Source organism: Lontra canadensis, unplaced genomic scaffold (assembly GCF_010015895.1).
Source record: "Lontra canadensis isolate GAN:19392208 unplaced genomic scaffold, GSC_riverotter_1.0 scaffold195, whole genome shotgun sequence".
Lineage (NCBI taxonomy): Eukaryota > Metazoa > Chordata > Mammalia > Carnivora > Mustelidae > Lontra > Lontra canadensis.
Genome location: NW_022631189.1, coordinates 465,200 through 537,288, shown reverse-complemented (window position 1 = coordinate 537,288; position 72,089 = coordinate 465,200). Strand labels below are relative to the sequence as shown.

Genomic DNA, 72,089 nt, shown 5'->3' with positions numbered 1-72,089 from the left:
TACTTTTATCTTTGGTTTACTGTTCACTTTCTGTAGGAGAAAGTATATGATGTCACCAAGGAGTCATAAATGAATCTGGAGACTAGGTATGATGATAACATCTAAATTTACTATAATTAATGAGCACTTTAGATCTAGTGGTATCTTATTTGGGTGGTGTGAGTCCTTTAATTGGTTTCTCTCATTGAAATTTTTACAATGTAGTTATAAAGATGAATGTTTTCTCAGGTTTGCTGAAGCGTGGGATAGGAAATAGTTTCTCTAGGCCATACTACAAATTAAGGGGTAGTGGGAACAGGATAAAACATAGATTCTTTGGAACTCATTAGACCATTGCAGCACCATATTATATTGCCTGAATTCTAGCATTCAGTTTGGGATTGCCTTGATTAGTTTTTTGATCTGCTTGGAGAATTATAAAATGTCTTTCTAATTCCATTGTGTATATGAAACATGATTCTATCTTAGATGAGGATATACTTTTATTTGAGAAAAGTAGGTAGGCAAAATACATTTTTTAGTAAAACATAATTTAATTAATTTATAGAATAATCATTCCGTGAACATGTTCTTTTTATTTAGGGATATTCAAATAATAATCTTTCTTCTTAAAACAATGAGAAAATCTTTATTTGGCAAGCTATAGCAAACTCCAAATGTATCACTTCTCCAAACGCCCAGCATTTTTGAAATCTTATATCTAAATGTTTGGGAACCACTTCTGGGGCTCTTGGATTAGGAACTCCATTTCCAGAACTTTTTGCTGGCGGGTTCTAGAAAGATCTCTGACTTTTATTCTCTTCCAGACACTTGCTTATATTGTCAATGTTCTTGGATGGCTTGATGAGAAGTAAGGATTTAGCCCTCGTTGCTATTTTCTTGGCACATTGATATCAGAAACTGCACTCATATTTAAAAAATTAGTTGGCAGAGTAGTTGTTTCTACAATATTGAATGTGAAAGAACATGGTAGCAGTAGGTTTCAGTGCACCATGCTGGAGTCTTTCTAGGGTCTGTGATGAAGGAGAAGTCAGTCAGCAGTTTCCAACCCCAAATCCTCACATAGAATGTGAGCTGTGGAAAAGAACAAAGGGTCCGTGGGAAAACAACCCAAATGCCACATGGATTTTCTTCTTTGACAATCCAGAGAAAATAGCAAGTCAGGATATCTGTTTACTAATCACCACAAGTGCAAGTAGCTGGCTGAGAAGGTGGAATGGTTGGGTGAGACTCAGCCAAGGAACCCGGAGGCAGAACGTCTCTGGGCCCGGTAATTAATTGTCAGTTGTCAGCTACCATCTTTCCCCTGCCGTGTGAGAAGAGAGAGATGTTCTCATTTGTGATACTTCCCCCACCCCCGCTTTTTGTGAAAACATAAGATGGAGTGTGTCCTGGGAAAAAAATACCAAAGTATTATCACACTCAAGAATATGATCATTGTGGGTTGGGTCAGTCCATTAAGTGACTGCCCTCGGCTCAGGTCATGATCCCAGGCTCCTGGGATTGAGCCCTGCACCCTAATTCCTGCTCAGTGGGGAGTCTGCTCCTTCTCCCTCTGCTTTTCCCCCTTCCCCCACCCCCACTTGTGCCTGCTTGCATAAAATTAAAGAAAAAAGAATATAATTGCTGTTGTACAATTTCCATTTATTATCTTAAGAGTTGAAGTAATTTCCTGAGAGAAATAAATTATTACAAAATTGAACGAATGAGAGAGTTACAGAATGTATATTTGGGGATGGAGTTGAGTGCATTAAGTAATTCATGTTAATAGAAAGCTGAAGATATACATGATTTCCTGCCTATAAATAAAATTAGTCCAATTATTATAGTTTGGTTTCACAGCTGTGAATTTATCCAAAATTACTGAATTGGACAAGTACAATGAACAAAGTTTGTGGTATGTAAATTATACCTCAAAAAAGCTGTAAAAATGAATTCGGTTTTGTTTGTTTTGTGTAATCAATAAAATATTAACAAAATTAAAAAATAGCAAAATATTTTAAAATAGATACAGCTCAGTTCACACCCATGTGTAATATAGTGGGGTTGTAGAGAGATGGTCAAAAGTGAGAATATGTTACTAATCGATATGAAAACTATGGAAAAGTTTTGAATTTTCAGTCTGCAGATTGTTCTGAAAGCTTTCCCTCAAGTAACTAGCCCCAGTCTGAACTCAGTGTCCTCTGATGACTCCATTAATAATTATACCGGGACAATAAGCATAAGTGAATCGTATGCAGGGTCCCTCCGGCTTAAATTATGTATTTGATAATAGGACCCATAATAATATGTAACTCTCGGTGGGCTTTATAAGCAGGGTTTGAAATCAGAGTTTTGATTTCCTCAATTCTAAAACAGGGAAAATTTTTCTTGCTTGCCTTCCTCCCTCCATCCCTCCCTCCTCCTTTCTTCCCTTTCTTCCTTCAACACCTAGTTATTGAGCTCCTACTTTTTAAGTTCTATACCGAGAATTCAGGAAATAAAGATAACATACTCCTAGCCTTCAAGGAACTCCTACTTTAATTTAGAACAGATAATTAAAATTCATGTGCTTAGTGACAGCACCTCCCTCTGCTCTTTGAAGCCTGCAGACCCCTAAATTAAGTCTTTCTTTTTTTTTTTTTTAAGATTTATCTACTTATTTATTTGACAGAGAGAGAGAGAGAGAGAGAGAGAGAACGAGATAGAGGAAACACAAGCAAAGGGAGTGGGAGAGGAAGAAGCAGGATTCCTGCTGAACAGGGAGCCCTGGGATCCTGACCTGAGCAGAAGGCAGAAGCTTAATGACAACCACCCAGGCTTCTCTCTAAATTAAGATTTAAGGTCAGTAAATAGGCTTTAGGCAGGGCTGGGAGAAGCCATTGCCTGGAATGGGCTAGAACACACCAGGAAGGGGTGCTCAGAGGAGAGAGACTCCCTGCAGGGCAGCACTAACCTGCGCCCTGGCCATTTCCTCCCTCATCCTGGGAAGCCCGCTTGTGCACAGAGCACCAGCGCAGGGCTAGAGGCAAACACACAAGGGTGCCAACCGACCTTCTGTAAAATGTGCATGGATGCCACAAACCTCAAGCAGTCCCTCAGGGTTGCTGCATAGCCCTACCCTGCACCCCTGCAAGGGAGACTCCCGCCTGTCTGAGGAGATGCTGCTCTTCTCTCTCCTCAGACTTCCTTCACTCACAGCTGGCTCTTTTTTCACTTGTTTATTTAAAAAAAAAGTCTAGAACAGCGTGGAAACACCTCATCTTTCCCCGGCCATACCTCCCAAGCTGCCTGCCCTGTGCCCACCTGTTGCTGTACTTTTTCCTCCTTGAGGAGGGCAAGCTGAGGGCCCCTGACCACACTCAGCCAAGCTTTTTTTTTTTTTTTTTAAGATTTTATTTATTTTATTTGATAGAGAGAGACACAGTGACAGAGGGAACACAAGCGAGGGGAGTGGGAGAGAGAGAACAGTCTTCCTATGGAGCCCGGAACCCAGTGTGGGGCTAGACCCCAGGACCCTGGGACCATAACCTTAGCAGAAGGCAGATGCTTCATGACTGAGCCACCCAGGTGCCCCTCAGCCAAGCTTGTTACACTTGCAACCCTCCCTTCTCTCCTCAGCAACCCTCGCTACTTGACCATTCTTGTCATCCTTAAACAGTGTTGAAGTATCTCCCACCTTAAAAAACAACAACAACAACAACAACAACAACAACAACAACAACAACCCAGCCCTCCCTCAGGGGACAGCACTCTCCATTTCCCATGTTTCTGCCTTTTCTTCACAGCAGAACTCCACTTCCTCATCTTCCCTCTTATCCTGATAAAATTCTATCTTGGCAACCATTGTCCAATTTGCTGTCTTATCTTACTATCTGACCTTTGAGGGACTTGGGACAGTGCCTCTCTCCTTTGCTTGAGCCACTTTCTTTACTTGGCCTCTGGGACTCTTCTGGCTTTTCTGCTTTCTTACTGCCTTTCCCTTCTTGGTTTCCTTTCCTGTGTCAACACCCTCCTACACCCAACTTCCAAATATTGGTGTCTCCGGGCCTCTGCCCTGCAGCCCCTTCTCTATAATTTTCCTTCAGATGACTTCGTCTAGTCCATGGTTTTAGATAATACTTATAAGTAAATAAGAGAGCTGACTCCAGCATTCATTTAAAAAATCTCTCTATTATACAATTATGGAAAATATGTAAAAGTCAGAAAATACAGATAATCAAAAATAGGAAAAAAATCAGCCATAAACTCAATAACCAGAAATAATCAGCTAACAGCTTGGTACATATATTTTTTCCCAACATACAGAGATACACACAATCGTGCATGTATATATAAATTTAAATATAAATATAATGAAATGGGATGGTATATATATTATTTTGTAACTGGCTTTTTAAATTTAAGAATGTTTTTTTAATTTTATTTTTTATAAACATATATTTTCTTTTCCCCAGGGGTACAGGTCTGTGAATCTCCGGGTTTACATACTTCACAGCACTCACCATAGCACATACCCTACCCAATGTCCATAACCCCACCCCCCCTCTCCCAACCCCCCTCCCCCCAGCAACCCTCAGTTTGTTTTGTGAGATTAAGAGTCACTTATGGTTTGTCTCCCTCCCAATCCTAACTTGTTTCATTTACTCTTCTCCTACCCCATTAACCCCCCATGTTGCATCTCCTCTCCCTCATATCAGGGAGATATGATAGTTGTCTTTCTCCGATTGACTTATTTCGCTAAGCATGATACCCTCTAGTTCCATACATGTTGTCGCAAATGGCAAGATTTCATCTCTTTTGATGGCTGCATAGTATTCCATTGTATATATATACCACATCCTCTTTATCCATTCGTCTGTTGATGGACATCTAGGTTCTTTCCATAGTTTGGCTATTGTAGACATTGCTGCTATAAACATTCGGGTGCACGAGCCCAATTTAAGAATGTTTTTGTGGCTACCCTTTCATGCCAAGTCTCCAGCACTACCTTTCATCACTACCCAGTATTTTATAGTGTGTACATTCCACAATTTCTGCAATCCAACCCATTCTTAATTGTTAGTATTGCTTCCAAGCTTTTCCTATTTTGCAAAAAGACGGTGCTGGGAACCTTTGGCAGCTTTGCCTTTGGGCCTTTCTGGGGTGTTCCTAGGAGCTGGGAATTGCTGAGTCAGAGGTAAGCGCATTTTCATGCATACTGCCAAAGCTCCTTGGGGTCCTAGGGCTGGTCCGTCCACTTTCTCTGGCTGAGAGCCAGTCCACCGTCGTCACCTGTCAGGCCTTGGCTGACGAAACGTGCACAGTGCCCGCCCCAAAGCGCAGGTCCTCCGCCCCAGGCGCGGCCTTTGTCCTCCTCCCCGGAGCTGTGCACCAGGTCTGAGCGCCTGGGAGGCCCGTGGGCCCGGTGCCCGCTAGCAGTGCGCCCAGTCGGGCCTGGCAGGGGGGCGGCCCAGCGCAGGCTGCACGAACGCGCAAAACAGCCAGGAGAAAGGCTGGGGGCGGAGCTGGGCCGGTGGCCTTTGTGTGTGCCAGACACCAGATGGGACGCAATTAGGGACTTGCCGAGCAGGTCAGATGGCAGGCTCTCCACGGACCTGCTGTTGCGGATGCTGCCGGTACGAACGTTTTGGCGGGAAGAGAAAATTCTTTTAAAAAACACACGCACACACAAAACTTCTCTGTGACAGGCCTTTGGGACAAATGTCTTTTTGACTTTGTGTGTGCTTAGGGGCGTGGCTGCTGCTCAGAACTGGGCTCTTACCTTCTGAGATAAAAGCCCTTTGCTCTGTCAGATGTGGGCCAACAAACGAGGGGGAGTTTCCATATGGCCTTTCAGGGAGCAGAGAGCAGAGCGATGTTTGCACTCCGGTGAGCGCAGGCTGTCCGTTATTCAGAGAATTCTTTGAAGGCAAAGGACCTCAGTGAGGGATGAGTTTGTGCTGGGTCCAGGCTGTGTGCACGTGCAGAGACAAAGGGTGATGGGGAGGAGGGAGGGACAGGGACCTCCCAGAGATAATCCTCCCTGCTTCCCCTCATTGATATCTTAGCCCAGAGTTCATGGGCAGAACAAGACTTGGCAGGTAGAACACAGGACCAGCTCCGTGACCCTGGTTGGCTTGTAGAGTGTTTGTGTTTGGGGGGGGGGGGGGGCGGGGGGGGGGGAGTAGCGGGGAGGTAGACAGGAGATAAGTGGACAGAACCTTACTCTGTCTGTAGCAGCATGTCCTGTGGTCCTGCCACCTGGGGGGATCCCACCTTTTTTTTTTTTTTTTTAAAGATTTTATTTATTTGTTTGACAGACAGAGATCACAAATAGGCAGAGAGGCAGGCAGAGAGAGGGCGGGGGAAGCAGGCTCCCTGCTGAAGCAGAGAGCCCGATGCAGGACTCCATCCGGGGACCCTGGGATCATGATCTGAGCGGAAAGCAGAGGCTTTAACCCACTGAGCCACCCAGGTGCCCCGGGGATCCTATCTTTAATTAAAGCTGCAGCAGAACTCATTATAGTAAACAGGACTTACCCGGGCTTGGGAACTATTTGGATGAAATGGGAAATGCCCTGTTGTTTAGGTTTGAATGGAGCCTTCTTTTCCAGAACCTTACTGACCTGGACCCGTAGACGTGAAGGGAAATGATATGAATGTCCCTTTCTATCTTCTGAACATCTGCTCCACCGATTTGCCCTCTTTCGGTCTAGGCGTTCTCTCCAGAGGGCCGCTGTTGCATCTGTGTGGTGACCTGAGTCTGACACAGGAGCACACCTTGTCATTTAAGCAGAGATCAGTGCACGCAGGGAATGACCCTGCATCCAGATGTACCATGGGGACATGAGGAACTGGGAGGGGTCTGTAGTGAGTGAGTCCAGGATAAGAACCCAGGAAAGAGGTGAAGGGAGAAGGAGCTCCAGAGTGATTCCAAACTACTGACATGTTTGCCCATGGCCAGCCTGCTTGAATGCACCTTCCCACCTAACCCTACATTTCTATTTTTTAAAAACTTTGTTTATTTATTTGAGAGAGACAGCGAGAGAGAGGGAGAGAGAGAACAAGCTGGGGGAGGGCCAGAAGGAGAGGCAGAGGCAGAAAGAGACTCCCTGCTAAGCAGGGAGCCCAACAGACACGGGGCTCGATCCCAGGACCCTGACATCATGATCTGAGCCAAAGGCAGATGCTTAACCAACTGCGCCACCCAGGTGCCCCTCTAACCCCACATTTCTAAAAACCATCCTGGATAATATGCACAGATGTGCATCTCTGTTGCGTTGACATGTCATTGGTCTTCTAAAAAGCGGGTGAAATCTGTGTGGGACCAGACTGAGCATCCTCTGAGTCTCAGAAATTTTCTCCTGGAAGCGGGGCTCTTCCAGAACACTGTATGGCCAGCATGAGGAGTCAGGAAGCCTTGGATCCCATATCCGCTTCTTCATCGTGTGACTCTGACTCTGTTGCCTTACTCTCACTAAGGAGAGAATAATACCCAGTTCACAGGGTCAGGGAAAAGTTGAAACAAACCCTGTCAAGACTGTGGTGTGGTATCTTCCCTGATTTTGCCCTTATTGCAGAAGGTAGGCAGCCTCTTTTCAGAATACTGGTTCGTAAGATTATCTTTTTCATTTATTTTTAATTCTCTAACTCTGAAGGGTTCAACACAGAACATGTGGTTGTCCATCACTTGAAATGTGGCTGGTTTGAAATGAGGTGTGCTCTAAGTGTACAATACACACCAGATTTTGAGGACTTAGGACAAAATAAAATGTTAAACCTCTCCCTAATTGTTTTTATATTGGCAACATATTGAAATGATACTATTTTGATTACATTGTGCTAAGTGAAAATATTAAAATTAATTTCTCTGTTTCTTTTTGATTTTTAAAATGGGGCTTCTAGAAAAATTTAAATTCCATATGTGGAATACATTATATTCAGTTAGGCACAGCAGACCTAAGTATTAGGCTGGAGAGTACTTTCTTACTCTCCAGCTCTCATCCTCCCTTATAAAGCTGGCTGCTGGGTGACGCAATTCTCTGGTCCGTCTTTATCCTACGCTTAGGAAGCACAGTCTTTCTGGCTTCAGTGTTTTTTAACACGAGGTTGTTTTGAGGCTAGGAATCTCACCTTGTTTCGATAAATCAGAAGCCAAAGCAAGGATCTGCCCTCAGGTTGACTGACACTGTTCTGGAAATGGAAGGTCTGGCTCCAGTGCCTTGTGTTTTAGCACAGGTGATTAAACAAAAGCCAAGTCTAAGGGAAATCTGCCAAGAACTTTCAGTGTTCCTTGTCTTACTTATCTAGTCATCTCTTTTCTCCTTTTGTAAATTTAACTCAAAGCACAAGGAAGTGAAGGCCTGAGGGGATATTTTGATACAGTGAGGCCTGTGGCAGTGACTTGGAGAAGGCGTCTTGGAGCAGCCCTAAGCTCTCAACCCTTCTTCAGCAGGGACTTTACCTGATGTGTGGTGGTCCTTCACAAGGACTCCGAGAGAGGCGAATAACTCCCCGCCTCCACTGGGAAGCAGCTGAGCGTGTCTCGCTTAGTTCTCATTGAGGAAGTGATTTCACACCAACCTCTTTGTATTTTGGTGTAGGCCAAGCAGAAGAAATTGCATTTTCTTAATGTTAAATTCCCTTCTAAACAGTTTAAAATTCTGTTACATTTCTGTTTTTAAGAGGAGTGAAAATGGGAGTCAGGCCATGGGTGGGGACATCCAGGCCAGGCCCTACGGACAGGTCAGGCAGCTGGCCTGTTTCTGTGGTCAGGGGTACTGCCGACCTTGGCCTCTGAGGCTGGAACTGGTCCCTCCTGGACACCCAACAGTCTGGTGGACGTGGACGACAGGGAAGCCTCCCCACCCCCACTTCCAAGTGTGTGTGTGGAATGCCAGGGACCCCCCTCCAGCTTTTATATTTTATATATTTTTCATAGATTCTGTTCTAGCTTGGCTGGTTGCATTTGGACAAGTCATTCTGCCTCCCCATTAAATGAGGGAATTGGCAAAAAGGCTCTGCAGTTCTATCCCACTCCCAAGTTGAGTGATAGGAGAAAGAAGCAACAGCTGTTTCAGGGGAATCGAGTTCACTGAAGAAGGGACAGAATGTTCTTAGAACAGCACATACCCAGAAACAACTACAGGTGAAAAGAGGTCGTTGTCAAGTGGGTTTTCTTATCTGATCATCTTCTCCTTTCTGATGGTGAACGTGCTGGGTGATAATCATCACCAGCCCAGACTTTGATAAATCGGCAGCTTAACTACTTCCTATCATGACACACCTGTGCTCTGTGGCTATCTTCCTGGGAACAGGGCTCATGCCACTTCCCAGCCTTCAGGAAAGCCTCTGTGGGGGCTGGACTCTGCTCCAGCCCCAGCCACCATCGAGATGTTGAGCTTCTATGGATTGCATTGTTGGTGGGAAGCAGAGGAGAGGGAAGAACATGAAGGAAGGGGATAATATCTATACTTTCAACTGGGACTCATAGGAAGCAGCAGGACTTCCCTAAATTCTTACCCTTGCCCATTTAGTCTCTCGCCTGCGAACAATGCCCTGGTGTGTAAGAACTCCAAAGCACAGATATGGTCATATGATTGCTCTACTCAGAAATCTTCGGGGACTTCCTGCTACCACACTTGGGCATTTGGAACCATCTATGACCAAACTCCCGGCCTACCTTTCAGGCTTGCCGCCTCACCTGCCCCAGTCAGATTCTCTCATCTCCTGGGAGAAACCCTTCCACCCTTCCTCCTGGTGCCCCCACCCTTTTTCTGGGCTAGATGTTCTTCCTAAAATGCTCTAATTTCATATCTGCCTCTTGAAATCCTAACCATCATTTAAGGCCCAGCTGCTTCTGCAGCCTCCTTCCCAAAGCCTTCCTGGGTTTCCTGAGCCAGGAATTTTCTCTCCCTCATCCGAACATTCATCCTCTTTGGTTTGTATCTCTCTTTTGGTACGACTTGCTTTCTACCTATTAAAGTTATTTCCGCACATCGTTGACCATGCCTTTCTATACCTGAGAGCACGCAGCCCCTGTTAAACACTTGATAGGTACTCCTCACATGCTTCTGGATCCTCCTACAAAATGTGATCAGCACAAAAGGGCACGCATTGGTGCTGCTGTGGTCGCTCAGCAGGACAGCTGCCAGGCCAGGTGAAACAGAGATCTGAGAGCCGATGGCCTCAGACCGCCTCCGAGCACAGAGGCTTTATTTTCTAAAACTGAATCCACTGGGAGCTTGCCAGCCCTGTCTGCCTCCCAGAGAGGATCTTTTATTTTTGTCTCCTTCTCTTTTCTGTTTTGAGCCCCACACACCTGCATCCCTCTCAGACTGAATAAAGAAAGAATTAGAAATACGAGATGCACTTAAGGAAAAGAAGTACACATTTTGAAAGATTATGTTGTGGTGAGGTCAAACTTACAACACAAGGAGTTTAGTTCTGAGTATTGTTTACCTTAAAAGAAAAAAAAAACAAACCCAAACCGTATTTAAAGCAAGCTTTAGAGCCACTGGGCTCTAAACCAGGGCTTCTCAAGCCTGACTCACGGACACACCAGAATAGGATTTCAGTCATTGCAGATCCTGATTCAGTGGGTCTGGGTGGAGTCTACAATTCTGCGTTCTTCTGGGTGATGTCTATGCTCCAGTTGGGTAGACCACAGCTCTAGAAGCCAAGATCTGCACATAATTTTCAAATTGTGTGTAGTAACTAAGTTTCTCAAATCATTTGGTTCACTTTGAATCCCCATAATATCTGCCTTGTGCTGTTCTTGAGGCATATTTAGCAGATTGTGTGTTATTGTAGCCGTGGTATACATCAAAAGAAATCTCCCTGAAGTGCTATGGTGAGTGCTGTGAAGTGTGTAAACCTGGCGATTCACAAACCTGTACCCCTGGGGATAAAAATATATTATATGTTTATAAAAAATAAAAATAAATTAAAAAAATTAAAAAAAAAAAATCTCCCTGAAGACAGAAGTCCCAGAAAATACTAGTAAGTCCTCCTCGCCCTGCCCCGCCCCCCTTCTCTTTGTTCTTCATCGGTTTCTATGTATATTGCGTTACTGACCTAGCTCTGGGTCTGTCCCACCTGCCTTCTCCTTGGTGTAGCCAGTGGGCCCTCAACTCATGGTTTTTGAAGAAAGGAAGTCAACAGGGAAACTAAATCACTGAAAGCTTTATGAACATTTTGTCTGCAGATTTGGGGCTGTATGCTAAAAATTGGGGCTCTAGAAGCCCATGTCCCATTAAGCATATCCTCAAAGCATGTGCCTCCTTAACAAGGCTGATTGGTTGGGTAGGGAGTCTGTCAGTGGTATCTGAGTCACTCATTCCTGAAATAGGACTTCCGGTATCAAGTGGAATTTCCCCTTTCCCATCCCTGGTATACTTGTGTGACTCAAGTGGAGGGCACAGGGAGTAGGGAGCTCACTGACTTGGTAGCCATGACATTGAGGGTGGGGCAATATTTCTTAACCTCAAGTGCCCAAATTATTTCCCCTCTCAAAAGGAGTTATTGTGGCTCATGTTCATGGAGCCACCGTTTGAAAACATTTTCAAGAGATTTTTTTTCTTTTCCTATTAAATTTAAAGATAAGCGATTTCATGCTGGCTGGTCTAGTGCTTCAGATACACTACAGCTGTGGGATAATGGGCCAATCTAGGATGGAGGCAGACATAAACTGCTTAGGGACTGTGTGACCTTGGGCAAGTTACTGAACCTCTCTGAGCCGTCGCTTCCTCATATAGAAAGTGAGATTGCTGGTAGGACAACCTGAGAGTACCCATTTGTGAGAACAGGTGCTGGACCTATAGTACCCAAATGTACAATATTGAGTGAACCCTAATGTAAACTGTAGACTTTAATAATTTATAAATATTGGCTTGTCAGTTGTAAGGAATGTGCCATACCAGTGCAAGGTATTAATAATAGAGAGTGAAGGGTTGAGGGAGTATGTGTAAATTCTCTGTACTTTCTGCCTATGTTTTTCTGTGAAACCAGAACTGCTAAAAAATAAATTCAGAAAAAGGTTTTTAAAGATTAAGTAAAAGATGCATATGCTTAAAGAATTCAGAGTTCAAAAGGATATCTTGTGAGGAGTGAGGTTCTCCTGGTGCTTGATCCCCAGGGCCCTACATCCTACCCCAGAGGTGGGATCATTGTGCCTTTAAAAAAGATCCTTCCAGAGATACAGTGTCCACGTATAAGCACATACAAAGGTAATTACTGGGATGCCCAGGTGGTCAGTCGGTTAGATGTCTGCCTTCGGCTTGGGTCGTGATTTCAAGGTCCTGGAATTGAGTCCTGCTTTGGGTTCCTTGCTTAGCAGGGAGCCTGCTTCTCCCCCTGCCTGCAGCTCCCCCTGCTTGTGCTCTCTCTCTCTGACAAATAAATAAAATCTTTTAAAAAAATGTAATTGCTTACACCTTTTTATACAAATGCTGCATGTTATATATAATTTTTCATTAAGAAGAAATAAATTATAAGACTAATACATATCAGAAAGCAATAGCATAAACAAAAATCCTCCATAAATGGTGGTGACAGGGACAGGGCAAGTGTCAGGGGTGCACACTGTGTTTGGGGATGGGATGGTTTTGATGCAGCTTTGTCAAACAGTTGTCCTGTCGAAACAGCTGCCTCACAAATCTGCATGCAAACCGTGTGCTTCCGCCTCTGACCACAAGGTGATATGGCGAGCTATGAAAGCTAGACATTCTAATGAGGCTTGTTCTCTTCAGAACCTTGGCAAGCAGTTGTTGATTCTGGTGATGTCATCTCCCAAATATTTTTGGAACCTCTCCTTTGTAATTGCCCTTCAGGGCCTGTGGGACAATTTGTTTTCTTCAATTTTTTCATAGCGAGGAAAGGGGTCATCTGGTGCCTGAACACTGAGGTTGTGAGCCTAGAGCACCCAGTGGAGCTGCCTGAGCACCTGAATTTGCCAAAGTAGTCACTCTGTTGTTGGCTTTTTCTAGAACAGAAGAAACAGACAAGCCAACGATCCCAGTTTATTTCCACCACCTGCATTGTGGTATTTGTAGATGCAGTGGGCTGCTTTGCATTTGAGAAAATGAATGCTAATATCACAGCTTGGTTTGTTTCTGACATTTTTTCCCCAATGAAATTGAATGAAATCCAGGTAATTAAGGCATTAGACCTACACTGTCCAATACAATAGTTATAAGCCACATAAAGATGTTGAGCATTTATTACCTACTCATATGCTATATACAATTTACTTGGTTATTAGTTGATTGTTCATTGTCTCTCCTTGCCCCCTGTATCTCCTCACCCTAGCCCACTAAAATTTTAGCTTCATGAAGCCAGGGATCTTTGTTTTGTCTGTTTATGTATCTAAAACAGTATTTGCATATAGTCGGCTCTCAGTTAACGTTTGTTGAATGAATGTGTGAAAGACCTTACCTCTACTCGAAGAGCTTGTACTCAGATTGGGAAGGAGCAAATCTACTTACATGAAACGTGTAGAGAAGAACATAGCATATATCTATTTCTGGTCGCATTAAAATTCACAGAAAGAAAATAGGTGAGGTCTGGAGTGGACTTAAGGTATAAGAATTTCGGGGCCTGGAGTTTGGGTGGGTATCAAGAGAGGAGATGGACCTTCAGTTACAGGGATTGTAGGTTAATGCTCCAAGAGGGTAACTGTCAAGCAGGAGGAACAAAGGCTGAGGCCTCAGTTTGGGGGGACACCTACAGTTAGAGCATGGGGGCAGGAGAAACTAGCCAGAAAACCGGGGACATAAGGAGATGAGGAGAACCCAGGGGAAATTGGCCAAAGATGCCTACAAGGCGGAGCCTGGAGAAAGGGAATGTGTGATCACGAGTGTTCTGTGCAGAAGCAGGTGTGGAATATAAATAGTCAGGGTTGGTTTTGGCCCGAGGGGAGTCAGTATTTGTGAATACTTACAAGCTTTTGAATCTCCAGGCTGGTTTTCGGTGTAGTTACTGCAATTAGGATAATTGCCGGTGGGTGTTGCCCTGCTTAGGTTTGATTGGTTCGTGAGCAATGAGAATTCATAGATCACCCTATGATCCGTTCTCTTAACATTTTCCTTGAAAATATATATATACTTTGTAAAATAAGCTATTATGAATTTATTCTTTTTTTTTTTTTTTTTTTTTTTTGTAGAGACAGAGTGCAAGCAATGGGGGGTGGGTAGAGGGGCAGAGGGAGGGGGAGAGAGAGAATCTTAAGCAGGCTCCATGCCCAGTGCAGAGCCTGACTTGAGGCTCCAATTCCCGACCCCGAGATCATGAACTGAGCCAAAATCAAGAGTCAGATGCTTACCTGATTGATCCACCCAGATGTCCCATGAATTTATTCTTATAAAGAAAGAGATACATAATCTAGAGTAAGTAAATACAGGTTAAATTCCATTATCATTAACCTCGATGATTAATTATCAGCAGCTGCTTAGGTAATGCTTGGCTTGCTTTTTCTTTCTAATTTAAAGGAACTGTTAACTTTTCTTTCACTTATTAGAGTAAAACCAGAGGTCCAGATTGGCTTGGAACAGTCTTTATGATACCTCTTATTCTAGCATCCTGTCTGGATTAGTATTCGTCCCAAATTTTCCTTTTTAAAAAGGAGGTAATAATATGGCCAGTTCTGAGATAAGCAGTGGTGGGTTTGGTAGTCTCCACTGCTGGCTCCTGGTTTTGCCAGCAGGACTCGAGACACAGTGCAGCACTGCAGTTCTTCCTTCAATGCAGGGCTAAATCTGAAACACCATGAGGCACACCAGTTGCTTTTCTTGAAGTTTTCCAGATGCAGCATGACCATTGGCTTCTTTTCAAGGAGAGCGGGCAGGATGTTTGCGGATAAAGTGTTCTTGGTCGGCCGCCACTGGGGAGCACGAATGCCCTCTCCTCCCAGGTGGTGGTAGTTGGTGCCATAACAGCAGCTGATCACTGTTGGTGACCTGGTGTTCCAATCAATTGTGCTGGGACCCACGTTTTGGCCTGTGGGATGCCACAGGATCTAAGTGCCAGGCTGATAGTCAATGTGGCCAGTGTGAGATGTGGGAAAATATAGGCTAATATAAGTGGACTTGAGATATTAGGAAATAGGGGCTGAGAAGTACTCAGAGCTTATGAAGAGTATCTGAAAGCTCACAGGGCATTGCTGTGACATTCATCGTGCTGTGTAAAACTACATTTAGTTTTTACATCGCTTTGTGTGGTAGGTGGAGTAACACCCTCCTTCTTCTGAAGATGTGGTAAACGCTGGAACCTGTGACTGTACTACCCCACAGGTCAAAAGGAGTGTTGAAGCTGTGACTGAATAAAGTTCTTGAGATGGGAAGATTAGTCTGTATCATCCAGGTGGGCCTGATGTACTCAAAGATCCTTCTACGAGGGAGGTGGGAGCTCTGAGTCAGTAGCTGATGTTACCAAAACAAGAGATTGGAGCGATGTGAGGAAGGGATCACGAGCCAAGCAATTCAAGACATAGAAAAATGTAAGGAAAATGATTCTCCCCTCCAGAAAGGACCAATTTTAAAAATGTTTTTAAAAAATTTTAATTCCAGTATGGTTAACATACAGTATTATATAGCTTCAGGTGTATGATATGGTGATTCAACAATTGTATACATTATGCAGTGCTCATTATATTAAGTGCCCTCTTTAATTCCCACCTCCCCTCTGGTAACCATCAGTTTGTTTTTTGTAATTAAGTCTGTTTTTTGGTTTCTCTCTTTCTTCCTTTATTTGTTTTGTTTCTTAAATTCCACATATGAGTGAAATCATAGGCTGTCTTATCTTATTTCACTTAGTTTTGTATTCTCTAGATTCATCTGTGTTGTTGTAAATGGGAAGATCTCATTCTTTTTCATGGCTCAGTAATATTCCATTGTATATATATAATCACATTTTCTTAATCCATTCATCTGTTGATGGATACTTGGGCTGTTTCCATAATTTGACTACTGTAGATAATGCTGCTATAAACATAGGGGTGTTTCTGTCTTTTTTAATTAGTTCATAGTTTTTGGGTAAATATCCAGTAGTAGAATTACTGGATCATATGGTAGTTCTCTTTTTAATTTTTTGAGGAAATTCCATACTGTTTTCCACTGTGGCTGCACAAGTTTGCATTCCCACCAACAGTGCATGAGGGTTCCTTTTTCTCCACATCTTTGCCAACACTTGTTGTTTCTTGTGTTTTTTATTTTAGCCCTTCTGACTGGTGTGAGGTGATACCTCATTGTGGTTTTGATATGCATTTCCCTGATGATGAATGAGGCTGAGCATCTTTTCATGTATCTATTGGCCATCTGGTTGTCTTCTTTGGGGAAATGTCTGTTCGTGTCTTCTGCCCATATTTTAATTGGACAGAAGGAACCAGTTCAACCAACATTTTGACTTTGACCCAGTAAGACTGATTTAGGGCTTCTGACCACCAGAACTACAAGATAATAAACTGGCATTATTATTAAGTCACTAAGTTTGTGGTAATTTGTTACAGCAGCATTGGGAAACTAATAACACTTGGTGGGTATTTTTTGTTTTTGTTTTTGTTTTTTTTTTGCTTTTGCAGTAAATCTTTCTGCCAATAATCAGCTAAGAAAATTAAAAGTCCATGTTTAGTACCCCTGGGGCTAATAATACATTACATATTTATAAAAATTTTTTAAAAAATTAAATAAAAAAGAAAAAAAAGTCCATGTTTAATGAAAAATTAGATAGATTTCTGTGTCTCAAGATAATTGATAATGAACTTGTAACTTGAACAAAGTGTTTGTCAGCATTTATTGTCCACAATAGAGGGTCATAGTGGCCACAGAGAAACCAGAAGACACATGTCTCCTGAGGATACATCAGCATCTACTTCCAAAGTTTGTTCTAATTTTTTAAAAGATTTATTTATTTATTTTAGAGAGAGTGTGCAAGTGGTGGGGAGGAGAGACAGATGGAAAGGGGGAGTAGAACAGACTCCCCCACTCCCCAGCATGGAGCCCCACCCATGCTTTGATCCCATGACCCCAGGAGGGGAAGCCCAACAGACTGAGCCACCCAGTTGCCCCAACAATTTGTTTTAATTTTAGTAAGACTGGGCAGAAAGGTGGTACAGCTACAGAAGATATTTTATGTATTACTCAGTGAAGCATGACTTTTCATTAGATCAAATGCCATTTCTTCTAGATGAATTTCACTCACTTTTAATTCCAAGTTTTCTTACATATATTCAAAATGTGAAACCGTTGATATTAATGTGGTGGCTTCAGCTAGTAGCAGAGGAAATGTTTTTTGGGAAACAAGTTCTTTGACTGCATTTAGATGAAAATCAGTTTTAAATGTTTAATGGAGGTAGTCAATGCAAGACCAAAGAACTTTAGTATTGGAATCTTTTAACAAATTGCAGCTATTGAAAACAAAGTTGCAAACAGGAAGATAGTGAAATTTACCCTTAAAAAGCAAAGGAGAAATTGAACAGTTAAACATGGAGGGCTAAAGTGTTATAAAAGTTTTAATGAAAAAAAAAAATCTATAATTGTACTTGTGCTTTGGAGGATTTTGACTTGTGGTGTCTTTTGACAAAACCCCTACTTTTAATTGAATTAATTTAGATTCTGAAGTGGGAATGGAATGACAACTAGAAGGCTGATAATTTTGTAACATTTATAAAAATATTTGTTAAAGAAATGTACTTTGACCTTAGGAAAAATGATAATATCCACAAAAATATTTGGTCTGAATTATCTATACATTTCAATGTAGAAAAAATTAGAACTATGAATCTCTATATTTGGCAGAATTTGTTCTCAGTTTACTAGGTATGTTGGAACCTGTACAGAGTATTTTCCCAACTAAAAATTTTGATGCCCATAGAGGAATCAATTGAAGATGTATACCATTTAAAATTTATTAATCATAGCATACAACTTTGCAGAAAATTGTGGAATTTCATAAAATAATGAAAACTTATGACTGTAATAAAAACTATACTTTTCAAAATATTTCAATAAGTAAGATATGAGTAAGGAACTGATTAAACTACATAAATATGTACCAAGAATGACTTTATTTTTAATTGTCAGACAATCCATATGAATAAATTTTTGTTCTTATTTTGCTTGAATATATATGGTAATTGACTACTTTCAAACAAAGAATTTTACTTTGGAGTACAATTAGTATATAGGTCCACTCTTATAATATATTCAATTTATCCATTAAAATGGATATTTTGAAGTTTATATAATTTTAATTTATTTTTGTGTTCCCATTTACTTCCAAAAGTGTGTAAGTTTGGGAGATAAATCAGATTGTTAGCTAGCTATGGTTTTTCTCGTTGCCTATAAGTCCTGGGCCATTGCCTGCCTGTGAGCTCTCTGCAAGTCACATGGATCTTAACCTTTGTGTTGCTTTCCTTGAGAATCATTGGTGGTCTTCCTGCTTCATTACTGCACATGGGGTTTCTCTTCCTCCAACCCCCTAATGCTACCCTTGATAAAATTTATCTGCTCATCTCAAGGAAGCCCTTAAATTCTCTTCCTAGATGTAGTACTACTTCATATTTCCTTTTTTCTGGAGGAGAGAAAACACACACACACAGAGAACAAACACAGGAGCCTATCTCTTGACTTCGTTCCAATGACTTTTTTTTTTTTTTCCCCAGCCAAAAATTATTTCCTTGGAAATCATGTTTCTACTAATTTTGGCATCTCTGTTTTCTGTAAGAGTTGTTTTATACAAATCATTTGCTTAAGTAATCCAGCAATTACCCAATTCTTCAAAACATGTAAAGCAAATTTTATTTTCCCTCCTGCTGAATATTTAAAGTGTATTTAACAAAGTGAAGTAATTTTAAGATAAAATTTCACACAATTTTAAAATGCGGTTTTAAGGAGGCCTGGTTCAGTGAATTGATCTGTGAGAAGCCAATCATTGGAAAATGCTACAAATTTTGAAAGATCTTTTGGATAATGTTTGATAGTAATTATTTGTTGATAATAAGTAATTGATTTATAATCAATAATTATAAATAATTTCAACATGTTTTATAAAATTTTATTTTGTGAATATGTATTTATTAAGAAAAATGCTTTAAAATATAAGATTAAATACATGCCTATCCACTATTAAGTTTAGGTATTCTAAAGTCCTTTGCTTAGTTTTATGGTTAATGTGGCTAAATAAATCTGATGTGAAAAGTTGTTACTAATTTGAGTACTTGCTATGTGCCATGCAATGTATTAGTGATTTTTTTAAACATAGATTATTTAATTGAATCCTCAAAACAATCCCTTGAGGAAGGTAAAATTATCATTCCTATTTGTAGAGAGAGAAGCTGAGATTTAGAAAAGCCAAGCCTGTTCTTGTGATTATGGGAAATTATGGGATGGAAATCTGTCTCAGGGGTGTCTGATTCAACCACATGTTCTAACTACTACTTTATAATAAGATGGTTAGGATAAATCCAGGGCTAGTCATAGCCAAAACCAAACCCCAAACCGTCATCATCTTCAATAATCAAACCAGGTAACTTTTGTTTGTTTGTTTTTCCTCTCCGCTTATGTCCCCCAACTTATTTCAATTCTTTGTGCTCTTTTTTGAACTTTTTTGAGGCATCCAATCATAGTCTTTTGCTGCTTTCTTTTTAAAGGGTTCTCCAACTTTGTTCTCCCCCTGAGTTTATTTTCTCTGGATAGTAGTGCTGAATAAAAGGAATAAAAGTTTCTCAAACTGGAGATCCAGCAGAATTATCAATGAGAATTTAAGAATATGTGCTTTCATATGTGATAATCTAACATCTCCTTGGCGAGCTGGGTTATTGTCTTGTTAATGAATTTATGAGCATCCCTTCTCAGTGTCAGCATTTTGTCAGTGATGCTTAAAATGGCATCAGTGTCAAGTAGGTAAGAATATCTTTAATCATCTCCTAGAAAAGGAATGGGGGGAGGTGGAATCTGTAAAGGATGTGCTGGAGCCAAGAGAAGGCCAGATTGGCCGGTAGCTGCTGGTACAATGGAGGCTTTGTGGTGTTTCAGGTAGAAGGTGGTCAGAGCACTGTTTGCTCACGTTTCTCCAGCGGGATAACTGTGCTGCTGTGGTCAGCCCTGCATTCCTGTGGGGTTCAGTGAATTAGTTTCAGCAAAACAGTTCAACTGGTCACATTCAAGGGATGGAGCAATTTTGATTTGATTTGTTTTTATGCTTTCCACATTCAACATACATTTCCATATTTTAAGCTTGTTCTCCTACCTAATTGTATGTTTGTACATATTTAAGTTGCCTTAGAATAATAATAAATTGAGTCAGTACTGGGGGTACAGGTAACCTTCTTTTCCCTTTAAAAGGGGTCTGTGCATTGCGCATGTTTGAGAAAAACTGTGATAGATACTGCTCAATTTCTTCCTTATATCACAACATGGAATACCTTCATCTCAATGCCCTGGGACTCTCTTTCTGCTGTGCTAATGGAGTAACAAGCTGTTTCCCTTGGATCCTTCTGTAGGTAATGATTGACCTTATGGGTGGCTTCTGGCAGTGGGGATTTGAGAGCTTCTTGTTGGATAAAGTAGATTATTCTGGCTGCAGGGTTCTGGACCATTTATGTTACACAATAGATGCTGAATTTGCCCAAGAGTGAGCTGTAGTCTTTGTAAACCTTTACCATGTTTCTTAGGAGGCAGGATGGCCAAGTGCTTATGAAGCTTCATTAATGGACACAGGCCTCATCTCCCTGGACCACCCAACATGAATGTCTAGAAAGCTTGTCTGTGGCCTCCAAAGCAGGCAATACCCAGGTCTTGGTGTCAAATTCACTATTCCCTCACAGCCTATATTGGATATTGGACATTCTCTTCACACTGCATGTCTTGGGACTGGCAGATGATCTTGGGGTTTTATTCTAAGTGAAAGCCCCTGGTCTCAGGGAGGCAAAGAGAGAAGTCCCTGTGGCTCAGGTCTTCCACAAGGTCCCTCTTTTCCTCAAGGCACCATCAACAAGGGAATGAGCTTAAATTCTGTTGTCGGTATCTCTGTGAACAACAGCTCTAGATACTCAAACACAACAAGCAAAGCAAAGTAAAATATCCCTTCTTTTATCTTACTATAATAGTACAAATTTATTGTGGGAGGTAAAGAAAACACTGATGTAAAAGTAACAAAAGTTAAATTATTAAATCATCCATAATTCCATATTCAAAGGTCATCTCTATGAATGATTTGGTGTATATTTTTAATCTATTTCTAAACATAAAGTTAGATCACATCCTGTTTCTATTTTTTCATTCATATATCCAGCAAATACTGGTTGAGAGACTCCTGTGTGCTATTGTTCACAGCAGAGTGAGACAGAGTCCTGGCCTCTCAGGATTTAGTTTGGTAGGGGAGATAAGACATTTCAACAAACATCCAGCTCTGATTTCAGCAACTCCCAAAGCAGCCAGCACAATTCTCTGCAGGGTGGTTGGATACCCACCCATGTCATGAACAAATAGTGTGCTGGGGGATATTGGCTTGGAGAGAGATCATCCGTGTAGGGGGTGTTAATTTTCTAGGGATGGTGTAACAAAACACCACCGAGTGGGTGGTTGAAACAGCAGAAATTTGTTTTCTCACAGTTCTGGAGGCTAGAAGTTTGACATCAAGTTGCCTACAGGTTTGGTTTCTCCTAAGGTCTCTTTCCTTTACTTGCAGATGGCTGCCTTCCAATTATGTCCTCACATGGCCTTTCCTCTGTGCCTTGCAGCCCCGGTGTCTGTCTTCTTGTAAGTCCTATTGGATGAGGGTCCTGGCCCTATGACCTCATTTAACCTTTAATCACCTATGTAAAGACCCCATCTCTAAATATGGCTACATTCTGAGGTTCTAGGGGTTGGAAGTTCAACATGTGAATTTTGGGGAACACAATTAAGCCTATAATACATGGGGTACTTTAAAAATTATTTGTCTGTTTACTTATTTATTTCTGATAAGCCAAGCCTGTGAGTCTGCTACAGAATAGATGCAGTGAATATGGAGGCCGACAGGCATACATGGGGAGACTGCCTATCTCCATCCCAAATATCTCCTCTACAGCCTCCTACTTGCTCAGAGTTTCAACATTTGACTACAGGCCCTGAGCTGTGGGAAGCTATCAATTTTTTAACATCTAGAAGATTCTCTACAGGGGAATGAAGAAGTTGTTTCTTTAGAGACACAGCAGTGTTAATGCACAATCCAGGTGTCCATCTGATTCTATGGTTCCTGGGACTTTTCACAGATGACCATCCACTGGCATTGCTCTATGGTGACACTATCTCTCCAGCATATAAATTCTTTAGGGTAGTTTTCCTCAAAGTACAGCCACCAACATTGCCACAAGAATTTTTAAATTCTGTGATTTTATTTCAATGGATAATCTTGTTTTAATTGAAATTTTAGATAGTAAACATACAATGCAGTATTGGTTTCTGAAGTAGGAGTCAGTGATTCATCACTTACACACAATACCCAGTGCTCACCACAACAGCTGCCCTCATTAATACCCCATCACCCTTTAAGACCATCCCCTACCAACCTTACTCCATCAACCCTCAGTTTATTCTCTATCATTAAGAGTTTCTTATGGTTTGTTTCCATCTCTTATTCTTTTCCCCTTCCCATGTGTTCATCTGTTTTCTTTCTTAAATTCCACATATGAGTGAGATCATATGGTATTTGCCTTTCTCTAATTGACTTATTTCACTTAGCATAATATACTCTAACTTATCCATGTTGTTGCAAAGGGCAAGGTTTCATTTTTGATGGCTAAGTAATATTCCACTGTATGTATATGTGTGTGTGTAGGTGTGTATCACATTTTCTTTATCCATTCATCAGTTGATGGATATTTGGGTACTCTCCATAATTTGGCTATTGTTGATAATGCTGCTGTAAACATTGGGGTGCATGTACCCCTTCAAATCTATATTTTTGTATCCTTTGTGTAAATACCTAGTCATGCAATTGCCCAATCATAGGATAGTTCTATTTTTAACTTTTTGAGGAACCTTCATGCTGTTGTCTGTAGTGGCTGTACCAGTTTGCATTCTGACAAACAGTGCAAGAGTATTCCCCTTTCTCTGCATCCTCGCCACAACGTTTCTTGTGTTGTTAATTTTAGCCACTTTGACAGGTGTGAGGTGGTATCTCATCATGGTTTTGATTTGTATTTCCCTGATGATGAGTGATGTTGAGCATCTCTTCATGTGTCTGTTAGTCATCTGGATGTCTTCTTTGGAAAAGTATCCATTCATGTCTTCTTCCCACTTCTTAACTGGATTTTTTGTTTTTTTGGGTGTTGATTTTGATAAGTTCTTTATAAATTTTGGATATTAACCCTTTATCAGATATGCCATTTGCAAATATCTTCTCAACTGATCATTTTAATACAGAGAACATTCAGTTTTGATTTCATAATCCTACAAGAGCAAAAATATAAATTTATGCTTGCTTTTATGTTTATAACTAATTATACTATTATAAAAATAATTGAAAAATGATTTAAATTGTCATGGGATAGGTGTGGAGGATGGCCCCCCTTCCTTAAAAAAAAAGTCTACACATTATCAAATTTTAGAAACACTGCTTGAAGGGGACCACAGTGGACCACAGTAGGGTGGGCATCTGTGTTAGTTGCTCAGGCTGCCATAACAAAGTGCCATAGGCTGGGTGGCTTCAACAACAAAAACTGATGGTTCCACAGTTCTGGAGACTAGAAATCTGAAATGAAAGTATCAGTAAGGTTGATTCCTTCTGAGGGATGAGAAGGAAGGCTCTGTTCCGGGCCTCTCTCTTTGGCTTATAGATAATGGTCTTCATTCTACATTGCTTCACACCATCTTCTCTACAACCGTGTCCAAATTCCCCTTCTTACAAGGACATGCTGTATTGAAGTAGGGCCCACCCTAATGACCTCATTTAAATTGATTACCTCTATAAAGACCCTATCTCCAAATAGGTCACATTCTGAGGTACTGGGAGTTGGGACTTCAATATGTGACTTTTTGGTGGGGACACAGCCCAGCCCGTACAAGTATTCTCCTGAAATTTGGCTCCATGTCCTCTGCCCAGAGTTCCTTCCACTAAGAGGCACAACTAGCCATGGGGTCACATTTTTTTCCCTGGGCCAGAGTGTCATAGAGTGCCATGCTCTGGGCAAGGGCCTCCATCACTGCAGCTTCAAGCACCAAACCTTCCAGATACCCACCCCTCTATTCAGGAAATTCCTTAAGTAAAGAGAGAGTCCCAAAGTAACACAGACCAGAAAGGAACAGAGACAATATACAGAAATGGTGACTTTACAGGTAATACAGTGACACTAAATCCATATCTTTCAATAGTTATTCTGAATGTAAATGGGCTACATGCCCCAGTCAGAAGACACAGGATATCAGATTGAATAAAAAAGTAACCAATTGATATACTGTCTGCAAGAGCCTCGTTTTAGGTCTAAAGACAGCTCTAGATTGAAAGTAAATGGGTAGAAACCATTTATCATGCTAATGGAAATCAAAAGAAAGCTGGGGTAGCATCCTTATATCAGACAAATTAGATTTTTAAACCAAGACAGTAATAAAAGAAGGATCTATGTCATAATTAAAGGGTCTATCCAACAAGGAGATCTAAAAATTGTAGAATATTTATCCCCCTAACATGGTAGCTAATTATACAAACCAATCAATAACAAAATTAAAGAAACACATTGAAAATAGAAGGAGACTTTAACACCCCACTCACTGCAATGGACAGATCATCTAATCAGAAGATCAACAAGGAAACAAGGGCTCTGAATGCTGGACTAGATGGACTTCACAGACATATTCAGAGCATTCCATCCTAAAGCAGCAGAAGAATACACATTCTTCTCAAGTGCTCATGGAACATTTTCCAGAATAGATCACATCCTGGGTCACAGATCGGGTCTCAAATGGTACCAAAAGATTGGGATCATTCCCTGCATATTTTCAGACCACAATGCTTTGAAACTGGAACTCAATTACAAGAAGAAACTTGGAAAGAACTCAAGTACATGGAGGCTAAAGAGCATCCTACCAAAGAATGGTCAGGTCAACCAAGAAATTAAAGAAAAATTTTAAAAACTCATGGAAATAAATGAAAATGGAAACACAACTGTTCAAAATCTTTGGGATGCCTCTTAGGACAAGGGGGTCCTAAGAAGGAAGTATATAGCAGTACAAGCCTTTCTCAAAAAAACAAGAAAGGTCTCAAATATACAACCTAACCTTACACCTAAAGGAGCCGGAGAAAGAAGAGCAAAGAAAGCCTAAACCCAGCCTGAGAAGAGAATAAAGTTTAGAGCAAAAATAAATGAAATAGAAAAAAAAGAACAATAGAACAGATCAAGGAAACTAGGAGGTGGTTCTTTGAAAGAATTAATAAGATCAGTAAGGCCTCAGCCAGACTTATAAAAAAAAAACCAGAAAGGACCCAAATAAATAAAATCATGAATGAAGGAAGAGAGATCACAACCAACACCAAAGAAATACAAACAATTATAAGAACATATTATGAGCAGCTATATGCCAACAAATTAGGTAATCCAGAAGAAATGAATGCATTCCTAGAGACATACAAACTACCAAAATGGAAATAAAAAGAAACAGAAAACCTGAACAGATCCATAACCAGCAAGGAAACTGAAGCAGTAATCAAAAATCTCCCAAGAAACTAGAGTCTAGGGCTGGATGGGTGCTCAGGGGAATTCTACCAAACATTTAAAGAAGACCTAATACCTATTCTTCTGAAACTATTTAACAAAATAGAAATGAAAGGAAAACTTCCAAACTCTTTCTATGAGGTCAACATTACCTTGATCCCCAAACCAAAGACCCCACCAAAAAGAATTACAGACCAATATCCAATGAAAATAGATGCAAAAATTCTCACAAGATAATAGCCAATAGGATTCGACAGTACATTAAAAAGATTATTCACCGTGACCAAGTGGGATTTATTCCTGGGCTACAAGGGTGATTCAACCTCCACAAACCAGTCAATGTGATACACTACATTAATAGAAGAAAGAGCAAGACCATATGACCTCTCAATAGATGCAGAAAAAGCATTTGACAAAGTATAACATCCTTTCTTTCTTAAAAAAAAAAAAAAATATTTATTTATTTATTTATTTGGGAGAGAGAGAGAGAGCACAAGCAGGGGGAGGTGGAGGGGCAGGGGAAGAAGTATCCTCCCTGATGAGAGGGAGTCTGACATAGGACTCAATCCCAGGATCCTGGGATCATGACGTAAGCCAAAGGCAGACACTTAGCTGACTGAGCCACCTAGGTGCCCCAAACAGCATCCATTCTTGATTAAACTCTTCACAGTGTGGGGGTAGTGGGTACATACTTCAATATCATAAAAGCCATATATGAAAAGCCCACAGGAAATATCATTCTCAATGGGGAAAAATTGAGAGCTTTTCCCATAAGGTCAGGAACATGACAGGGATGTCCTCCTAGCCTCAGCAATCAGACAACAGAAATAAATTAAAGGCATCTGAATCGTCAAAGAAGAAGTCAAACTCTCACTCTTTGCAGATAACATGATACTCTATGTGGAAAACCCAAAAGACTCCACCCCAAAATTGCTAGGACTTATACAGGAATTCAGGAACATGGCAGGATATAAAATCAATACACAGAAATTAGTTGCATTTCTATACACCAACAGCAAGACAGAAGAAAGAGAAATTAAGGAGTTGATCCAATTTATAATTGCACCCAAAGCCATAAGATACCTAGGAATAAACATAACCAGAGGCAAAGAATCTGTACTCAGAAAACTATAAAGTACTCATGAAAGAAATGGAGGAAGACACAAAGAAATGGAAAAAAGTTCCATGCTCATGGATTGGAAGAACAGATATTGTGAAAACGTCTATGCTACCAAAAGCACTCTACACATTTAACACAATCCCTATCAAAATACCATCATTTTTTTTTTCAAATAAATGGAACAAATAATCCTAAAATTTATATAGAACCAAAAAAGATCCCAAATAGCCAGAGAAATGTTGAAAAAGAAAACCAAAGTTGGAGGCATCAGAATTCCAGACTTCAAGCTCTATTACAAAGCTGTCATCAAGATAGTATGGTACTGGCACAAAAACAGACACATAGATCAATGGAACAGAATAGAAAGCCCTCACAAATGGCCCCTCAACTCTGTGGTCAACTAGTCTTTGACAAGGCAGGAAAGAACGTCCAATGGGGGGGAAAAAAAAAAAAACAGTCTCTTCAACAAATGGTTTTGGAAAAATTGGACAGCCACATGCGAAAGACTGAAACCGAACCATATCCTTAGACCATACACAAAAATAGACTCAAAATGGATGAAGGATCTCAATGTGAGGCAGGAATCCAACAAAATTCTGGAGGAGAACATAGGTGGAAATCTCTTTGACCTTGGCTGCAGCAACTTCTTGCTAGCACTTCTCCAAAGGCAAGGGAAACAAACGTAAAAAATGAATGATTGGGACTTCATCAAAATAAAAAGCTTTTTCACAGCAAAGGAAACAATCAACAAAAGCAAAGACAATTGACAGAATGGGAGAGGATATTTGCAAATGCCTTATCAGATAAAGGCCTAGTACCCAAAATCTATAAGGAACTTAATCAAACTTAACACCCAAAGAACAAATAATCCAATCAAGAAATGGGCAGAAGACATGAACAGACATTTCTCCAAAGAAGACATATAAATGGTCAACAGACACATGAAAGAAATGTTCCACATCACTCAGCATCAGGAAAATTCAAATCCACACCACAATGAGATAACACCGCACACCAGTCAGAATGGCTAAAATTAACAAGTGAGGAAATGACAGATGTTGGCGAGAATGTGGAGAAAGGGGAACCCTCTTAAAGGACTGGTGGGAATGCAAGTTGGTGCAACCCAGCAATTGCACTATTAGGTATTTATGCCAAAGATACAAATGTAGAGATCCAAAGGGGCACGTGCACCCAATGTTTATAGCACCGGTGTCCACAAATAGCCAAACTATGGAAAGAGCCCAGATATCCATCAACAGGAGACTGGATAAAGAAGATGTGATACACTACACAACGCACACACACACACACACACACACACACGCACTGGACTACTACTCAGCCATCAAAAAACCTGAAATCTTGCCATTTACAATGACATGGATGGAACTAGAGGGTATTATGCTAAACGAAATAAGTCAATCAGAGAAAAACAAATACTATGTGATCTCATTCATGTGGAATCTAAGAAACAAAACAGAGGATCAGAGGGGAAGGAAAGGAAAAATAAAACAAGATGAAATCAGAGATGGAGACAAGCCATAAGAGACTCTTAATCATAGGAAACAAACTGAGGGTTGCTGGAGGGGAGGGAGGTGGGGGATGGGATAACTGAGTGATAGACATTAAGGAGGGCACCTAATGTAATGAGCACTGGGTGTTATATAAGACTGATGAATCACTGAGCTTGACCTCTGAAACTAATAATACATTATATGTTAATTGAATTTAAATTTTAAAAAAAACAAGAATTTATTGGGTTCTTACTTAAAATTATCATTTAATGAACACTCTCCCCAAAAACATGTTAGATAATTGGCTATCCTTATCATACATATTGTTATCCCTATTTAATAGGTAAGTAATCTGAGGTGAAAGCCTCAGATTGTATGCAAAGTATGATCAAGACCATTCTCATTCTCCCTCTTTCCCCCTGCTCACCATCCCTTTGAGTTCAGGCTGACCTGTAATGTTATTTCTAAATCCCTTGACAAAGAGTCCAGACATTTTGCCCACGAATGCTACCTGCCCTCACAGTAAGAGAAGTCTCCCGGAACTGGTTTCTTTGCCCTTTCCTTCAAGTTTTTGTAACTGACTTACCTTTGGAAGGCACTCAGCGCCTTCCCTTTCTTGGCAAAAACTCATCCTCATCCTTTTAATAACCACCTTAAATGTCCCTGACTTCCCCTGTCAGATCTTCACTCCTTTATTTTCCCTTAGCCTCTAAATGCCTCAACTGTGACTTGGATCATGTGGTTTTTGTTGGGTCAGCGGTTCCGGAAATGCAGGAGGAACAATAGAAATGACCAGGGCCGCCATCTTCCAGTCCCCTCCCCCCTTCCTTAACCCTAGACTCTCCTGCCAAAAGGGTGTAAGCCCAGGTCATGTCTCCATAGGTAACCTGACACCTATGCAGGAAACAGGAATGTCAGGAGCCCTCATCCCATACCTTCCGATCACCGAATATGGATGTGAGCCCATGCCCTACCTTGGCCTGATAAAAGACCCCCGCCAACTCCTTTCCAGTGCGACTTCCCCAACTCACTCTCTCTCTTTCTCCCTCTCTCTTTCTGTGAGTCCCAGAACCTCGCCTGAGGGTGCCCACCTCCTCCCAGCGACTTTCCTGGCTCCCCTTCTCCCAAGCCCTGAAACTTTGCCAGAGAGCGCCTTTAATAAATCTTGCCTTGCGCCTACCTCTCCTGGTGTCGTGTTTACCTCGCCTGCAAAACTTTACCGTTTTCAAATTGGTTTTTGTTAGTGTCTTCCATGAGACTGTTTCAGTCCTCAAGAGCAAGGACCGTCTTCTCAACTTGCATTCTCCATGTCTAGCCCAATTTGCTGAATGGTCAGTTCCTCCTATCTGAAGTCATCCTGCTTTCTGATTCTAAGCTGCTTTCAACTCCTGGTCTTTTCTCTTTCTGACTGCCATCACGCATTCTCACATCCGATTCCCTGAGCTCACTTCTGCTAGCTCGTATTTCCTAACGTCTTCTTCTTGCTTGCCCAGTAATTCCAATATAGGCCCTGAGGAATCTGGTGTTTCCTTATGATAACTTTTGCTTTTTTTTTGGTCTCACAGGAAGGCAGAGATTGCATTTCCAAACTCCTTATTAGATTGTGGAGGAGAATATGCTTCTTACACCCCTGTCACAAATCCGAGTTTCATGTGAGGGAGGGGCAGTCATTCTGGAGGTCCTATGCAATTGACTTGGGTGGGAATTAGGTCCATGGTTTCTTATTCACTGCATTAAGGGCCCCAGAAATGTTCTGAGGCTGGGGAAGTGTTCTCACATCAAGAAGCCTACCTGTTTTATTCTCTGCCCTGCCTGCTCCCAGCATGCATGATGCAGAAAGTTTATGTGAGGGAGCCCAGGGCACTGACCTGAACACCCCCCCCACACTGTTTGTGCCGTTGCCCTGGACTCGGGAACCACAACCACTGTCTTTCGCAATCAGCTCACCTGCTGAGTAATAGGCTGGAACATCAGACAGCATTTCCTCCCTCTGAAAATTAACTGTGGTTCTGGTCAGGAACACGGGAGTTTCTACCCTTCCCTTGGTCCTTAAAATGAAAGACTATCCAACAGAAAAGATAACCAGAAATGTGGGAAATAGCCATGCCCTTTGCCCTGAACCCAGAGGAGCAGGTAGGTGCCATCTTCCTGGTGCACAAGTGTATAGGGGTGACACCCCAGGAGCCAGGACAGTCCCAGGCTGAGGACACGACCATTACACTTGGCACATTCTCCTACTTCCCTCCCTCCCTGTCCTTTTCTCGATCGGTATTAACTAGTTCCAGAGAAGTCCTTGCCTTCGGAGAGGAAACCCAGAGCACAGTGACAATTTCTTCTTTAGACTGATTGTCTATTGCAATCAATAAAGTGTGATGAGCCCTTGCAGGCCAGGGCTGTGGGAGCTGTTTGTTGTGGGAATGGTGGGTGGAGGCAGGGGTGCAGGGTCTAGGCAGTGAGAACCTGAAGGCCAAAGTACTGCTGCTTATATTACCTTTTCTGCTAGAACTCCCCGGTAGAGGCTGGAGGGGGTGAAACAACCCAGGGAGCATATATCCACGAGGAGGGAACCCTCTCCTCCCTGTGGAGCACAGGGCACCTGGTATTTCTGGACAGTGTGGTCTGGGTGTGCCCAGACTCCCCAAAACTCCTTACACTAGTGCTTCTAATGACAGGAGACCCCAGAGATAGGCCCTAGGGGTCCCCAGCATGAGAGCAGATTTTCTTTTGAAGCTCATGTTTGGTTTGTGTGTGTTTTCTTGCGAATTTTTAAGACATTTTGAAACAGACCCAAACTTATAGAGAAATTGAAAGCACAATGCAAATAACCTCTTTCCTCTGTACCATATAAAATCAATTGCCTATATATTTGTTTTTTTTTCAAAAGCAAAGTATATTTTATTAACCTTTTTTGACTTCAATGACTAACATAATGGAAGTTTAACAACAACATTTTCTTTTTTTATAGTAAGAATTCTAACTTTTTTCTTGGCTTTTTTTTTAGTTTTATTGGGATATAGCTGACATGTAACACAATGATGTGATATATATATATATATATATATATATATATATATATATACATTGGAAGACGATCAGCATGATAAGCTTAGTTAATGGCCATCACCTCAAATAGTTATAATTTTTTTTCTCGCAATGACAACTTGAAGATCTATTCTCTCCCTTACATATTTGTATTCTATGAAGATACCACCTTGATAATACTGGTAGCTTCTGAAAAAGGCACTGATATTGAAAGGGAGGGAAGGATGCCCTAGTCATTTCTCTCTCTCTCTCTTTTTTTTTTTAATTTAATTTTTTTTTTTAAATTTATTTGACAGAGATCACAAGTAGGCAGAGAGGCAGGCAGAGAGAGAGGAGGGGAAGCAGGCTCCCTGACAAGCAGAGAGCCTGATGCGGGGCTCGATCCCAGGACCCCGGGATCACGACCTGAGCCGAAGGCAGAGGCTTTAACCCACAGAGCCACCCAGGCGCCCCTGCCCTAGTCATTTCTTAGTGACTAATTTTGGTATTGCTTGAGGTTTCTTCACAATGTGAGCATGTATATGCATTACTAATTTGTTTTAAAAGTAAATAAAAAGGGGATCTCTTGGCCTTAGCACCATTTTCTTGGAAACCTCTGCACTGCACTGTGAGAGCCAAATGGAGGAAGGAGCAAATGTGTAGGCTGAAGTGAACCAGAAGAAAGACGAGGCAAAACTCCAAGTAAACCATTAGCTTGTGCCCTCATGGAAGCCGCAGCAGAAATAAGGAAAGCCAGAGAACAGAGACACTGGTACAAATTGTTGGATTGCATGCCTACTTTCTAGAACTTGACTCAATGGATCTGGAACATGCATCTACTTTTGAGAGACTCACCTTGTTTACACCAAAACAGTCCATTCTGGTCCTTGGCCCTGGACCTGTGTCTTTCGAGACTAATTCTGTTTTCATTTGTGGCTGAATCTAACATGTGTAAACAGAACCTCTCTTCTGCTATCTTAGGGGAAGGAAAAAAAGTAAATGAAAAGGTAAAACTAGTAATGAAAAATTTTTAAAAGAGTAAGTTGTTGGCATCATATGCCCCCCTACAAAGACATTCCCCTCGAAAACCCCAACAGACCCAACCAATCAGGAAGCTCACAAGGATACCCAACTGCCATCTAACTGCCTATCCCACTCGAGTTTCTCCAGTTGTCCCAGTGGTGTCCTTTATCTCAAAAGGATCCAACCTTCTTCTGGGTCAATGTGGCTCTGCCCTCTCACCCTGCATGGAGGCCTAGGCTTCTCTGCTGGGCCAGACTACCTTAGGACTGAGCTGTTTAGGCACGGAAGAGCAGGAGGAAGAACGAATACAAATACGGTTTTCTTTTCTTTTTTTTTTTAAATATTTTATCTATTTATTTGACAGAGAGAGATCACAAGTAGACAGAGAGGCAGGCAGAGAGAGAGAGAGAGGGAAGCAGGCTCCCTGCTGAGCAGAGAGCCCGATGCGGGACTCGATCCCAGGACCCTGAGATCATGACCTGAGCTGAAGGCAGCGGCTTAACCCACTGGGCCACCCAGGCGCCCCCGGTTTTATTTTCTATATCAAATAATACATTATATATTATTACATATATGTATATATTATATACATATATGTAACATATATTACACATATATGTTACATATATACATACTTATATGTATGTATACATATATACATATGTTACATACTTTATATCAAATATATATAATGTATATTATATATAATATAGTATATTATATTATATATTATATTTATATTTTTATATAACATATAATATATTATTATATAATATGATATATAATAATATATATGTTATATATGTAATACATATATATTATATGTATTACATGTATTTATATTATATTTGTATGTATTTATATATTATATTATATGTATATGTAATTATATGTATTATATGTATATGTATTATGTATATATACATTTATATAAAACCTATCTTGTGGTTGGCTACAACATGTCCAAAGACACCTTGGGCTTTAACTGCAATATTTGAGTGAATTTTGCCTCCTCTGGGCAGCTGCCCCTTCAAGGCAAGCCACAAGGCAAGTGTATTTGTGTGGAGAAGCCCCATGTGCTGGGGCACATGGCATTTGTCCCGAGGGAGGCCCCTGAGAGCACTGTACAAACTGGACCTCTACCTGTGGTGGGCTCTGGGGTCAGACTGCTGGGGTGTATGTCCAGGTCGGCCACCCATAGCCCCGTGGCCTCAGACACGCTGTGAACTCTCTCAGCCTCCGTAAACGGAGAGAGTGAAGGAAAGAACTCGATAGCACTGTTGGAATATTGCGGGAGCCCAGGCACTTTTAGCACTTAGCATGGTGTGTTTGCTCCTATTAATACACCTGCGTTTATCTTAACGTAAAGAAGTCTACCACGCGGTGCTGGAGGCCCGGGAAAGGTAGGTCTCGTTAGCTTGGGGCTTTGGGTAGTGCCTGGCACAAGGCCCTGGGCAATTAACTGCAAGTGAGTTTCTCCCGCTTCTGAAGCCAGGGTGGCTTTCGGCCCTTCCTCTCCTCAGGCTGGAGGAGTAGAGAATAAAGAGTCAGAGCAGCCAGGCATCCCCTCTCCTTTCCCCTTCCTACTTCTTTCCCCAATCTCTCCCCACATCCCGAGGGCGAGCAGAGTAGCAGGCGGGAGAAGGGAAACAGGACCAGGCTGAATGGTCTCAGCAGCACCCGGCTCCCCAGAGGCCGCCGAAGCAGCTCGCTGATGGCTCAGATCCTGGCCAGGGCCCCGAGAGAGCCGAGAGCCGAAATGACGAATAGCCTTGGCTTTCGTTTGGTTTCTTTATGTTGTGGCAGGAGGGAGGACCCTGAGGTGGAAATGCTGCCCCCACTCCCACCTCCAGCCTCCACCCTCTGCCCTGAAATGGTAGTTTCTCCAGATAGCAGGAAAAAAGCTTCCTCCCTGCTCCCAGCCCACTTCCAGACTGGCCACCTGCTCACCCTACAGGGTAGTCCACTCTGGGACTTTTCATGACAAACCGTCTCCTGGGTCCTTTGGGGCTGTGGGGTTTGTGTGAGAGACCGGGGAGCCTGCTTTGCTGATGAGGTCACCGTTCCTTGAGCTATTACCTTGCTTTCCTTGGCCAGAGCAAGCAGCAGGAATGCCTTGGAGCAGTGTTTGTTTGTGAAACATCAAATCCCTGCCTCGTTACGCCCAAGCAGGCCAGCTTGCATCCAGACCCCAATCCCTCAGTAGTTCTTTCGTCTTTAGTCCTGTGGATACAGGTGTTTGTTACCTGCCTCAGAATGATAGGGCTGGAGCTCGGCCAGACAGGATGGGCAGGGGCTAGCTTCCCTCCAGGAGCAGGAGGACATGGGCAGGCCCTGTGCTCTCCTGGGCCAACGTGCTTTGTAGATTTCATTTGCAGTCTAATTTCGCTGGTAGGGAATATGGGCAAGAGGCCAGGGCAGCATTTGGCAGCAAGGGGACATCTAGAGAGGGAGAGCTGTTTGAATTCACAGTGATTTCACTGTGAATTCCTGCCCTCCACTTCCTGCCTGGAGGCCAGTGGCCGTTGGCCGGCACTGAGCTGGCCCGTGGGCAGCCATCTCCGGCTGTAGGCACTGACCCCACAGGCCACACCCGGAGAGCAGGTAGCCTGGGCCCCTGCCAGCCTGGAGTTCTTGCCTGCCAGCTGCTGACGGGCCTGGCCCTGCAGTCTGGCCCCAGGCTCTGCAAACGATTCTATTTTAGGTTGCTGACTAGCTCTTCAGCCCTCATTCCTGTCTTGTGCTTCCTGAGTCACTTCTTGCTCCCTGCTCTGCTTCTTTCTGAATGGATTGGATTAGCATAACACCATATGTTAGAAAAGCAATTCACAATTTATAAAGCCTTTTTGTGCACCAGCTCTCTTCTGATCTTTCATCAGCCTGTTAGGTCCACCATGGAGGTAACTTAATCCATATTTCACAGATGAGCAACAATGGAGGCGCAAAATAACTCAGGCAGTTTGATCAATCACACACACACACACACACACACACACAGAGAGAGAGAGAGAGAGAGAGAAGCATACTGCAAATCATTGTGGAGTTGAATCTTAAGAATCAGGTTTCCAGGGGCGCCTGGGTGGCTCAGTGGGTTAAGCTGCTGCCTTTGGATCAGGTCATGATCTCAGGGTCCTGGGATCAAGTCCCGCATTGGGCTTTCTCCTCGGTGGGGAGCCTGCCTCCTCCTCCTCTCTCTCTCTGCCTGCCTCTCTGCTACCTGTGATCTCTCTCTGTCAAATAAATAACTAAGATCTTAAAAAAAAAAAAAAAAAGAATCAGGCTTCCAGTTTTGAATCTGATGCTCCTACCTACCATCCCACATATCTAGGTATCCACGCTATAGAGCACTGGCAAGGGAGACCCTGCAGAAACACATGCGGTGGCCATTTCTTTTCTTCTTGATGGAGGATGCTTGCTTCAGGGGAGCATTGCACTTTGAATCTGAGGTATCTAAAATACCGATGGGGGATAAGCAGAGCTCTAGACAAAGTAGAGAAAGTAGCCTGAATTTGCTCCTGCATTAGTGTCCTTAATCCCCTCCTTTCACCTCATGTCCAGGTTCCTAAGAAAACTTTTCCTCCATTCCTTGGGGGAATAAAGGATTGAAAACAGTTTACACTGTTAAAAGGGTTATCCTTCCGGACCTTAGCTCACCTTATAATTATGTGGTCTATGCCTCAACTTACAAGACCGGCACACCCAAACTCATTATCTTGTGAAAATGAATTAAGGAAATCTCACTAAAATGGAGTCAGCATGGGGAGCTCTCACACACTTTCACTCTTCATCTATTGCTAATCCAATAGGAAAAGGTGTATTTTGCATGTGGCTCCTACTTGACTACCCCAGCAAGAGAAAGGAAAGCTTTCTTCTTCTCCAGGCAACAGCCCAGCCAGTGAGAGACATACATAACTCAGCCACTGGGAAGCCACTATACTTGAAACCCCCAGTTTACTCCAATGGGCTTGTCCTTTCTAACAGCCCTATCAACCTCCCACTTCCTCTAGAAAAGAGCATTCCTCTACTTTGTTTCCTGGACTTATATATGGTTTTGATGTAGTTTCTCTGTCCTAGATTGCAGTTTTCTGCTAGTCCTTAATAAACCCATATTTGCTAGTAAAATAACTGGCAGTTTTATTTTTAAGGTTATTAGTCTCTGGGAGAGAGTACAAATTTTTAACAACTGGCATAGCATGGGCAGACAACCAATGAGAACAAACCTGAGTCATAGTACTCAGTGGGTCTTGGAGCCCCCCTACCGCTCCATAGTGCTAGGTATTACCTACAGCTGCTGATCCATGGGGAGGTCTGCAAGAGTCCTGGAGCAGGGCTGGGCACCCAGGGCCAAGGAGGGTACTTTGGGGGAACTCTGGGCATTGGCCATTGCCAGCTAGTGCCAAAGCACTCGGACATTTCCACACATGCACCACCATACTTGTGCATGCCATTGTATATTAATACCAATTGTCTTGTTTAATCTTTTCTAGGACCTGAGGAGGAAGATACTACATTTGCTATTCAACAATGGAAGAAACTGAATCCAAGAAACATGCCATCCAACAACTCCTCAGGCTCTTACAGCTAGTGAGTTTCTGGCAGTTAGAGAAATTCGGGGCATGGAGTACTCAAAGTGGGAGGCCCTTTGTGAGACAAAGGTTGAGGAGGGCCTTGAGCAGGCCAAGGGCACCACTGAGGGCTCAGACCCCACCAGATGTCAGGGAGCAGGGGATGGGGAAACAAACACAGAGAAAAGGTATGTGTGTGTGTTGATGCTGACTGGGAAGATGAAAGGGGATGGAGGTAGGCAGACATTGAGAAACTGGGAATAAGCCTGCCCTCATCACAGGTTTGCTGTGGTCAGAGCTAGTCCTGAGAGAAACAAAGAAATCATCTTTATTGTTTGCTTTGCCTCTTGCCCTATATGTGAATATTGTCACCCAGAGAATGTGATCATATTTGGAGGACTATCTGTGGCATTTCATTTTAGAAATAGTGGTGTCGGGGCGCCTGGGTGGTTCAGTGGGTTAAAGCCTCTGCCTTCGGCTCAGATCATGGTCCCAGGGTCCTGGGATCGAGCCCCGCATTGGGCTTTTTGCTCAGCGGGGAGCCTGCTTCCCCCTCTCTCTCTGCCTGCCTCTCTGTCTACTTGTGATCTCTATCTGTCAAATAAATAAATAAAATCTTAAAAAAAAAAAAAAGAAAGAAATAGCGGTGTCTTGTTTATCAGGGGCTGCTGATTAACCGCTGAAGCCTGCCCCCCACACCAAGCCCTTGCAGTTGCCAGGCTGGGTAAACTCCTGAGCTCTGTGGATGGTGATGTGAGCAATGAGCTGGTTCTTGTTGAGGTAGGACCTCTCCCTGAAGAAGGCTGGGGCCCAGGTGGTCAAAGAGCAGGAAACTCAATTAGCTCTTCTGTGGATGGAGTCTGAAATGTTAATCAGCACTTTTCCAGAATTTCAGGAACTTCCCTCACCCCTCCCCTGCTATCTGGGCCTGGGTGGGATTCAGGTCCCTCCTGTTCTTCCTGGAAAAGCACAGACCCTTTTTAGGCTGTCAGGCAAAGGCCTAGCTGCTTGCCCCTTGAGAGGGGAGTTTAACATCATGGTAACCTGTGCTCCAATGGGCTTGCCCAGCACTCGGGATGTATGAAGTCTCCAGGAGTGGCAGCCTTGTGGGAAAAGCTTATGATGTGACGTGGTATGAATCTCTCTACTGGGTTTTCCCAGAGACCCTAACTAGGGGCTAAGAACCAGGCCCAGCTGCCCTATCAATGAGCAAGTCCCATGTCAGTTTTCTCCTGCAGCCACTCTCTTTGACAGCACATGCCTTTTCCCAAACTCTATGCTGCCTCCCAGCAAAGGATATTCATATGTGCAAATCTTGCCCCAAGTCCAGAGTGACCCAAGAAACGCCCCAAATAGAAAACTTTTTTCTAGGCATGCAGCCTATCTATAAAATGAAATCTTTCTTCCTGGGCATGTTGGCAAGGTGTTCACCACAAACCTCTCAACAGAGGCTGACATTTCTTATATTAAACACTAACTGCAATTCCTGAGGATTAGAGTCTCCTCAGGAGATTCATCTTCTTGTGTTTTTCCTTGCTGGTCCCTAGGTCTCTGCCAATTTAGAGTCAGAGACAACACATCACATGATTCCTTTTAAAATTGGGCTCTGGCTGCCGTGGCTCTGCCTACCCACTGCCCATCTGCCTGCTCTGAAGGCAACACAAGGATTGGGAGGGGTGGGGAGACAGCCAGAGAGCACACAAGTAAGAACTGAACTATTTGACTGGACCTGGTCCTAACAGAGGCAATTTTATTACCCTAAATGTCCTGGAAACCCTGGTGCCTTTGGCGCGAGAAGACTCCAGGCTCCGTCATCCTGGACAGCAGTCTGAGCTAGCCTTGGCGCCCTTTTGCAAGTGGCTGTAATGTGAGTCACAGGGGCAGGCTCCAGGGAGGCTGAACAGGAGGTGGGCATGGAGGAAAAAGGCTCTGTCTGCCCTGGCCTCGGGGGAGAGAGGCCAGCAGGCTGGGATGCCCAGTGGGCCCCCTGGGATTTGTGGTAAGGACTGGGGGGTGGGCATTGGGGAGGAGGGTGAGCCCAGAGGGGACAGGTCATGCCAGGCCAAGCCCTGTCAGAAATGGCCCTGGTGTTGACTGTTGGGCAGGGCCCATAATATCAAAACCAGACATTGCCTTAGGATGGAAAGAACATTCTGGATTCTTTCTCACAATCCTTTTCATTTAGGTAAAGGAACAGTGAGGTCCAGATTCGTAATTCTTTCCCTTGGTGAAAGCCTTCTCTCATTCAATGAAGGAGCCTCATACTCTTATGGTGGTTTATTGATGTCACAAACAAAGCATACTTTATTTTTATTTGAATTGGTCAGTTAAAACATTCTATGCAAGGCAAACACTTCATCATGAAATATTTAAATTAAAAATAAATAACTCAGTTCCATCCTACAGAAATCTCCTGCTGCTCCATATAAATGGAGGACATCAGCTATTGACTAAATAAGTTGAAATAAATAGTTTTAGGATACTCTGATTGATAGGTCCAGCATAAATCACCTGCTTTCTTCTTAACTGTGCTCCAGGCCCTGTTATTGGTACTGTGCCGGACTATTAGTCCATTGAGACTAGGCCCTGATTGAAAGAGTACTCGAAGCCCGGATCTCCAAATCATGTTCCAACATGAGGATTGGCTGCTGACCATCTAAAACAATGGCTGAAGGGCAGGGAATCCTAGCAAGATGAAAGCCAAAATCCAGTCCTCTTATCCCTCCATGCCTCCTTACGGTTCACCTGGAGATGCGGAAGCAGGTAACTTAGGAAAAGGTGACACATGGCCAGAGTGGTAGCCTATGAGTAACGGTTGAGACTGGTAACGTGGCCAAATTCCTTATTGTACCAAGACGTGGTGATTTCTGGCTGAGTCTTCGACTCCGTGTCACCATGGAGTGTCTGATTTTGCTAAACAGGTTAGATTAATTTAAGCTTCTGAATTAGAACACAGCCTTCTGGGGGCAGAGTTGAGTCTACGGATGACAGCTATGCAGGACCCATGAGCTGAGGGCCTGCACAGGCCAGCATTCCTAACTGACCACTGCACGCCTGCGTCTCAGACTCTGCCGCCACACGATGCTCCTGGCGGCCTCTGCCAGTCATGTGTGGTTAGCATTTGAGATGAAAATTATTTATTAACCTCGATCTTTCTCTGTGTTTGGAACTATTCTGTGTGAAGGAATAGATACAAACACCAGGCACTGAATCCTGACACCCATGTGGGCCAGGCGCCTTGAGACTAATCATTTAACGGCTTTAAACTGTCATCATTGGAATGGATAAATAAGGACATCTCACTCAGAGTTGTGAGGGAGAATGTATGTAATGTGCTCAGTGTCATGTCTGACGCATGGTAGGCATTTAATAGATGAGAGCTGTTGTATTGTATGATCATTGTAAGTCTATTGATGTTAACTATGGGATTGATGATGACATTTCCATTAAAAGAAGGAAAGCACAATATTATATTATATACTAAGTTGAACCATATGAAACTGATTGGTTGTTTCTGACCTACAGAGAAGACAATTTCTTCAAGGTCAACCTATTTTTAAATCACTTACTTTTTCCAACCTTATCAAATTTTTCCTTTCAAACAGAGAAGGCAATTTCTTCAAGGTCAACCCATTTTTAAATCACTTACTTTTTCCAACCTTATCAAATTTTTCCTTTCAAACATTGCCCCCAGAGTCCTATTCCTACCCCTCCAAACCTTCCTCAAATCAGTTGCTAGAGTGAGCAAAGCAAGGAATCTGGCAGACTTGAGGACCTAGTATCCTGTTCCACTAACTGTCTCTTGTAAGGCCTTGGCTTCGTCATCTGTAGACTGGGTACAATTGTGCTTTCCTTAGCAGGGATAATGGACGGGAAAGCACTTTCAAAAGTTAAAATCATTTTGCCAATGCAAGGTATTATTAATTTCACTAGCCTATGCCACTTCAGAGAACATTAGCATTCAACATTTAATTTTTAATCATGTTTCTCTATAGAAAAGCTGCACGTAAAAGAATAGAGAATTCATGCAATCATGCCAAATGATCAATACTGATCTTGAGAATACTGTGAAATGAATAGTAGAACTATAAGTAAATATATAGTGCTTTGTCTTTAGAAATTATACCTTGTCAAGATGAAATAAATGTGATAAGAGGAATAGTAGGAACCACTGTGTTTACAAGGGCCTCAAACATCAAGCTCTTATATTTTTAACAGAAATCACATACATTAGAACAACTCACAAGGAAGACTGAGGAATTGCCTGCTTCCTTCCCTGGAGGTCTTTAAAATGGGTTGGGAAAGTTTGATTGTGGTGCGATTTTGCTTTAAGATAAGGACAGAGTTTATATCTATCTCCCAAAGCCACTTTCAGACCAATGACTTTATTGGTTCTAAGAAGGCACACTTTTCTTTTGCCTTCCAGGGGAGTCCCTTGCCTGTACCCTAAGCCAGGGCTATTGGTTAATAAGAAATGGTGATGTGTTTGGACCAGCTACTAGCAGAGGTGAATGTGGCTCAGTTCCAATCTGAAGTTTTCTCTCCCATATGCAGTGAACTTTGACCAATGCATGGCCCCTGGGGAGAGTCACCTTTAGTCAGCCTCAAAGGCACTGTTGGTAGCACCCACATATTCAGACTTCTTCTTGTGCCTTGTCCACATTTTCCGGAGGAGGCTAGGGACCCCGCAGGAAGCACTTCCTGTCAGCGGTAGGGAGGCTTCTGCTCCCTGGGGCAGGGTCGGATACTCTTCAGTCATCTTCTTGAGATGTCTAGATCTAAAGAAAAGCCAGGGGGGAGGGAGGACAGTTATTTCACAGAGTCAGACTTTTAATGTTTGCCCTCAACACAACTCTTACTTCTCTTCTGCTCATACATTCTGTGACCAGGATAGAGGGTCACTGTTGGGACACATATACAGGTGACTTCTTTTGGAGGATCCTCACATGGGGTGAGGGAAGGAGGTGGTTCTGGGCACAGTGGTTCATAGATCTCAAGCTCTGCTCATGTCCCAAGTTCTCCTTTCCCACCCATTCCACTTATAGACCAACAATCTTGATGGAAAGGGCAAGCTTCCCAAAGCCTTAAGCTGTTGAAAAAGTTTGTGTCCTAGGGGTACATGTGGCTGCTCACTGACTGGCCTCAGGCAAGTGACTTAATCTCAGCCAGCCTCAGTTTCCTCATGTACAAAAGGGGGATAATTTCATCAAACTCACAGGACTTGTGAGGAGGAGAATGAGCTAATAAAGCATTGGGCTCCCTGTAGACCTCCATGAATGTTTATCTTTCTCCTCACTTCCTCCTCCTAGGTGAAAGAAATGGCCTTCGTTTTCAAAAGCCAGCCTCCAGGAACACATGGAAATGAGGACATCTGAGCTCAGAGAGAAAGGAACCATGGAGAACCTTCTGGACACAGCTTTATGGAGCAGAAATGTTGGTCTTTTTAGCTCAGCAGGTTGTTGTGGGCTTACTCCAACTTCCAGCAACAGCTACTGCTGCTCAGGACCATTTGAACTAGACCTTCAAACAATCCATGTGCCTTTCTGATTTTTCTCCAGTTAGGTCCCAGTACATTGAGTGACTTGGTTTTTATAATTCTTTCTAGATGATTTTCTTTTATCTAGAAGAGCTTCATATTGGTTGCTTCCTCCTTGGACTCCCAAGCTTCCAAGGTGTACACACTTGGGTTGATATTTTAGCCCATGGTCCTTCCAGTGTACACATCTCACATGCTCCCAAGAATGTGTCTTTTCAACTGCTAGATTGTAGGTTTCTTGAAAAATAAAACAGTCAGAGTTTGTGCTAAGTTCTTCACGTATCATCCCATTCTGTTCTCACAATAATCCCTCAAGAGGGGTATTAGGATCATCCCCATTTTTTTGTTTTTGTTTTGAAATAAGTGAGGGCATGGAGGTTACGATAACTTGCCTAAAGTCATAGCGGGTTAGTGGTGGCCCTGGGCAAGCAAGAAGCTGGGAGTCAAGAGCCCACACCCTTCATTACCCCTTAAGCCACTTTTCTACTATGTGTGGTATGGACGATCGTGGCGGGGCATCAATGTAAATGTTGACTTGAGTTTCAGACACCTGCTTGCCATTTTCTTAGTGCAACCCTGAAGGCAGTGAGAGAATTGCTGGGGTGGGGAGGAGACTATCTACTCTCCTGCTACTCTCGCTGCTGGTTCTGGATCAGAGTTAACAATAACACGGGGGTTAATACATTTGGTTTGAAACTTTGGTATCTTACATATTTCTTTACCTTTGGGCCGGGGCCCTTCACCTAATTCATGAGACATTTCTGATACCACTGTGCCTACAGGGAGGCTCAGAATGCGACCTGTGATTACATTTATCTAATTAACCAAAAACTCTCCCAAATGACACTTCTCCAAGTCTAAAGAGTGGTGTTAATGAAGTGGAAACCATCAAAAACACTTCAGCTTAATCCTAGGGAAACAGTTGATGAGGCGCCACAGAGACCCAGGATTATTGCCCTCATTAAAAGGTAATTTAAAGCTGGCATGGGTTTTGTGTTAACATCTTGAGTGTCTGTAAGCTGGGCCACCTGTTACTCTCGTGTGACAGGACCAGGAGTGGGTGGGGAGCCCTGGCACTTACCCTCGCGTCAGAACAGCTCCCTTCTCCGAGGCTGTGGCCGCCGCCTCAAGCACGCTGGGGGCTTTCACTGAGATCCGGGCCACCGGAGGAATCTGCGTGGTGCAGAAGGGGAAGGGAAGGTGAGGATGTGGCCATAATCCCAACGCTGGCATTGACCGGAGCCAGCTGAAAGGGGGATGGCTCCGTCAATCCACCACCCAATAGGCAATAGTCTTCATGCTTTGACTGGCATCGAGACTCCCCTAAGGGGCTGGTCACCACCGTGCGTGGCCTACCCCAGTTTCTAATCCAATAGGTCTGACATGGGCCTGAAAATCTGCATTTCTAACAAGTTCCTGGGTGCTGCCAGTCCCAGGACGCCACATTGAGAACCACTGACCCAGAGAACTTGAGAGAGAGAGAGCACAACTCAGTTTTACCTGAAAACTCTGTCCCCCGCCCCCACCCCCATTACCTGTGTCTACTTTGTTGTCAAATCCTGCAGATTCATGCTTTGAAAGACTGCCTTAGGTAGTGCCATCCTCCCCCATCTCCTCTGCCACACGCAGCCTTCCGATCCAGTCACCTGGGAACTCCTTGCTTTGGACCAGCCCCACCAATGACTCCAGCCCCGCTGGATTTGAAGTGCCTCCCCACTGCAGGCCAGACTGAGGCCAACTCTGGAAGCACAGGCTCCTCAGAACCCAGCTCTCCCTCATCTATGCAGCTCTACCTCTGTTAATCCCCCGTGGGTACCGTGACAGCTCCCATCCCAGTATGGCTGGTCCTGCCTCCCCTCCTGCTCACGCTCATTCCCATGCTCAGCAAAGCTTTTCCTCATGCACATGAACAGCTCTGCATCTTCCTTCGGCTTTTCCTTCATCCTCTGGACAGAGCCTCGATTCTGCCTGCCCTTCGGGGCCACTTCTTCCTGGAGGCCTTTCCTCAGGCTGGTGGCCTGAGTTGATTTCTCTCAGTCCTCATGCCCCATGTCCCCACAGTACTGAGTACCTATGTGACATATTTCGGCATTTCCCCAGTTTTTTCTATGGTTCTCTTGTTGTTTCATAGGCTCCCAGTTCTCAGAAAAGTACTACGATGTGTGTCAGGGTCTGGCACTTAATCCCTTTGGTGGTGCTCTGCAGCCTTCCTAAAGGAGATGGTGAGTGCTCAAGAAGCATGATGACCTAACGAGGGTTAAATCCAGAATTGGCTTAGTCAACAGGCATATGCTATGCTTTGTTCCTTCACCCCAACCCCACTGAAGGCTTAGGGTCACCACATTCTTGGAATTGCTGGGAAATTCCAGGTCATGAACATCATGATTAACTGTCCCCTTTTCTCCCTAGCTGGCCAAATGTTGTGGGCAGAGTTACTGTGCCACCTTGTGGCCTCTCGGGAGCTCTCCCTCCCCATCATGCCAACAGCCCAGCCCTGGGAACATACACGGCCTCTCCTTCTCCACTGTCCTCAGTCCTCCACCAGTGCGTTGCAGCACTGAGTCAGAATTAGCTGTACGAGCTCTGACTCATTCTTCCACCCTGGGATAAGGGGCCTCCGATCAGCTGCAGGACCCCTGCTTCACTGTCTCAGGCTCAGGGGAAAGAGTCAGTCCTGCTGCCTTTCTTCTTCATGGTCCCCATGCCCTCTTCTTCATGGTCCCCATGACCATCCTGTCCCATCGCAACTCCTTCTGGTCTCCCAGAAGCAGTTCTCTGCCAAGGCTACTATGTGAGCCCAGCCCAGCGGCTTGGAGCAGGTAATCCAAGGATGTGAGCCACCCTCTTCCCCTTAACTTTGGTCTTCTTCTGACCATAGCTAAGGGCAGCTCTTTGAGCTGTCACAGCCTGGAAATCTGTGGCAATGGCCCAGCCATCCTCAGTTTCTCTTGAGGACTAGGTTGGGGCAGAGGGCTCCTGATAAAACAGATTGACCCATCTCTCCTCTTTCTGTGGTTCTCCTAGTACAGGGATGACCTAAATGAGGTATTTGGATTAGATTTTCTGCTCAGACAGGGAGCAGAGGGCTCACTGTCCAGTTTGTTCCAGAAGAATGAGGGGGCTGGCCCACACAATCTCCAGGGTCTTTTCTAGTCCTCACCTGGCACGATCCACCCATCTGGGGAACTGCTGCTCACAGAGCCCAGGGTGCCTGAGCTGACCTCATCTCTAGCCACGATTCCACCTCTACTGTGCAATCCTAAAGGGTACCCACATTCATGCCCAGAAGAAGATGCAGGAGATTTTTTTCCCCAGAGGGACCCTGAGCTATATCTGGATGTGCACCCCCTGATCTGTCTTCAAAGAAGGACAAGCTGCCACCATGGGGGCAGCTCATGTACCATAATGGAGCAAGGAGGAAACAAAGGCTTGGCCATTTGGGCCCAACTTGGGACAAGGGGGAGGGGTAGCAATGGCCCCAGAACTTCCGCCAGGAGGTATCCGGTGTGCATGGCAGTTCAGCCTCCTAGCAATCTGAACTCCCTCCTCCTGTCACAGGTACTGATCCCTAATACAAATCTCATACCCCCTACCCTGCTTCTCAGAGTCTGCCTCCAGAGAACCCAACTGGGAACAGATGTCCTCCAGAGGTGTCCTGGGTGCAGATGCCTGGTGTTTCATGTTTTCACAACATTTAAGACCCTTGACAGGCAGCTCTTGACCCTCTTAGCTGCCCATGGGAATTAGTCGGGCGTGTCCACCTGGCATGGGCCTACCACAGAAACCACTTCTTTTTCCCTGTGTTTGAGATGTCCCCTAGGCAACACCTTTTTCTGTTTGCCTGAGGGCTGAATTTCTGGCGAGAAAGAGAACACCATCCAGTGGTGTGCTGTGAGCTGACTGACACTGGGAGCCGAAAACCTGCAGGTAGGCTTTTCTAATAATCTTCAGGGCTGCAACAAAGGACAGGGTGAGGAGTTTAAAGCACAACATGGAGAACTAACCAGGCTTATTTTACTTACCAAAGACTTTCCATATGCTCGATTCCCACACAGATTGGATGATTTGGGTTCCGAACTCCCCACTGCAAGGTTGAACAGAGGAGGCATTACTCAGTGGTACTCTGTGTTCCACTTCCCCCCCGCTTCTGCGTCAATGATCTCATTAGCTAATCAGTCACAAGCTGGGAATTTCTAAAGGCCTTTGCGCCAAGCAGCAAGATTGGGCAGGAGGGTCAGGCAACGGGACAACTGTCGAGTGGGTCACCTGCATCCCTGGCACTCTTCCAGGTGTGGGCTGGGTGGGGAGGGTATAACTAAGGTCTAAGAAGATCATGTGTGTGGAAGCATTTAGTAGTATGTCTGCGGGCAGTACGTGCTCAGAGAATGTGCCCTTAGCTTGTCCTTCCTTCCTAAGGTGCCACATCACAAGAGGTTATCAGGAGTTTAGTCTTTACTGCCGGGATCGATTTAGCTTGCTAAATCTGTGCAGTCCTCTCTGGAAATGAGCAGAGAAGCCCGCCTGCGGTGGGAGGCCCAGCTTCATGATGTGCGAGTGTTGGAGATTATCAGAGTCCTGAGATACTGGCTACACAGGACTTACGTGAGAACCTTCTTGCTATGCCTTTATTCCTGAAGCCCAACCTACTTCTGAGTAATCTCTACCCTGAAGTCTTAGCTTCTGAGAATCCAGGTGTTGAGCTGAGGGAGCTGGCAATAAGTAGGGGAAAGTTGGCTTTCAATCTACTCCTCTCCTTGGGCAGACATTCCAGAACAAGCCCCATCCTATCACACTATAAAAATAGAGATAAAACACTCCCCAACCCAAGGAAGAAAACATTTCAATGCTAATAAAATGAAGTTAAAGACTACCAAGATTGAATCATAACTTATAGTGTATAAGTAATAATAGCAGCTCAGAGTTTTGAGTATTTACTGTGTCAGGTACTGTGCTGACTATAAAACACATAGACATTATCTCATTTAACACTTACCATAACCTTGTTAGGTAGGTATCATAATAGTCCTCACTTTCCAGATGAGGAAATCGAGGCCTCGGAGATACATTACAGAGGAAGCCAGGTAAGGATGATCTAGGGAATGGCAAACTGCTTTGGGGGACTTGCAGGGCTGGAGAAACGTGACTAAGGGACACCCTAACCCATTATGGGAGGTATTTGCCAGGTAGAGACAGGGAGGACAATCTGCAGAAAGAAGAGGGTCTGGGAAGTTCCCGGAAATAGAATATAATGGCTCAGTCCCAGAATTGCACTGCAGCTCAGGGTTTCTGTGTATGTGGATGGGTGGGGACAGGAGTGTGTCACAGGAGGTGGCCCTGGAGAGGCCAGCAGAGAACAGATTCTGGGGGGCTTGAACATGGTCTGGAGGGCAGTGGGGGTAGGAAGGACACTGGAGCAGAAGGATGGCAGAGGCAGATTTCTGCTTTAGACAGACCCCTCTGGTAACCTTGTAAAGGAAAGAAGGACTACTGGCTGAGGGCCAGGCTTGGAGGCTACACACCAGAGATGAATTGGGTCTGAGCCCAGGTAGCCTGAGGTAGGTACCAAGAGGGAGAGATGAGACATATACAGGAGTTGACATTGTCAGTGTTTAGTATGTGACATGGTGGGTGGAGTGGGGATAGGGAGGACAAGAGGGTGTTAAGGAAAATAACCCTGCTGAGAAAGGAAGGGATTCATTCCATTTGAACAAGTTGGTTCTGAGGTGCCCGAGGACATCTTGGTGGAGACATTCCATAGGTGGCGAATTCTCCAGGGCCTAGGAGGTGGTTGTCCCCATTCCAGGCATTTGAGGCTCACATGCTCAGGGCCTCATGGTGAGAGAGTTTCTTAGCTGGGTCTCTGCCTTCAGAGTCCCTGCAATTTCCAAGATTCCTCAGAGAATCTTTCTCCCACATGAGAAAGCTACATCATCCAGGAGCCTTCTCCTACAGCTCAGAAAAGAAGCAAGCTGCCAGATCTGAGATCTCTGGAGACACACATCCTTCTGATGGGAGGATGGAAGACTCAGTGCCTCAGCCTTTCCCGTGGAAAGCACTGGGTCTGGCTTTGACTCAGAAACCCTCTGTCATTCCCCAACCCCCTCTGGAATCTATCAGATTGGGGGAGATGAAGAAATTGAATCAATGCCCAGCTCAATCTTTTTTTTTTTTTTTTTAACCTGACTAGCACATTCCCTGCATGAGCTGACTGTCACATGTTGGGCAGATTCTCTCCATTTCATTACTTACTGTTCTCTTAGAGAATAAAAGTCTGACTTGGACAGTCAAGCTTCCACAAGCTACTTAGGAAGGAAAGCGACCCCTAAAGCTAGATGGTTGAGAAGACCTTTTTTTCTGGGGGTGGGGGATGGAGGCATTGACTAGCAAATTAGAAGAACTAAGATTTAATTTCAGTTTTTGTTGCTAATAAGCAGTGTGACTTTGGTCACACATAAACAGCCTCTATGGTTTCAGTTTCCTTTTCTATAAATGAGCATGGGGTGCTGCAGACCAGGGGTCCTCTCCCTTCAGTGTGCATTAGAATCACCCGGGGTTGTTAAATCAGAGGTTGCTGGGCCCCACCCTAGAATTTGATTCAATAGGTCTCAGGTGGGACCCCACATTTACATTTCCAGCAAGTTCCCAGGTGATTCTGCTGCTCTGGGGACCCCCACTGTGAGAACTACCCATTTGACTGGTCCCTAAATCCTTGTTAATCAATATGTTATCCTCAGACCAACACCATCAACATCATCCAGAAGCTTTTTAGAAACATAAAATCTGGGGCCCTACTCAGTCCTACCGAGTTAGAATCTGCATGAAAACAAGATTCCCAGGTGATTCTTTTGCACATTGAAATTTGAGAAACATGGCTGTAAATCCAGTTTATCTTTTTGTAGCAAAGATATTCTTTTTCCCTTTCTACACACATATGTACCCACCCACCCACCTATATATAGACACAGAGAAAAATTTATCTCCTCTTAATTTGCAAGGCAGATTGTGGTTTTCCTAATGCTTTCACTCTACATATGTGTATATGTAATCACTTAGCTAGAGAGTATAGCTTGATTTATGCGTTATTATACATCGGATCATAAAAACAGGATCAGGGTGTTACTGATCAAGGAAACCTTAGAGATCCAGTTGAGCATCTATGAAGAAGGTGAGAAGATAGAAGATTGAAGAGATATACTTGATGAAGTATAATTTCGGTTCTTACAACATACAAAGTTGTTGACACCCAAATGCCTTGAGAAGGACATCCCAAACTTTCTGTTGTGCATTTTAGGAGTTAAAATATGAATGACTTTAGGCTGTGGACATAACAGAAATAACTTAAAGCAGCAATTAAAGGCAAAATACCATCACAGACTCCAGAGGGCTAGGCGCAGATTCCTGTTGAACTACTTGTGGTAGGGGCCATTTTTAAAAAATAGTGCTGAAGTTAAGTCTATAATGTTTCCAGTTTTTAAAGCAAATTTGTCCCTAAATTCTTTTTAGATATTGTTCAAATAGCCCTAAGTCATTCACATTTACAGTGGTGAGATCTTAAGCTGGCAGTTTATAAAGAGCCTATATAATTACAAACACGGCCTGTAAAATAAATAAGGTAAGCTTCTGTTTGTCCATGAGTCATGCCTACACTAGCTTTCGCTCCCCCAGAACATAATGATTTTCATCTCTGGAACCCAGCAGGGCTTCCTGGGGAGCAAGATGGCAAGTGGAAAGCATCTCTGCCCGCCCAGGGTATTTTTCAGGCGGGTGTTCTGTGTTGCTCTGTAGGTGGGGCCCGAGAGCAGGTGCACTCAGCGCAGGGGCGGCCCGCGCCAAGAATGGGAGGAGGCGGGGGAGGAGCGGGGGAGGAGGCGAGGGAGGAGCGCGGGAAGCGGACAGCCCTCGGCACAGCACCTGCGCTTCCCCGGCGCGGTGGAAGACGCCGGGGAGGAGCGTGAGGTTGTTGGAAAAGACAAGCCCCGTCTCCTGCCTTGCGGCGTCTGGTCTAACCGCGTCGCTGAGTCCCAAAGGGAGGTTCCAGGGACTTGAACCAGGGCGCACGTACCGGGTCTGGCCGGGGCCTTGGCAAGGTGGGGTCCCTGCGGCCGCGCGCCGTGGAGCCGGCCGGACCTACGGCCCTCGCCGTCGCGGCGGTCGCTGCGGTGTGGCAGCAGCTCCAGAGGCCGGGGCGTGTAGAGGTCCGACTCGATCACCACCTGCCGGGAGGAGGAAGGACAGTCAGCTTGTTCCTCTCCCGGATCTTTAGATGCACCTCGGGCCGATAGGGCATTGCTGGAGTTTTCCTGACGCCAGAGAATGCTAGCAGCAGTGAGACAACTTGGGTTAACTGGCCTCCGACAGTCAACCGCTTTTACTGAATTTCAGCAGGCCAAATGGTGCCATGGTGCAAGAAGATGAGGGTCCCCGGGGTTCCTCACCAGCACCCCGTTCACAGAGTCAGGAGCCTGGCTGGGTCTTCGGGCCAGACCTGTCACCCACCCTGGGGCCTTACATGGTTTGGCAACAGAACAGGCTGTTTGGAATGATGACAGTTTTGGAAATCAGGGTCATAACAGTCTTTGTGAGAAGCAGACACCCTGTTCAAACAGAGGACAGTTTTTTGAATGCTCTAGCAGAGGGAAGAGCTAGGGACAGGACTTGGGGCCCAACCAAGTCCCAGGTTTTAAAAAGAAGAAAACTACTGGCACAGTTCCACATGCTTATACTTCCTTCACCTTGCAGAACGCCTGTGTGAGGTGGAGCTGGGAGATGAATTTCCACTACACATGGTTTCCTAAGTGGAAATTCCCCAAAACCAGTCAGAATGCTAAGACCTAAGGTGTTTTCAGTAATGATCACCTGCTGAATAGTTATCTGGGCAAGTAGAGTAAGAGGAAATACCCCTTTTGTCAGGACCCAATGAAATAGGCCTTAAAAGTTATAATAAACATACTCAAATCGTTGAAATAATTTAAATGTAAAAAACTTGAGACAAAGCCGTATTTTATCTTAATACTGGGAATGATGAAGGATATCAGTGGGTTTTGGCTCCTATCCTGCATATTTTTATACATATCCAGGACATTGGGGTCATCCATTCTGAATTTCTTCACTCCTTTAAATCTGGTTAGAATGTTCAATAGTGCACGGCAGCTGCTCTGGGGTCTACACTGACTCATTCGTTTGCTCCTTCATCAGATGCCCTGTGAAGGCACGTTCCGTACCAGGTCCTGGGCACTGGGCACATCTGCAAGTTAGGTGGACCTCCCCGAGCCTTGGACGGATCCCCCTCACTTGTCCACATAGAACAGTGGTGTTGCTTTTGGAGGATGCTGAAGCAAATAAAACTAAATTTTTAAAAGTTATAATAGGGTGATATTTCGATTTAGCGGAGAAAAATTGGATCTTTAATACTGTTACAATAAATGCCAGGTCACTGGGGGAAATGGATCTGTGTTCACATGTGTTACACCAAAATAAATACCAGACAGATCCAAGATACATGTTGAAAACAAAACACACAAGAATTGAACGTGGCTCAATATAACATTTGTTACACATGAAGGGGAATGATCCCTATGTACATAGAAACCTAAAAATCAATAAAGAAGAAGAAAACAAGAGAAAAAGAGAGCAAAAACCAGAAGCTGGCCATTGACAATAGAAACGCAACTGGTAAACGTAACACCACAAACATGAAAAGATGTTGAACAGTCATTAAGTGAAAGTGAAAACAAAGTTGTTGTTTTTTTCTCTTCTCAGATTGTCCGTGATGAAGAAGGTAACTCCATTTGTGGTCACGCCCCAGCCTTGACAATTAGTGGTTCCGTGGAAAGGAGATATTCTTGCGTGTCCTTGCTCTGTTGGGGCGGAGTAAATGCCTATCATCTGTAGAGGTTTTGGTAATAGAGCATGCTCTCTATCTTCAAGCCACATATTTATCTACAGAATCAGAGAGCAGTTCATGTCTCCTGAAGAGAAAACTAGAAGCTGTCACTCTTCCCTTCAGTTTACCACAAAGAGTCCTTTGCTCAGAAAACTAATATATACCTAATTTGGCCTTATCTGGGTTAGGAAATTAACTCCTCTCAAGCCCATTTTAGGGCCCAGAACCATTCATCCTGTGGCTTTGGGGAAAGCTGATCACTCAGAAACATGGAGGATTAGTACCTTTTCTTCTCTGGGCACTGCAGGAGGTGGTTCCTTCCCAATAATTTAAAATATGTTCCTTTTTCCTCCCAGCTATATCATATGTCCACTGACATATGATTTGGTAAGGTGTACAATGGGTTGATTTGATCCATTTATAAGCTGTGGTATGTTTAGAAGGTGGTGGTTCCGTTAGGCTGGGGGCAGCCCTGGGCCCACCCTGTACCAGCTCAGTGGGTGGTCCAGCATTGACTGTCCAGTCTCCTCTGCTCTCCTCTTTACCTACCTCCCTTCCCCTTGGCCCCTTGCTCTGCCATGGTGTTGCCCAGAATACTGGAATTTCCTATATTAATGGTGGTTCAGAGCCACGTACGTTCCCCTGGACGTGTAATATTTGGCCTAAGGGCTCTCCCCTGGAACATGACCCTCCAGGTTGAATAAGAGACTCCTGAGCCTCATTACTGACACAGCTGTCACAGATGTTTCTGATTTTATTTTCACTCTGTCAGCATTCTTCTTAGTAAGGAGGAGTGAGACTGGTATGTTTTCAGACCTACTTTGTACAAGGAGAAAGCAAAGCAGGTAAAGAAAGCCTGTGGAGTCCATGAGGGAAACCCAGCATTTCCTCCTCTGAAAGGGAAGCAAACGTTCCCTTTCAGGAACAAGAAACTCCACCTCTGCAAGCAATCGCTTCTCTGCACTGTGGTGCGGGAGAAGAGAACGGGGAGGGAGGGAGCCCAGAGGTTAGCTGCTCAACCCTCTGCTGGAGGTAGGAGCTCCCAGGGGACAGGGATGAAGTTGGTTACTTCCCAAGTCATGACTTAGGGCCAGGTGCCTCTTCTGGGTGTCTTCTCCAGGCCCCAAAGGATGCCAATAACGGATGCCAATAACATGAAAGAGGAGAGGTGCCCAGTTCAGAAGAGTGCCCTTTCTTAGCTGGTCTTGTACTTGGTTCTCATTTCCCACAGTAACAGAGGCTCTGAGAGGGCTCCGGGGGAGCACATTTGGCTCTCACCAGGAAATGGGCAGCTGAATAGATGGCTGTGGCCTCCTGAAAACCTGGGTTATTTTCTGGTCTCTAGGACATGGTTTGGGGTGGCTACTGCTGGTCTTAGAATAAACTGGTCTGAGAGCAGGTTCTTTAGTATCCCCCCTCCCCCCGCACTCCCGGTACAGGGGTAAGACTGGGGAATGGGGAGAAGGAAAGGAGAGGCAGGTTTGGTGTTGGATTTGCCTTTCCTTTCCTAGTCCGCAAACTGCCTTCTGAAAGTAGGGGGGATGTACTAGAGCAATACGCTGATGTTCCCCTGCTGGTCTTGGGTCAGAGATTAGAAGAACAGAAGTCATGGGCTAACACTCAAGCCTTAGGATTCCATCCACTGACATCTTCAAGTCTCACTTCTGTTTGTTCACCAGCCTAGGGGGCTGGTAGGGGGCTGGAAAGACAGGTGAGACCTAGGTGATGGAGAATGATCATGATTTAGGGCTGATGGGATCCATAGCAATGTTCTAGCCCAACTCCCTAATTTTGCACATAGAGAAACTGAGTCCAAGAGAGATCATGAGTCTTCAGGGTCACAGAGTTATAAGGCGCAGAGCCAGGATAAGAGTTGTGGTTTTATGACTTCTGGGTGAGCGCTCTTTATAAGACCCAGAGAAGTGCCTACATCCAGATAAGAAATTTCAAGTGCAATCAATCACTCAGGACATTTTGAAAAATCAGTAAATTTGCAGGCCAAGTTCTCTCTGATAAGGTTGAGCTCTGGGGAGAATGTGACGTTTACAATCTAATTTTTCCATCTTTCCTGGTAGTGGTATCACTGCTCATTGTGATGAGGCTGGGGAATCAGTGGCCCCTGGGGGGTCCTGACTCTCTATCTTAGTGATGCTGGGGCACTAAGATGGTTTAGAGAGAGGAGATCTTTGTAAAGGAGGGAACCTGACTCCACATGGTAGCCCAAGGACAACAGACACAAATAAGAATTTCAGGACAAAGAAAATTCAAAACCTTGGTAGATTTAAGCAGTTACAAAATGTGAATGTTTTCCTTGGGAACTCAAAGGCAGCCAAGAGCCAGTCAGATGAGGAAGCAAATAATCAGAGATAGTTCTTTCTTTAGGACTTACTTCCTTCATCTTAGGTAGACTAAGACCTTTCTTGTCTTTTCTAATTTGAATGTTCTGTACAGCTGACATTGAGGTTTGCAAACAAAGGATGAGTCAGGATGTTAGGGGAAATGAGAAATTTAGAGGTGAGCTCAAAAACCAGAGGGCATTATTAAGTTGTCTCACCTGGAGGAAGACTGCATAGTTGAAGACAAGATCCAGCTTCTAATTTTTTTTAAATCAAAAGCAAATTTTAATATGTATTCATATACTTGAGTCATTTTTTTTTCTCTGAGTAAAAATATTTTGGAGAGGGAAAGTCATAAACCATAAACATAACTGTCTTTCTCAAAAATTTCCACTCCCAGGAAACCTGAGAGCTTGGTTCTGCAGGGCTGGCTGAAGTCAAGTGGCTTTCCAGAAAGCTGTCTCCACTGAGAGTTGTCTTCTTTATTAAGGTTTGAAACCTCCTGAGGATTTCCTCCCTAGAACCTATTAATTATTAGTAAGTGTGGTGATTTAGTTTCCATTTTAAAAGCTTTTGTAAACACTGCTCTGTCCTTACAAAGCCAGCAGATACAGGTATTAGGAGTGATTCAGACAGTAACATTGTTTAAGGTTAGAAATTCAAGGAAAGAAAGTGGTGGGGAACTAAATATTCCCAATTCCCAAGGGATCTTTCCAGAGTCATGAATGACTTGTGGTTCCTTCAAATCCAGAGTAATGCCAAACTCAAGCCCCTTGACCAAAAAGTCTTTTGTGAAACTTCCCTTAAACTGGAAATGACCTACAAACAACCCCTTCCCTTTACACTTTTTAAAAGATTTATTTATTTACTTTAGAGCCCAAGTGTGAATGGAGGGAGGGACAAAAGGGAGAGGGAAAGAATGAGACTCCTCAAGCAGCCTCCCCTTTAGAGCCCAAGTGTGAATGGAGGGAGGGACAAAAGGGAGAGGGAGAGAATGAGACTCCTCAAGCAGCCTCCCCACTGAGCACAGAGCCTGAGGCGGGCCTCAATCCCACAAACCCAAGATAATGATCTGAACCGAAATCAAGAGTTGCCTGCTGGAGGGACTGAGTCACCCAGGTGCCCCTCCCTTTCTATTTTTGGTTACACCCACTCCTTGAAAATCAGGAGCATATTTCTTTTAGATTGTGGGCTTGAGTTTTCAGGGATGAGGAGAAAGGTAAGAATCTCTTGCCCTACCACAAAGAAATTTTCCATCCATTCAAAGTCCTTTTCTTTCCTCCTTTTTTTTTTTTTTCTGGTATGTTTTTAAGTAGACTTCATGCCTAGCACAGAGCCCAAGGCAGCGGCTAAACTCATGATCCTGAGATCAAGCCCCGAGCTGAAATCAAGAGTCGGATGTTTAACTAACTGCACCACCCAGACACTCCCCTTGTCTTCCTTAATATAAAATATTCCCAAAAGTCATTAAAAAATACATACGACAACAGAAAAATGTGCAAAAGACATGAATTAGGAACATAGAGAGAAAAAAAAATCAAAATTCCTGAAAAGATGAAGAATGATATTAATAATTAAATAAATGCAAATTAAAATGAGATACCTTCACCTATCAGATTGTCAAAGACTAACAACATTGATGACATACAGTATTGACTTAGGTGTTTTGGTAAAGGTACTTTAAAACACAGTTGCTAAGAATTTGACAATGGCTATAAATTTTTTTTCAACATTCATATCCTTTGAGCATTTGAGCATTTTCTTTTTTTAATTACGATATAATTGACATATAACATTAAGGAGTACAATGTGTTGATTTCATGACCAAGCATTTTCATATCTGTGACTTCATCCTCAAAAACATTTGCATAAGAGCATGAAAAATATGTTCAAGGATATTGCTTGTGGCATTGTTTAGTAGAATTTGGTTAAATATTCTAGAAAACTTCAGATGTGATTTGGGAAGAAAATTATAGTACATTCATATAATAGCATGATATGCAGCCTTTATAAAGAATGGGGTAGATCTATAAGAATTAACTGACATGTAAAAAGATTCAATATTTATAGATTAGTGAAAAAAGCAAATTGCAAAATGGTATGTTATCGAGCAATGGAACATAATAATGATATGTTGGTATATGGGAAATTTTCACTTAAAAAGCACCAACATTCATTGAATACTGGGTGTGTGTCAGGCTCTGGACTAAGCACTTTACATGTATTAAATCATTTGTTCTCCAGTGGTTCTTGAGATATGTGCTCCTATTATTCCCATTTGAATACTAAAGAAGTTGAATCCCAGTATGGTGGGCAACTTGTTCAAGGTTACCTAGCTAGAAATGGATAGAACTGGAATTTATGTCTAGGCAGTTGGACTCTAAGTCTACATACCTGCCTGTTATGTTCCACAGCTTCTTAGAATTTTCTGTTATTATATTTTTTATGTTCATAGTATTTGAAATTCTATAATAGGCACACACTACTTTGGGAATTAAAAAAAGTAATGTTTGTAAAAATAACAATGACTAGGGGCGCCTGGGTGGCTCAGTGGGTTAAAGCCTCTGCCTTCGGCTCCGTTCATGTTCCCAGGGTCCTGGAATCAAGCCCTGCATCGGGCTCTCTGCTTAGCAGGGAGCCTGCTTCCTCCCCTCTCTCTCTCTGCCCGCCTCTCTTGCCTACTTGTGATCTCTTTGTCTTCAAATAAATAAACAAAATCTTAAAAAAAAAATGAGAATGACTAAAACTCCACCTCATTCCCAGGACACTGAAGAAAAAAATTCATTTTAATGGAGAATGGGCCTTCAAAAATTGACATACTTAGAAAATCAAAATGGTGTTCCTTGAAAAATTGTGATAGAAATAGAAACTCCAGCATAACCAAGAGGAAACAATCAGCAGTAAACCTTTCCAGAGAAAGTACAAAGATGGACTGACAGCTTTTGTATAAAGAAATCTGTAAGTAAAATGAGAAATTCACAGCATCCTTTGGCTCCAATGACATGTAAACTAATTTTAAGGTAATGCAAGTGCTTATTAGAGTAGCAAAAGATAATGTAGAAAAATGAAAGTCAGTGAGGCTGGAGGTAAATGGAAAAACATTGCTGGAAGCCTGGAAACTGTTTAGAATTCCTGGTAATATGTGACAAAGTTGTAAGCAGAAACCATTTTTTAAAAAATCACTATTCTCCACATCTAGCATAGTGTCTCTTATGTAGTAGGAATGAAACTATTGGATGGATGAATGGATCAATGGATAGATGAAACTATTCTTAACCTTCTACTTATTAATTTACCATGGAATTAATTCAAAAGAATAGTATTTTGTTCAAATTAATTGCAATGCTATTTATAATAGTGAAAAAATAGAACATCACAAATGCCAGCAACAGGAGAACACCTAAGTCAGGAATGCTATACTCATCGTGGACTCTGTTTAAATAAGAACAATTTTTTTAGAGAATGAGATTTACTCTATGCGTCTAGGGAAAATGTCAGAATAGGGGAGTCCGATTCAGGGCTTTTTGCTGTCTGGTAGACATTTGTCAATTATTTTGGTGAAATGGAAGACAGGAAATTGAGCAGCAGCCACATGTCATAGAGAAAAACTTCCTCGCTATTGAGAGCTGGGGAGAGGAAGTGAAGAAGTTAGATGCTGCTTTTGTAATGGAAACCAATAAAAGTGATCAAAATTGAAGTTGTCCTTACATTCTTGGTCAAGAGGTGTTGAGAGCTTTTGACTCTTCTTCTGGCTGGACTGGACACTGCAAAGAGAGAGATAGGAAAGGTTTTAGAGAACACAGGTTGAGGCTGATGTAGCCTCAGAGTGGGTTTGCCCCTGGAGTGGGGAAGGGCGCAGAGGAGGGGAGGTGGAGAGAATAATCAGGGTGTAATTACAATTTTAGATGTTACTTGGCTGAGTGCACCAAAGTTCATAGCAGCATTATGCACAACAGCTAAAAGGTGGAGACAACCCAAATGTCCAACTAAAAGATGAGTGGGTTAACAGAATGTGCTATATGCATACAATGGAATATCATTCACCCTTAAAAAGAAATTAAATTCTGATACATGTGGTAACATGGATGAACATTGAAAACATTAAGCTAAGTGAAATAAGCTGGACACAAAAGGACAAATATTGTATGGGTCCATTATATGAGATACCTAGAGTATTAAACTCAGAGACAGAAAATAGGTTACAAAGGGGTTAGGGGAAGAAGGGAATGGGGAGTTGTTATTTAACAGGCATAGAGATTTGGTAAGGGATGATGAAAGTTCTGGAAATGGATAGTGGTGATATCTGCACAACAATGTGAATGGAACTCATGCCACAGAGCTATGCACTTAAAAGTGCTTAAAGGGTAAATTTTATATCATGTATGTTTTGCTACAGTAGAAAGGTTAAAAAATCAATTAAGCATTAAAAAAATGTTAGTTGGTTGGAAGAAGGCATGTGTTTTGTTGAAAATGGAGATACTCTGGCATCTCTCTTCCATCCTGCTGCTGGAATGATTTACTTAGAACTGCAATCCCACCATGTCACTGCCTAGAACTGAGACTACTCCTTGTCACATATCAGATAAGTGACCAGATGAGGGCTGGGCCGAGGTATTTTCTTCAGAGCACCTATAGCCATGAAACCTGGCATACAGTGTGCTAGTTAATAGCCAAGGTTCCCAACTCCTTTCACTTGAGTGTGGACCAGAACTAGACCACTTGCCACTTATGTGACTTGGGCAAATTACCCATCCTTTCCACACCTTCCTCTCCTCATCTGTAAGACAGCGGGAATAAACAGCACCCACCTCCGAGAACTGTGGCAAGAATGAAATGAACTAATTTTTATAAAGCCCCTGGACCAGTGCCTGACAAGGAGTAATTTCCCAGGAATCAGTGGTGGTTATTATGACTGTCCTCCATCTCTGCAAGCTGAAGGCAGGTGGAAAGAGTAGCTGATAACTTTTAGATCTTATAACATTCCATTAGGATTTCTCTTTCCAGAGTTTTCTCCATTTCCTCCTGCTATTTCCCGATTCCTCTCCACAACCTCTCCCCATTGCTGTTTCCCCTCAAGAGAATTATTTTGAACGCTGTGGTGCCATTCACCCTAGAATTAAACCCCCTCTAGTGTGTCTCAGGAAATAACTTCTGGTATAACTTCTTGGTAAAACCGCAGCTTTTATCTTTCGTATTTACTGTGAATTTTGTCTATGAAATTTTCCCTTAAAGGGCTCTCTTTCTCTTCAGAAAGTAAAAAATCCACATTTGTCCTGTTATAGACTTGATATTTATGTCCCATGCCTTTAAGTAACGCTCTAACACTTGCTGCTGCCATAGTTTTGTGGGACATTAAGATGGCTCAGCTAAAAAAATACATAGAAATATTAACTTGAACCCAATATGTGTATGTATGTTTGTGTTGGAAAGAAAGATATAATACAAGAGAAGGGTAGTAATAGCTCACATTGAGCCTTACCAGGTGATGGTTTATGTGCCTTATCTCATTTACTGCTTGTAACAACTCTGTGAACCAGGTACTCTGCATTATCTCTATTTTATTGGTGGGGATACTGAAGTTAGGGGTCCCACAGTTCACAGGAACTTAACCATTGTCCACACTGCCTCTTAACCTCTTAACCATTGGCCACACTGCCCACACTGCTGAACCTGTGCTCAGAAAATGTCTTGGCCATTTTGGTCACCCTAAATGGTAGCATTGGGAAAAGGGCATCCCCGGGAGAACTATTAAGATAGTTAGATAAAATTAAGCCACCTTCTATTTCTGTAGGTAAGGAATGTGGGGATGTGCGGGAGAGTTACCAATCTCTCTTATAAGCGGTGACTTAAGAAGGGCTAGCACTGCCCTTCTCTCACTGAAAGCCCTCTGCTCTATAGCTTTGGAGAAAGCAAGATGAGGCAAAAAAGGAAGTAGGAAGAAGTGAATTTCTTCCATTCATGGTCTAAGGTAAGACTGCAAATACTCCTTTCCTAGAGAACGACTTCCTGAGCAGTGAAATGTCCATGAATACCAATGAGTACTTGGTTTATGACCAGGAGATGGCCATGAATGAAAATGGAATACAGGATTAAATATTTATCTTTGACTGGACATAGTCATTGTTCTAAATATGGAATAAAAATAGAAATCATTTTGTGATTTATTTCATACTAAATGCTTTATAGGTTTTATCTGTATTTTAATCCCCACCCCGCCCCCCACCGTAATAACCCTAGGAGGTAAATTCTAGCTCTCCCTTTTATAAAAGTGCAAACTCAGGCCCAAAGAGATGAAGTAGCTTGCCCAAGGTCACACAGTGCAGAAGTGACCCGCAGTTCCTTGACCACTGTGCTAAGCATATGGAGTCAAAGGCCCTGTTTCAAATGCTTTTAGTCAGGTGAAGTGTGACGTTGCTCCTGAATTGTTGAATAACTTTTTAATTAAAAAAGGCTATTTGGCTTTGATTTTTTTCTTTAAAAAATGTTAAATGGAAAAATATGACAGGAAATAGACATGTTTTAACATTTTCATATTTGCTTCCAATTTGTTTTTGTCTCATGTAAAGAAATACAAAATTGGGCAAGTTGAGGTTCCCTTCCTACTCTCCCCTAACTCTACTCCTGTCTCTCCCCAGGGCTACGAAGATCACTAATTTAGTCTGCATCTTTCCAGACTATGTTTTCATACTCTCTGTCTCTGAATATGTATCCATAAGTTGTTTTGTACTGCCAGATATAGTAATTGTTATCATACATATAAAATTTGCAGCCAGCCTTTTTTTCCCTCCACTCAACATTATGCTTTTGAGATCTGTGTCCATACACATAGATCTAGTTCATTCCTGTTGACAACTGTGGAATATTCCATAGTACAATGACACCACATTTTACCCACTCCCCTCCTCAAGGACATTGAAGCTGTTTTTAATTTTGCTCTCCTAGAATCAGTGCCACTATGAACATCCGTGAGTCAGAGTATCCAGAAATGGACCTGCTGGGTCCGAGGGTCAGCTTTGACTTTACAGGTACTTTTCAGAATTTCCAGACAGAGTTCCAACTCCTGCACTTGGGCAGACTCCTCGCTCTTGTTTTTCCTCTCTCTATGTGGCAATACATGTCAAAAGCTTTATTTATGTTCTGCTGGCTGTCTCTTTGTGACCAGGCTGAGTCTCTCCCTTCCCCTCCCCCTCCCCCTAGCAGTGACCCTGTCAGTGGCTGACACGGAAAGAAGAAAGGGATTGTTTGAACAGGGGGCACAACACCAGCAAACATCCAGCCCCCTTCATTCAAGTCTGACAATGAGACCAGGGCTAAGCCAGAGTCCCAGCCTCTTCCAGCAAGGCAGGGGCCGTGGGGAGAGAACAGAGGGAGCAGAAGAGAGGGCTGAGCTTTAGAGGGGGTGTGAGGGAACTGTCCAGTAACCAGACACCTGCTGGCTGCTGAGCTTGAACACAAAGGCCTCCTGGGACTTGACACCATTCACCCCAGCACAGGAGCTGACAGAGTCACACGTTGTGGCAGCGCTAGTTCCAGGTGAAGTTTGGGAGGGGGCCCTCGGATCTTCGTTAGAGGCCAGCCCCCGGGCAGGACATTATTTGACCACTTTATTAGACTTCAGGCCCCTGCCGGGAGTCTATTTCCTCACATTTATTGGCTTGGTTAGAAATCATACTTTTGAGCCAGCTGGTTCTCATTTCAGAGCCCACTTGCTCATTGGAGAAGAAGAAAGAATCTCTCTAGCTGCTCTGGGAATTTTGTTTTCATCTCTGTTTCCCCAAACAATGGCTTGCTGTCACTTTCATTTGGCATATTGGGTTACCAGTACTGAATTAAGTGGAACCGGGAGCATTTTAACTGCCCTCATTCCTCCCCACCCCCTTTGAGGGATTGTTTCTCAATGACTGATGTTTATCCATGTACGTCCTTTTCAGAAACAACAACAATAACAAATACCATCACAACAGCGAACCCGTGAACCCCTTGGAGAGACCTGAGGATAAGCCATAGTAAAACAGCACGTGATTGTCCTTAACCTCCGGCAGAAGGTGCCGCGTTAAGGAAACCGTCAAGGGCGATTTTACTCACCCTTGGAAGGGATCACGGTGGTGAAAACTTCTATATTTTCATCACTGCAGCTGTAAATCTGATGCATCGTCTCAGCCTTCTCTCCCCCAAAGTGCCGGGAACCGGAAGCCTCTCTCTGAACCCCTAGTCGTGAGGTTTCCTAATCCAGTCTGGCTCGGGGATCATTGTGCAGGTCCACAAAAGACAGGCTGGTGCTGTGATCTCATCTCATTCCAGAGTCTTCACTGCAACATTTTCTAATCCCATCTGTCTTTTTTTTTTTTTTTTTTTATGAATCCTATTATTGTAAACCTTTGATTGAGCGTGGAGGCTTCAGTCCCCTCCCAGCCAGGATGTAGTTAACATTTTTATTTTGCCGTGTCTGCTGCACTGATTTTGGAAGTCTTTTGTGAAGTAAGGATGAAGTGAAACCGCCCGCTCGGTTAGCGCCCAGCTTGGCTGGAGAATTCCACTGAAAAGGAGACGTGAATTTTGGTACCAGCAATTACCCTTTTCATTTCAGAAATGAAGGGAGCTTTTTAACCCCCCACTCCAGAAGAACTGGATATTCAGTAATCTGTCGTGTGTTACTTTGGCTTCCTTCTAAGTTTCTATTTTAAACAAAAGGACTGTTTGTCCAGAGCGGTTTTGCCTCATGCCGGTTCATGACAAGGCTGACATCTCTCGAGGGCGGTCTATTTAGCATCTCCTTGTACAGCCCTTCAGGTGCTCGCAGAGACATGGTAACAAGCGGTGCCCTCACACCCAAGGTAGCACAGGAAGATTAGATTTATAAGAAGATTTTATTTTTCTTACCCTAAATATCCTAATACATATTATCCTATATATTCTATTATCCTTTATTTATGTAGAACAATATATATCCTATATTTTATCTTATATATTCTATATATACACACAGAAATAAGGTATGTCTGAAATGTTTTTTATGTCAAACCCACCATCTTTCATTACACCATGACAGATTTATTTCTTCATATTGATAATGATGATGTAATCATATTAATAATGACAGTTGGCATTTATTAAACAGTTGCTAAGAGCTAGGCAGTGTGATATATAATCTTATTTAATGTCTACAACCACCCAACAAGACTAGTCATTATTTTTGCTGTTTTATAAGGTGAGGAAACTGAGGCATGAAAAGACTGAGTAATTTGCCCAAGATTAAAATATGGAATGCGTGGCAGAATCGGGTTTAATCCCTAATTTGACTCCAAAATCAATTTACTTAATCATTAAATTACATTCCGTTCTTTACCTCCAAAGCCTTGCCCCCTATTTTGAACTTAGGGGTATAAAGACCTATTAGACTTGGACTTGGTGTCCACTGCTGTTTCTATAGTAGACAAATTTGGGGCATATACTTATCAGTTAGTTGTCAATATTACACTTATATCTCAGAATTGCCCCTAGCCACAGAGGATGGCTCTGGGAAGCCATGTTTATTCTATCTGAATTTGTCCCCTGGACCATATTTGACTGGACCAAGGTAGACATGTAACCCAGACTGCTGCCTCTGGGGAACAGAAATTGGGCCTTAGGCTGGGGCCAAAGGAAAGGTAGAAACTCTCAATACCTAGGTGGTTCTCAGGGTCAATAGGGATGAAATTGAGGGGAAGCCTGTGGAAATAAATAGAACCAATGATCTGTACAGGGCCTGAGGCCTGAATGCAAATCCAGGGTAAAGAGTTTTAGCTGGGGGAGGAGAGCAAGTACTTTCACTTTGACCCATACTTGGTGGGTCTGTGGTTACCTGTACAGGTGGGTGAGAGCCAGTGCAAAGGATAGGGGGTTGGGGGTAAACAAAGTATTGGAAGAGAGAGGGGTGGGTGTGGAGAATTGAGAAAGAGCATAAAGAGGCAGAGATAAGGGAGGGACAGAAAAATAATCCAATTTAATAGTTTCCAATGAGATATTTAGGTCTTTATCTGGTAAGTGTCCTTTTTGTTTAAGTAGGTTTTGGTCATTGTCAGATAAAAAGAGTACTGTCTGAAGACATGTCTACACATTTTATAACCTCCAAGTGATTACATTTTTAAATAATAGAAAATTTAGGGGAATATCCAAATAGAAAGCAAGATCCAAAATTATGTTAAAAGACTAAAATTATGTTAACAGACTATAGGTAATAAAATATACATGGAATTTAATAAAACCAAGTGTAAACATTTACCTTTACATTAAAAAAATTATATAATACAGAATTGGGGTGACCTTATACCAGCATTTTATTAAAAAGAAACATGAAGTTTTGGTTAATCACATGCTTAATAAGAAGTAACAATAGTAAAAAGTAGGCGCTAGAAGACACAAATGTAGTTTCAAGGACCTGATACTAAATTATAATTAAGAAACTTCAGGGCGCCTGGGTGGCTCAGTGGGTTAGCCTCTGCCTTCAGCTCAGGTCGTGATCTCAGGGTCCTGGAATCGAGTCCCACATCAGGCTCTCTTCTCAGCAGGGAGACTGCTTCCCCCACCACCCCCCTGCTCTCTGCCTGCCTCTTTGCCTGCTTGTGATCTCTCTGTCAAATAAACAAAAAAAATTAAGAACCTTCTAGGGTACTCAGAAGCCAATCAGGGTCACCTGAATTTAATCTTAAGGAATCCAGGCTGGATTAGGTTTTTTCTAAGAAAGTCCAAACTTTGTCAATTAGAGTATATTGTATTACATCTAATGAATAAACCTGAAACACAGAACTAAAGGAGCTAATGTAATGAAACACAATCAGAGAAAAACAGTTCTTAAGAAGTAATTTTTACCTGTTGCAAGTATTTTTGAAGTGATAAAAATACATGCTTATTAACACATCAAAAAATTAAAGATGGGTATACAGAAAAAGTGAAATCTACTTCCCCTATTCTAGCTTCACTTCCTAAAAGCAATCATTGTTTACAGATTGGTGGTACATTTCCAGATTTGTTTGTTCTTATTTATATATTTATAAGTATATATATATATATATATATACTTTAAAAAATAGAAATGGAATCATACTACATATACACAGAGGTATGCATGTATGCATTCGTGTGTAAACATTTATAGTTCCCATATTTAAAATAAATGTGCAGAAGACTACTGCACATTTAACTACTCCTTTTTAAAAGAAGATTTTATTTATTTGAGAATGAGAGAGAGCGGGCATGAGGAGGGTGAGGGACAGAGGGAGATGCAGAATCCTCACTGAGCAGGAGTTAAGCCTGCCTTAGGGCTTGATCCCAGGAGTCTGGGATCATGACCCGAGCCCAAGGCAGACACTTAGCAGATCGAGCCACCCAGGAGCCCCTATCTACTCCTTTCTTGATAGACCTATAGCTTATTTCCATTTTAAAAAGTTATGAACAACTCTGCAGAGAACATTCAAATATATATATCTTTATACATGTCTTCTAACTTTTTTGTAGGCTATGTTTCTAGTTGTGAGAGTGTGGGTCATAGCATATCAGTGTTTAAAATTTTGAGGGCTTTTTCCACATTGCCTTGCAAAAATTCTGCATCTGTTGACACTTTCACTAATAGGATATGAGGGGCTTATTCCCCACACCTTAGGCAATACATGTTACTATTAATTTTTTTGGTCACAGTTATACTGTTTGGTTTTTGGGCTCTGAGCCAAGTATCTTGATCACATTTGATAGTTACAGGGCTCCTTGCCCAGATACCTTACAGTCCATGAAGGGGTGTATGGCTGAGACCTTGTTTTGGAATATAAACTCTATCACCTGAATGCAACAGTGAGTACACACCACGCCTGTGAGTCCTGGTGGCAACCCCTGCCAGGGTCAGCCAAAGCCTAAGTCAGGTAGAGTCTATCCTGGCCTGGGTTCCTCTTCTCTCGGGTTCTGGAAGTCAGTGATGAGGATTCTACACTGTTGGCACAGGGATGCCCACTTACTTGCAATTTTAAAATTTTGTTTCTACCCTGTCTCAAAGGGCAGGCAATTAATGTCGATGGAAGACTTTACTTATTTATTGCAGGCTTGGCTACCTATCTGCCTGGCTACTGGGGAGGGCTGAGTGGTGCTAGCTGTGTTTCTCCAACCTGAGTTCTGGAGAAAGACCATCACAAAGATGCTAGGAGGAGGCCTCTTAGAAAAAATTTCATTTCAGTTGAATCCTTAGCAATGTTTCTCGGTCTTTAATGTGATAGGAATTAGTGCCTTGTTAAAATGCAGATTCTGATTTCACAGGTCTGAGGTGGGCCCTGAGAGACTGAGTTTCTAAGGGGCTCCTATGAAATTTCTGATTGTTGGTGCCAGGGCACACTTTGGAATTAGAGCAAAAAGTTCATTTTAGGAAAGCAGACGTTCCTGACCCAGAGGCACTAGCAATAGGAGGAGCTCAGGTCCCTCACTAGAGGGTTTAAATATGATTCTCCAGGGCCAAGGCATAGATATTTAAAAACACCCCTCCGATGAGGGGTGCCTGGGTGGCTCAGTTGGTTAAGCATCTGTCTTCCGCTCAGGACATGATGCCAGGGTCCTGAGATCGAGTCCTACATCAGGCTCCCTGCTCAGTGGGGAGTCTGCTTCTCCCTCTACCCCTCTCCCTGCTCATGCTTTCTCTCTCTCTCTCAAATAAGTAAATAAGATCTTAAAAAATAAACAATGATAATAATATCTGACTGGGGCTTGGGTGAAGTGAGGTGGTTCTCAAACTGTCTTCAGGCAGCAGCAGCAAGGAAATAGGGAAATGTTAGACATGCAAATTCTCAGACCCACCCTGCCTCCAAAATCAGAAACTCCCAGAGCGCAGCAATCTGCATTTTAACAAGCTCTCTGGGGGCCTCTGACCTTCGCCAAAGTTTGAGAACCACTCTTGAAAGAGCCATCTTCCAAGATTTGGACTCGTGGTTCTCAACCCCGATTGCGCATCAGACCTGCTACGTGGCTTGATAAAGCCTGGGCTGCACCCCCATCTTTTTCTGATTCCAAAGATTTGGAGTGGTTTCTGGGAGTGTGTGGCTTTAAAAGCACCAGGGGAATGTGGATTTGGGGGCCGAGCAGAGAGGTGGTAACCTCTCAACATGAATGGTGGTCTATGGCCCCTGGCTCGTGAGGTACAACCTTGGCCCATTCGCCCCCCATTTACTGAAGCCCATCATGTGCCAACACTATGTCAAAGATATCCCTGTTGAACTGCTATTATGTCCCAGGCATTTTATATGTTAGTCCTACAACAATCTGGCAAGGTGGACCCACTACCACTTTACAGAAGAGAGCCCCTAACCCTGGTCAGTCATGATGACTCCAAAGTCCTGACCACGCCCTCCCCCGGTGCTAATCTGTGCAGACTTAGGGAGGGCCTCTATGTTCAATCTTCAGTGGTTTATTCTGTGAAATTGGAGATATGTTTGTAATTTTAATGGATATAACATTTACCTTTCAGTTCCTCTGAGGGAGAGAGAGATGGTTTCAATCTTTAACTTAGGCAAATTGATGTTCTCTGTGTGTGAAAAAGACTCTTGTCAGAGGGCAGGTGCTTGGAGGTAGGGTGATCAGATAAAATACAGGTTACCCAGTTACATTTTAAGATAATTAACAAAGAGTCTTTCTGGTTTAGTATAAGTATTGGTTTCCTAGCATAGGGTACGTGCCCCATATATCACACGGGGCATACTTATATGAAAAATCATTCATTATTTACTGGAATTCAAATCTAAGCGGGCGTCCTATATTTTTATTTGCCAAGTCAGGCAAGCCTATTGCAGTGGGTTTTCTGACCCAGGTGATGATCACACTCCATCTCCTTGTGATCCGTGCTGCTCCTTTGTTAGATGCTCATAGCTAAGGTTGCAGAAGGGGAGAAGACAAATTCACCTGGTCTTATTGGGTTCTGCAATAATCGAGATAACCAGAAGCAGTCTTGGTCTAATAATACTTTAAAAAAAAGCACTTACTATGTGCCAAGCACTGTGCTATGATCCTTTTGCTCACTTTTTATTTTATATCACAACCCTGTAAGTAGGCCCAGCACTAGTATCACCATTTAACAGATGAGAATACTGAGGCCCAAAACAGCTTGGTGATTGGTCTAAGACAGGGTTTTGCGAGAGTGCCGTCATCAGAATCTGGGACCAGATAGTTCTTTGTTGTGGGGACCATCTTTCCCGGGCATTGCGGGATGTTTAATGGCATCCCTGGTCTTCACCCATTAGCTGCCGGTAGGATTCCCTCAGTTGTAACAATCAAACTTGTCTCCGCATGTTACCAAATGTCCCTTGGGGGGCAAATTCACCCCAGTGGAGAACCATTGATCTAATATTTGATAGCTGTTAAGATATCGAGCCAGCATCAGAACCCAAAGCTTATGATCTTTGACAAGAGAAGAAGTTCAGGAATCAAGAGGAATCTAGCATATCACATTTATTTGGAAGGAAATCGTTTGAAAAATGACATGCAGAACTTTTGTATGACCATTACGGCTGCAGCTTGATTTCTGCTTTGGGCTGTTATCAGAGCTGTGTAAGGTTCAGAGTGGATCATGCCTGGTTCTCAGTCCTTCTAGAACCTGAGGAATGAATACCAGCCCTCAGCCCCGACACAGTACCGGGGACAGCAAAACTAGGACACTGCCCAACCTCACCATTCTGTCACTGTTTGCTCATTCATATTTGGGTTTTTGTGCTCTTTTTTTATTGAGGTAAAATTCACATAACCTGAAATTAGTCACTTTAAAGCATACATTTCAGTGGCACTTGGTATATTCATAGTGTTGTGCTACCATCACTACCATGAGCACTACCTACTTGCAAAATACTTCCTCACCCTGGAAGGAAACCCTGTACCTATCAGTCATCCTCTGCTCCCCCTTCTAACCTCTAGCAATGACTAGTCTGCATTCTGTCTCTGCAGACTGATATATTCTGGTATTTCATATAAATAAAGTCCCACAATTTGTGAACTTTTGTGTCTGGCTTCTCTCATTTAGCCTAATATTTTTGAAGGCCATCCATATTTCATTTATTTATTTTTCCAGCAGTTCTTCATTGAACATCTACCATGCACCAAGCACTGGGGATGATGAAGTGTAAACTCACAGAGCTTGCATCCTATGGAAGGGGATAGATGATAACCAGATACTATGGTCTGAATGTTTGTGTTACCAAAATTCATATCTTAAAATCCTAGTGCCTAATGTGGTGGTATGAGGACATGGAGTCGTTGAGAGGTGTTTAAGTCACAAAGTTGGAGTCCCCATGAGTGGGATGGATGTTCTTATAAAAGAAACCCCACAAAGCTCCTTAACCCTTTCCAGCACATAAGGACACAGTGAGAAGACACCAGCTACATACGGACTGGGAAGAGTCATAAGAACACAGACAGCTGGTGCCTTGAACTTGGCCTTCCCAGCCTCCAGAACTTTGAGAAATAAATTTATATTGTTTATTATTTTTATTTTTAATTTTTTTACAGGAGACTTTTTTAAAAGATTTTATTTATTTATTTGACAAAGAGAGATAGTGAGAGAGGGAACACAAGCAAGGGAGAGGGAGAAAGAGAAGCAGGCTTCCCGCTGAGTGGGGAGCCCAATGTGGGGGTAGATTCCAGAATCCTGGGATCATGACCTGAGCTGAAGGTAGATGCTTAACACCTGAGTGACCCAAGGGCCCAGAGAGACTCTTATTTAAAAAAAACAAAAAAAAAAAAAAAGGAAAAGATCTTTGAGAGAGAGAGAGAGACAATGTCCAGGTGTGCATGTGCAGGCTATAGGGAGAGGGGCAGAGGGAGAGGGAGAGAATCTCAAGCAAGCTCTGGGCCCAGTGCAGGACTCATCTAATGACCATGAGATCATGACATTAGCTGAAACCAACAGTCTTATGCTTAACCAGCTGAGTCACCCAGGCACCCCTCTATTGTCTATAAGCTTCCCAGTTTGTGGTATCTCATTACAGGCCCAAATGGACTAAGACACAAGAATAAGTAAGTAAAATATTTGCAGTTTTAAAAGGAGTGGCCAGGGAAGACCTCATTCAAAAAAATGGTCTTGAATATCCTGAGGGGCATGAGGAAGTTAGCCTGTGAATAACTGAGGGAAGAACATCTTAGACAAGGGAACAGCAAGTGCAAATATCCTGAGGCAGAAGTTTATCTACTTATTTGCAGAGTATTCTGGAGTCACTGGACTAGTGTGGACAAGAAGATGATAGGAGATGAGGCCCAAAAGGCAACAGGAAGCTACACAAAGGGCTTTACAGATAGGGTAACTATGTAATTTATAATCCAAAGTAGGTTGCTTTTGAGGGGAAAGGCAAGCACTACTAAATTATTCTGGGCAATCAAATATAAACTGGGATTGTCTTAGGCATGCTGGGTCATAGCAAGGATTTAGCTTTTACTCTGAGTGAGATGGGAAGTCCCTGGTGGGCTTTGAGCAGAGCTGGGCTATGACCTGGCTTGAGACCTTCACTCCAGTTACTGTGTTAAGAGGGACTGAAGGGTGGCAAGGGTAGAAGCAGGAGGAGACAGTGAGAGGCCCTTGCAGAACCACAGGTAAGAGCTGGTGGGGAGTTGGATCAGAGTGACAGTGGAAGAGGAGGTGAGAACTCGTTACATTCTGGATGTGATTTAAAGTAAATAGGATTTCTGACCAATAGGCTGTGGGTGTGAGAGAAAGAGAGGAGTTAAAGATGGCACAGCTGAAGGCTGGAAAAGGAAGCGATTTGGAGGGCAGATCCTGTTGCAGATCCAGTTCCCAGGAAGCTGACTTTGAGATGAAACTTGCAGGGAGCAAGCTAGCTGGCCAGTGCTTGCAGGATCAACACCCAGGGGTTACGTCAAGAAAGTGGGGTCAGGCGGAGGAAGTTACTGGGATGCCATGTAGTCCCAACGAGGAACCCAGCCAACCTCAGGAAGGAATGTGGAGGCCGGGCAGCCTTCAGATTTACCCAAACTGGGTCAAGGTAGTTGGTCAGGTCTCCTAATTGACCTCCTACTTGACTGGTACCAGTTGGAGACCACCTGGAGAAGGGGATGGTCTTGGGCGAGGTCGTTCTCTACAGTGGGGCAAGCTCTGGTGGGAAGTGAGGGGTGAGCTGTCAGCCACCAACGCTCAGCAGCTGGGGGAGGAGAATCTGGTCAGGAGCTCAATTTCAGACCTGAAGTTTGATATTTAAGGGAGATAGTAAATGACTCTTGTTCCTTTTCTGATACTGTACAGTCTCTCCGTTCCCTCAAGATGGCTCTCAACCCATCCTATTCCCATACTTACCCTGAACCATTGGAGCAGCACTGTCCCATAGAGATGTAATTCTAGCCATATGTCTAATTTAAAACATTGTAGTAGTCACACTCAAAAAGTTCGAAGAAATAAGTGACATTAACTTTAATAATATCCATTATTTGACCTAAAATCCAA

General features: G+C 43.2%; 1 protein-coding gene and 1 long non-coding RNA gene across 2 annotated transcripts; one reads left to right on the top strand and one right to left on the bottom strand.

Annotated features, from left to right (window-relative positions):
- The first annotated feature begins 36,877 nt into the window (after positions 1-36,877).
- Positions 36,878-42,816, top strand: LOC116861358. Its single transcript, XR_004381465.1, has 3 exons — positions 36,878-36,907; positions 42,198-42,321; positions 42,494-42,816. It is a non-coding gene; the product is annotated as an uncharacterized LOC116861358 (long non-coding RNA).
- Positions 40,843-63,243, bottom strand: VXN (vexin). Its single transcript, XM_032847878.1, has 6 exons — positions 62,729-63,243; positions 58,352-58,407; positions 50,487-50,637; positions 46,447-46,508; positions 43,506-43,597; positions 40,843-41,666 (listed from the first exon to the last, which is right to left on the bottom strand). The coding sequence occupies exons 1-6, from the start codon at positions 62,793-62,795 to the stop codon at positions 41,483-41,485; spliced, it is 612 nt and encodes a 203-aa protein (XP_032703769.1). The 5' UTR covers positions 62,796-63,243; the 3' UTR covers positions 40,843-41,482.
- Between the last annotated feature and the right edge of the window lie 8,846 nt (positions 63,244-72,089).

Excerpts from the sequence above, each read along its gene's own strand:
- VXN (XM_032847878.1), bottom strand. The coding sequence starts at position 62,795 with ATGCATCAGATTTACAGCTGCAGTGATGAAAATATAGAAGTTTTCACC. Across the intron at positions 58,408-62,728 it reads CACCGTGATCCCTTCCAAGG|TGTCCAGTCCAGCCAGAAGA; the intron begins GTGAGTAAAATC and ends CTCTCTTTGCAG. Across the intron at positions 50,638-58,351 it reads AACACCTCTTGACCAAGAAT|GTGGTGATCGAGTCGGACCT; the intron begins GTAAGGACAACT and ends TCCTCCCGGCAG.